Here is a 72,089-nt window from a genome sequence, read left to right as displayed (position 1 = left end):
TCAATCAATTTTCTTGAATATGTTTCGCTTTCCAAATATTTTTGCATATTAAAGAACTTTTTTAAATTATGACAAATTTGTCATTAAGTTTTAAAAGTCCTATCTACTGTGATTTTTCTCAAGAAAGTAGGGTTTGCGATATTTGGTTTCAATATCAGCTATATGTTATAGTGATACGATCCGAAGAATTGCCAAATTTAATCTCAATTAGGCAACGAAAAGCTTCAATACCTTGTTTCATTCTAAAAGTTTCCTAATTCTTAGTAATGTTTTAATACAGACAGACGGACATTGCTATATCGCCTTGACTTCTTACGCTAATCAAGAATAAACATACATATATATAGTTTTTGAGTTTTCGAAACCTCTCCTAAATTATGATACCCTCTACAAGGAAATAAACTGAAAATCTTAAAAATATCTGCTTAAAATTTGACCGATTCAGATCTAACTTTAAAAAAAGGTTAATTCTCAAACAAAAGTTCAATTTTTCCATTTCCAGTGCGCCAAGCCGACAAGGTTTGATAAGGGACAAAATCAAAGAGTATTCTAGACATATAGAATAAGGTATTATAATAAATACAACCCACCCAACTTTTTAAAATGAAATATTCGGTTCCTTGTAATGCCTTAGCACGTTGTCATATCTAATGAAAGTTTTTACCAATTTGGCAGTCTATGGTTAATTCTGAAGTCGGCAACTCCGTGTGCCGATTCCAGGTTGCGGTTTACGTGCTTTATTACTTATGAGGTTTTTGTTGTTGCTGCCTCATTTTATTCCTGTGTTCTGTATGTTCTTTCTGTGTGTGTATGTGTGTGTGTGTGTGTGTGTGTGTAATGACATGTAATTAAGCGTTTATTTACAGACAGTTGGTCTGAGAGTGAGGGGCGTGGCATTTAAGCAGGCATTTAACAGACGTAGAGTGGCCGAAAATTGACAGCTTAAAATAACAAGCTGGATAAATTATTACAACCCAGTGGACAATGCTTCGTTTCCTTTTCTGCCTCTCCTTTTCTGTCCCTTTCCCTCTCCCTCTGAATTGCTTGTGTGTGCATGTGTGTTTGTGGTATTATTATGCAAGAAATCTGATTAAAGAAATGAAACGGAAATGTAGTAGAACCAATTAAGAACAAACAACCAAAAGAAACTGCTATAAAGACAAAGACAGTCTCACTTTTCTTATCACAACACTTCATTGATTCTTATCATATTCATCTAGTGTCATTTTAATGTTGACATATTTGAAAAATAGCAAGAATATAAGGTGTAGATTAATGTCATAACACGAAATGATATTAATAATTTGAATTTTTAAACTTTTAATATTTAAAAATTTGATAAAACAAAAACTAAGAAGAAAAAAACTCACACAGAAATGAATTTTACTTAATAATCATTATTTTTATTTGGGTTAAAAGAAAAACTATAGGCTGGAATATTCAAAGAAATTGTATCAATCGAATGCACATGAAGGTTCGAAAAAGAAATTTAAAAATATTTTAAATCTTTTAAATTCATTTTTAATAAACTTTCTTTTAGAAAAAGTAAAAACCATTCAATTGAATTTAAACCTCAACTAGAATGACTTGTCTGTTGATGTTGATCAAGAATATCTTTCCTTTATGGGGTCCATCTGCATGTTGGATACATTTTGGGGACTTCACATTATGGTTTTTGGTATGGTATAGGGTTTATATAGGGTTTTGTTTGTACACATTCTAAACTGATGCTTTACACTTCTCTTTGTACTAGTTTTGGGTTGCTTGTGAGTGAGTGAACAAAACTGATCGACTGCTTTCAGTGAGCGAGTGAACACAATCACTAAACATATTCATTATACCCTTGCAAAAAGGGTATATTAATTTTGGTCAGAAGTGTGCAACGCATAGAAGGAAGCATCTCCGACCATATAAAGTATATATATTCTTGATCAGCATGACGAGACGAGTTCAAATAGCCATGTCCGTCCGTCCGTCCGTCCGTCCGTCCGTCCGTCCGTCCGTCCGTCCGTCCGTCCGTCTGGATCAACGCAAACTCCTCCTAGACCGTTGGAGCTACAGAGCTGAAATTTTGCATGTAGGCTTGTATATACTGCAGGCGTTGTATATCTCGGATTTAGCCGGATCGGATCACTATATCATATAGCTCCCATACAAATGGCAAAGTCACGAACTGTGACTTTTCTTAATAACTTCGATATTTTCTAAGCTATTGTCATGAAATTTAATATTGGTGAGTTAATTACACATATAAACGACTGTGCCGAATTTGATCAAGATCGGGTGACTATATCATATAGCTCCCATAGGAACGATCTTTCGAAAACAGTGACTTTTGTCAATAACTTCGTTACTTTTGACGCGATTGCTTTCAAATTAAACATTTGTTAGTTTAATATATCTGTTAATGACTGTGCCAAATTTGATAAGGATCGTGTAGCTATATCATATAGCTCCCATAGGAACGATCGGTGGAAAACAGTGACTTTGATCAATATCTTTCCTATGCTAAGATTGTAGGCCGTTCTTTCGCAAACTTTAGCCTTTTTAGAAAAAACGTTTTTCCATTTTGATGGCTATAGGTAAGGAAAGAGTTACCAAAAAAGTTGCAAGGGTATACAAACTTTGACGCGGTCGAAGTTAGCCCCGGCCCTCTGGTTTTTAGTTCACTCAATAACTATTTGACTCATTTGTTCATTGACTTACTAGTACTTTGTATAATTTTTTAATAATTAATTCGGCAATCTGAATTTGTATGGGATGCTTTAATCGGTTAATATATGTATGCTTTTCACGAGAGTATTAGAACTGATTACTGATCACCAAACAATAAAGTTAGTAGAAAACTAAACAAAAGAATCAGTGTGTCAGTTGACTCAGTTGAACAATTGGTTCACTAAGTGAGCAACTGAGTGATTGAGTAAATGAATTTGTTCACTCATTAAAAAGTGAATCAGTGAATTTGTTCATCAAAATGAATCGTTTAGGCCAACACCCAATAGCTTAAACACATTCTTTGGGTTTATGTAAAGATCTCCATTGAAATAAATAATAAAGCAATTCTGCGATGACATTAATGACATAAACTTGGCCAATAATTGATGCATCAACATCAACGAAGGTCTTGAAGGGTATCAACTGCTAGATTTATGGACACACAATACAGCAATAAGTAAATTTGCTTGTGAATATGTTGGGGGAACAGCACAAAAATATTCAGGAATATAAATGCAAATATTCTCTTGCTGCTAATATACCTTGTCAGGCCATTTTGGGGTATAGGGTATAAATAGTATAGCCTATGCGTAGGCGCTACAACTGTAGCTTCAAAGTAAGTTTCAATTTTAGTTTTCAACTCAACGACAACGGCTTATTTGTTATTACGTTTTAATTTATTTGTTGTATGCAAGTCTGCTGCAGCGGCGATTGCAATGAATTATAAGTGAATATGCAGCTAGGCAATTGGGCGGACAGCAGCAGCAGCAGCGGCAGCAACGACGACCTATGAGTGGGGCCCCATGGACGGAGAGACAGAAAGACAGATAGACAGAAACTGAAACTGAAACAAAATGGAAGCTCTTTACCTAGTAGGATCCACGCGCCCATGTTGTTGCTGTCTTCGACTGGGCGAGTGTCGGGTGTCGGGTGTCTGAGTTTCAGTCTGGGGTTTTCGCTTTTTGGTAGGCAGACAGCTGGCAGTCATGTGACAGGCGGCAATAAATCAAATAGCAAACGGCTCCAAGTGTAAACTAATTTCCATGTCGATTTATAATAACAACTTGTTAGCATTTTGTACAGAGCAACAGACCGACAGTACGACAGAGAGTGAGAGGGAGCGACCAACCGACCGACCGACCACGAGACTTCATTAGCGTAGCGCCAACGCAACATTTGATAATGCGTTTTTTTTTCCTTCTTTTTTTCACCCGTTCTTCTACTACTCTTATTTCTCGCAATATATCTGTGAATTTATTATTTTTTTTTTTTGTTTTATTTTCGGTTAGGTGGTTACTTAACGTTTTTGTTTGGTGATGCTGCTGTTGCTGATGCTGTTGTTGTTGTTGTTGTTGTTTTTGTGCCTTTTTGTGTTGATTTATGCAAATTTCATTCCTGTTGCCGAGGCCAAGTTAGAGATGAGGAGATAAATACCCTTCAATCTAAATGTAAATGGCTCCGCATGTAATTGCCACAAATTGCCACTGCAGTGACCAGTTTTCTATGTGGTGTTCTTGCGCCTTTTTTAATTACCCGCAGGATGCGGCGACAACAGCAAACAAATTGCCTCAATTTCCAATGTTCGTTGTGCGTCGTCGTCGCCGTCGTCGTCGTAGACGTAGATGTAGTAGTAGTCGTTGTGATTCATGGAGGATGGAGGAGCAACAGCAACAGCAACGGCAAACGACGGCAGAGGCAGCGGCAGCGGCACAACGACAACATGCAACTGCAACAGCAGCAACATCAGCCGACATCTAACGGCTTGACTCCCGCTTGCCCTCAACAGCAACAGCAACAACAACAACAACAACAACTAGAAAAAAAAACACACAGCCAACTGTAAATTACGCGTGAAGTGGCCAAACATGCGTGGCGGCGGTGGCAAAACTAACGGTAATCCTGAATCTCAACTCAAAGTGGGCGGCAGCACCAGCACCACCAGCAACTGCAATAGCGCCTGGCAACAACATTTCGTGCTGGTGCGATAAACAAACGCTAAGTGTTGCTGCCAGACACCAAAAAAAAAAAAAACGCAAAAAAACGAACCCAAACTAAAAAAAAAAAACAAGAAAGAATCATGCTGAAAATAGTAGAAGAAGGCAAAAGGAGCAACAGCAAATGTTGCCGAAGACTCAAGCGATATGTTGCTGCTTCTTAATGATGATGATGATGATGATGGTGATTATGGTTTAGTTGCTTTCAACTTGTGGTAGGTGGTTGCTTGTTGCTCTCCATAGATAACGTTGTGTTTGATAATTATCTAATAGATTTGCTTGATACTTTAATGGATTTTCATACTAATTGAGGCCTGTTTTGATAACATATTTCGCATTAGATGGAAGATAAAAGATACATGTATGCAAGTATGAGAAATTGTATCAATAATTGTCTATAAGTTCACCCCTGGCAACATTGCTATTTCCCTTAACAACATTTCCTACCCAATTTCTTGCACAGTAAATATTCGCTGACAACTCACATTGTTGGCGGTGCCTTTTATTAACTGCGTATGGCAATTGCAATCGAGATTCTGATTTAGATTCCAAACCGATACACCTTACCCTGCAGCAGCAACAGCAGCAGATGCTTAGCAATTTGATTTATAGCTCAAATAGATTAAGTTAGCATGCTGCTTAATTAATTTGTATTTCTCTCTTTAGAATACTGCGATCGGGACCAGACGACCAGTCAGCTCCATTCCATTGGTATTTTCATCTCTTTTTCCGTTTCGTTGCAGTCGTTTAACATGTCAGGCAACGGATGTCCGAGGTTTTTCGGTGTCCTTTTGCTTTCCTTTCTTTCTTTTTTTTGTTTTGCTCGTTCAAGATTCAGGCTATAAATTTTACGCCTTTGGTGCCTGCTGTCAGGCATAGTTTTATTTTGTTGTCAAACGGATTTGCTAGCTGACCGGACCGGAAATTGTTGTTGTTGATCCCTTAGTTTTTTATACCATGCACCGAAAGAGTGCAATGGTATATCAAAGTCGCCAATATGTATGTAACAGGCAGAAGGAAGCTTTAAATGTATATTCATGATCAGCAGAGTCGATCTAGCCATGTTTGTCCTTGATCTCGGATATTTTACTTCATGCATGGTATACCAAAGTCGGCGAGATGACTTACTTGCTTGTACTTCAGTACACGAAATTGTTAATGATATGAATTAAGCCAACAACAATACACGCGACACACACACACATACACACACACACAGAAGAACAAAAGCGATCAAAACGAAGCTTTTGTTTGTGGAATAAAAATCATTGTATTGGCAATCAATCAAACAGCTGCCGCATCAGCAACATCAACTATTGACATATAGTAACTATATACTACCAATAGGACTGTCTGCCTGTCTGGCCAGGCTGCAACTACGACAGCAACAGTTGCTTGCGGTGGAGTCAATTTTGTTGGTGTTGGTGGCAAGCTGTGGCGTCTGCAACTGCCTCAATGTGGCTCTCTGTTTGGTAGCAAGTGTTGTTTCATTTTGTTCTCTTACGTTTCCCTTACAATCAATCAAGCCGCCAGCAATTAATCAAATATTTTAAACATAATTAGATATGGAAAATCTAATGAGAGTTGAGTTGAGTCAAGTCTTGAGTGTGGCTTAAGCCCTTCCATCTCCCACCCCCTTTTTGTCTGTTCACTGTGCGATCGTTGTGCGGGGGCGCAGCGTGTTAAATGATGAAAAATGAATGCGTAGAACGCGCGTTTAATTGTGCTAATGCTTTGGTTAGGTCCCCCAAGATTCCATGGCCATGGCTTCCTGCCGAGTTGCAGACGGAGTTGAAGTTTCAGTCTGTCTGCTGCTGTTGCCCCTTGTGATGTCCCGCTAATCTCAATTTGTAAGTTAATCGGAGGCGCTGCTTGACTCAGACATACACAAAAAGAAAAACAAAGAAAAAATCACTATATAAAGCGTGAGGTAGACTTTGTGAAATGTTCGATTCCCTGTAAGTGAATGTTGTAAATTGTATGAAATAGATTAGAATTTATGAAAATGGCTAATATCGAGTCACCAGTCTTATATTGTTGTTTAAAATTATAAACATATATTCATTAATTGTTATTTATCTAACTATTAGTGAAGGAGTTAACAATATGTATGATTCCACATCATTTTATAGTCGATCATTTGGCTTTTTCTTATTTCCAGTGTATGGTATGTATGTATGTATATTGTCGTTTCCGAAAAAAAAAATGAAAGAAACTAAATTATTCGATTGTTTGTAGCTTGATTGGGACTCTGAAATCAATAGATGTGCCATTTGAGATTGTTCTTTTCTTTCTTTCTTTTTTCATTTTTTTTTTTTTTTTGTGGTCTTTGTCTTAAGTTATTTCTAGTGGTTTTTTGTTGTGTAGTGGGCGCATAACTTGTTGGCCACCTTTTTTTTTTTAATAAAAATTTTAAGTCTTGTTGTTGTTGTGTTATAATTAATGTGTGAATCATTCCATTGACAACTGAAAGTTGTCGTTCAGTGTAATCACTAAACACTGATCAACCCATCAACGATCAACGATCAACGATCACCGATCAGTTCAGAAAGTGAATAATGCAAATACAAAATAAAGAGAAGAAACTAAATTTATTGATACGTAACCTGAGTAGGCATATTATTTTAATTAAGCAACACTAAAGCATCGATTCCGATATCAAGGCCAACAGATCTTCAAAGTCGATTGAGAGATCGTCGTTGTTGTTGTCTTTAGTGTTGCTGTTGCTGTTGCTGTTGCTGTTGCTGTTGTCGTCGTCCACACCCATTTTCGGGGGACATTTGCATGTGGAGATCAAGACCAAAGCCCAAAGACATCGACGACAACATTGACACCTGACAACACCGACGAGTCGACGAGCAAGTCGGAGGCTTTAAAAATTGCGTGGCAAGTGCGATCGATGCTTGTCTTTTACCTCTTTTACCTCCCCCTACCACCTCTACTTCTCAGTCACTTTATTGGGATTGATATTGATAGACTGACATTGGATTTCCGCCGGTCAGCTTAAAGCTTTACCTCTCTCTCTCTCTCACACACTCTCTGTTTATTTTTTGCTGATATTCTGTTTAATCTATGATCGAGTGATTCCCCTCTATGTTTTATTTTTTTTCTTTCTTGAGTTTTTTTTTTTTACCCCTGATGCCAAAATGTCTAGCATAACTAGATGTGGTCGCTGTCGCGTATCTCTGATCTCTGATCAGCTTATATAAATTTCAAGCATTTTATTGTAACGCGTTTTATTAAAAGCTCATAAACATTTATTTTATTTTCGTATGAAGCAAATGACAAAAACAAAAACAAACGTTGCTAAATTTGCATAAAAGCATATAAATGGTTCATCACGATTTGATTGGCTTTTCGCCAGTCTCTCTCTCCATCCCGCTCGCTAGCCAACTCTCTGTCTTTTGTGTGGTGTCTGGAAATTCATTTAGCTCTAACGGTAGTCACAAAGACCAAACAGAGCTAGAGGGAGACAGTCGCCGAAACGTGCCGTAAACAACACTAACAACATATTTAATTTAATATAATATTAACAAAGGCCGATCAAACGATCGAAAGATCGATTCGACCAGCCTGGGAACAACGCCATAAACTTAAGCCTTACCAAGCATCAGCAGCAGCAGCAGCAGCAGCAACATCATTGGCATCATCGGCAGCCACATCGGCAGCCGCATCTAGCATCATCATCTCTTGCCCTACTCATTATGCGGGAGGAGTGTCTCTTGGGATCATTAATTAATTTCGATTTAGTTGCGCACCTTCTGGCATTGGTTCGATACTCTTCGAAATTTAGCTAACGGATCAAAATCAATGAAATTTGATATGCACAACGAGATAGCCCCAATCGACTCGAGCTTAAAGACAGCGACAACAATGGCAAAAAAAAAAAAAAACAAGAAAAACAACAACAACAAATAAAATAAAAACAAAACACTTTTTATTTGTATACTAAAACTCCAATCCAAGCAGAGATAGGGCCTCGGAAAGGGACTCCCCAAATATCTAAAGAAGTTTTTAAAGAATGTCTGAATGTTAACAGAGAAAGAATTTCTGCCAAGACAATATCTACCATGCAGGTAGAGGGCCAAATTTCAATAAAACAGATATGTTTTTTATATTGAAATCGGTTAAGCAGTGCATTTTAAAAAATATATTCCCAACTAAATGCAAGCAGAGATATCATTCTACATGTTGGGATCGCTTGGTAAAGTAAGTTCAATTGACAGTTAATGAGCTCAACACAGATAAGTTAATGATCTATCAAATAGTTTTCACACTCAACGTTTACAAAGTGGGTTTGTGGGTTCAGCCTTTGCTAAGAGTTGTCACCCTCGTTTCTGATAATACTCAGAAACAAAGCACTGCTTTAATGCACTGCTTTTGTATGCAATGCCCATTGTTCTTGGAGTGTGTTGTTTTCGAAAATTAAATTTGTTTTCCAATTAGGCATGTATTTTAAATAAATTTTCGTGTTGAAATGAACAATAAAAGACTATATAACAAATGATTTAGTTTGTAATTATGTCACAACAATTTTAAAATGCTTAAAACAACCTTTTGACGATTTGTTTACATCTCTTATGATTAAGATAAGTTGTGTCTATCAGCCAAAAGTTCTTGACGTTCTTCATTTTTTTTGTACTTTGAATACAGATCAATAACTTAAAGCAGGTATTAATTTTATGTCGATATTATTCATGCCTTCTTTACAATCTTTAAACACATTGTCTGCTTAAAGAGATTACCTGAGATTAAAGAGAAACCCTTTAAACTACGTCCATGCTTGTCTAATGAATTAACTTAGCTTAATTTATTGACAAGCCTAACAGAAAATGGTCTTGATCGCAAATGCTTTCTTGGTATTCGCTTTTTAAAATGCTGTCACTTTATTATCGGAGGAATAGAAAGAAGAAAGACTTGATGGACTCTTAGACGTTTGGCCGCCTAATTGATTTTCAAATTATTATTATTTATTTTTTCTTTTGCGCTATAAATCTGTTAAAACAAACGAAAGCCCATAAAGAGGGAGGGAAAAAAGCAGGGGAAAAATTCCAAAATGACAAGATGATTTTTTTTTTTTTAATCGTAGCTTATTTAACATAAATAGATGCAGAGGGCAGATCCAACAAAGCGAAGCTATTGTCTGTTGCCCGCTGAATGTCTGATTGTCCGACACACATATACATACATACATACGTACATTTGTGTGTTGGTGTGCGAGTGTGTGAGTGTGTGTAGTGGGTGCCGGTGCCTGCCCCAAAGTCTCACACATAATTATATAGTCTTTACCTCTCTCTTTTTCTGTGCATAAAATTTGTAGCATCATTAGGCTGCTGCACCCCCGGCAAGGCACATACCAGACCCAAAAAAACGAAAAAAAAACACTGTGTAGACAAAAAACCCAAAATCTGAAATAACATTTTGGCTTAAAGGCTTTTCAAATGAATCCCTGACAACCCAAAAACTGAGTCTTCTTCTTAAGCTAATGACCGGACTAATCATTATGACTAAGCCTAGATAACGATGCTCTCGGACCCAAGAGGAACAAAACGGGTAAAAACAAAAAAAACTGGGGAAATATTTTGACAGTTTCACGCTTGGGCAGCGAGTGCCCTGGGTATACTTTAATTATGCCTTGATTTTTTAACAGAACAACAAATGAACAACCCACAAAACAAAAAAAAAGAAACAAATTTGAAAAAAAAAAACAAAAATAAAACACGAAATATTCATCCATCGGCATCTTTCAATTAAAAATTTGCATAATTGTGACAGAGAACGAATTTTGCATGAATTATGTGACTACTTGGGGTTTAACTTTAGTTTGAAAACCAAAAAAAAAAAAAAAAAAAACACTGAAATGAAAAATAATTGTGGGCTCATAAAATAAATAATCAAAAATTGACAAAATTATAGTTTCTGAAGCTTTACAACAAGTTTAAAAAACGAAAAACGAGCGATAACAGAAATAAGAAGAAAGAAAAAAAACAGCACAGAGTAAAACAGGTTGTCTTTGCATAACGTGAAACCAATTTAAAGCATAAATATATGACTATGTCTTTATTATTTATAAACAAAACAAGAGCCAACTCCTTGGAGAGTATGCGAGTATGTCTATAAATAGAGATGGATAGATGCATAGACATACAAGGTATAGCAGAGAAGTAAACAACCATACAAGATCTTCAAAATTACAAATATAAGTATAGGCACATGTATCACCTCACTTTCGAGCTTGGAAATCATCAATAGTGCCGCACATCGATTGTTAAAACCATCAATGATAACGATTATTCTATCGAAAATCTGTGGCCTACTAAAAAGGCCAAACATGGAGATAATATTTACACACCGATATATCGTTATCGATGGTTTCCCAGCTCTAAGTCACTTAAAATGCTCTTTTCAGGTTGCTTAGTATAGCTTAACTTTAACTCGTAAAATGTAAGTGATAGTCCTATCATTGAATCACTATGATAGTTTATCAGAGCAATAGGTAAGGGTGGCAATCACGAAGTCGGCACAGTTTGTATTTTCCAAATCTGATTTTGATTTTCTGGAATACCAAAATTTCAAAATGAAAAACAAAATTTTGTCTTCGGTTGGTTATTGTATGAAAAGAATGTCTCACAAAATGTTGTCATCCCAGTTTGCACTCTATTTTCGGTACATGCATTTTAACCTAAAATTACCCAATTTAGGCTGGTCAGTTATTTAGCTCATTTTGTTTTTTTAACCTTAATTGTACGGATTCATCTATGAGGAAACTATAAGGCTAGATAAAATAAACTAAACTACATTCCCTAAATAAGCAATATATCACCAATACTCGGGTTGGGCCAGTTGAACTTATGACTTTTCGTACATTTGTTTGGGCTTTTGGATTGGCGATATTTTGTGATAGATTTACTTACTGATATTATCTTGATAGTTTCAAGGATATATTTATTCTTTCTCTTGCTTTCCCATTTAAATGACAGGTTTTAGTTGAAAAGGGACGATACCGATGACAGCAACTCAGGTATAAGTAACCCTTTTTCCATTGCCAAAAAGTCGATCTAATTGTTTTTCGATTTTGATAAACAATATCTCATTCAACGGGGAGATATTCTTACTAAAAAGCGCCTTTTCGGCCCAACAAGTTAGAAACCCCCCTTAATTCACTTCCTTTAATAGAAAAGTAATGCTTTTAAATCAATAAGTACCGAAAAAACCAAAAAAGGGCAATGTAAGTACATAATTTGTTCATCATAAGCCTTTTATTTGAAGGTCTTTGAAAACCATTTTAGACGCTGCCATTAAAGATGCTTCACTTTTTAGAGATATGATTTTCGTTCCCTTTCAATGTGATATTTAATATGCACACGTCGTATGAGAGGTCTGTCTCTCCAGCTTATCTATCAAATTAGCAGGTGAATAGCTCCATTTTAAATCTAAAATATAGTTTATCTGAGTTGAAAGATCTCTTTTTCATTTTCTTAGTGTCCGCCATTAACAACATCTAAAATAAAAATATCATATTTTTTGTATACATTTTATTTTTCTTTTTCTTTTTCAAAAAGCTTTCTAATTTAGAAATAAATGTCAATAATTTGAGTGGCACTTTTAAAATATGAAACAGCTAAAAAACATCGCTGGAGGTTTATTTTACAATATGTATTATAAAACCCTAAAGAGAGATTTATAGTTATCAATATGTTGGTTTGTTTGTTTGTTTTCTTTGCCGTAGTGGCCAGTGGTCAGTCTCATATTACACCATTACCGAATACTTAAAAGCAAGTCAACTCGTACGAAGGAACACAAGAAACATAGAAAACAAACAATAAAAATAGATATGACAAAAGAGACAAATAAAAATACAAAAAGGCAACAACAACAACAATCAAATAACGACTATGAAATTATGATTTCTCGTACTAATTTCCCTTGTTAATAAAAATATATTTTATGTCGCATAAAAATATATCGAAGACAACATAGATAAACCAAAAGACAAACAGAAAGACACAGAGAGAGAGGGAGAGACATCGGAAGAGATAAAGACAAAAATAATGAAAGAGAAAGACAGATCAAAATTAAGCCACAAATGCTAGTTTAACCCATGTGGGACCAGGTATTATTAAATTTAAACAGATACTATTGACTAATACTTGGAAGAGACAGAAATCCATAACGACCCAAAAGCATTTTCAGAATCCCACAGAAGCATTCTGACATTTTCTTAAGCTTTTGGATAATATTAAATAAAGTACCTACTATTCGAATAAATTGGACTATTTTTTAATCAAACTGCATTTAAGGAATCGACGAAATTTTAAAGACGCGTTTTAAAAATATGATTTTATTTATTTACATTTAAACTAATTCATTTGAATTTTGATTTGAAAAGAAAGGAAAGGATATCAAAGGATATAACTGAAAATTGTTCTCAATACCTTTGAACGTTTGCCAATGTCCCCACAAGGCAATTGCAGCTTTCAATGTCTACAATAGGGTTGTCAATTCTGAATTACTATTTTAAAGTATTTGGTTTTGTGGTGATGAAAAAGATAAATCCGAATACAGATTAATTTATTTTTTGGCACTACACAACCCTACTGCCCTCAGTTACTATCGAAATAAGTGCTATCGCTAATCGATTCTGCTGCTTTGCCAATCGATACGAGTAAGTCAAGTCATGTAGTTCCAAAATTAAATGTCGAAGATTTCCATACCACAACCTTTCACGTGGGAGAGCAAAAAAACAAAGTGCCCTAAAATTTTTAGAGATTTTTTGTGACATTTAAGATAAGCTCGAACTCTTCCGTTCTTTATTACAAACCTTTAAAAGCAAAGGCTAACTAAAAAGTTTATCATATTTTTTAAACTGTAGATAAACCTTTTTTAATACACTTAAACGAGACCTCTAAAAACAAAATTTTTGTCACTATTGACAGCAATTTTTCTGTTGGTTTTGAAAATATTGTTGCAGAAATGTGAAATGACTTAAAAAGTTGATTTGACTTTTCCAAAAATATGATTACAAAAATTTCAAGAAAACACTTAATAATTTTCTATAAAATATTCTTAGATTAGGACCCATTTTAATTTTAGAGAGATGATAGAGACAAAAGATAGAAAACAAATGATAGTTTTCTTAAATTTTGTGAATAATAGCAAAATTTTAGCAATAAAAGTTCCCCAATGACTGATTCATATTATATTATATTATATTATAATCATTCATATTGACACCTGATCGATATTGTATTATATTATAATTAAAAGGTCTTAAAGAATGAATTTAAGTATAAATAATTCTCATTATGGTTTAATATACGAATAATCGTGATGTGGCTGCTGTTGGTGGTCCTCAATTTTATGGCTAACTGCCAGTTGCTGGTTGGTTTAGACAAATTTCAGCAACCACACCCCATCTTTATATGCTAATTGCGAGGGAGGGAGATATACGCTCTCGCACACACACATTCATAAGAGACCGCATAATCATCAGTTCATCAACAGCTCTTTCATACCCTTGCAGAGGGGGTATATTAGTTATGACCAGAAGTGTGCAACGCATAGAAGGAATAATCTCCGATCATTTAAAGTATATATATTCTTGATCAGCACGACGAGACGAGACGAGAATTTATATAACCATGTCCAAATGTCCGTCTCGATCAACGCAAACTTTTCTTAGACCATTAAAGCTGATGGGACCACTATACCATAGAACGACTAAGTCACTAACAGCGAGTTTTATCAATGGCATAGTTATTTTTTAAGCGATAGTCTTTAAAATAAATATTTGTCAGTAAAATTTGCCTTTTAATGACTGTGACGAATTTCATTAAGATAGGGTGAATATTAATATAGCTCTCATAGGAACGATCGGTCAAAAAATAATTTCCAACAATAATTCAGAACAACTTTTTTTAGCAGCTTAAGTTTTTAGACTGTTTGTTCGCTAAAGTTCAAATTTTTGGATGAAACATTTTACTGGAATGTTTAACGAAAATTCCTGCAAGAGTATAAAAACTTTGGCACTGCCAACGTAATCCCCGGCCCTCTGATTTTCTCTATCTATCTATCTATCCATTTTTATATGGTTTTTTTTTTGTTTTTGCTTTTTTGATAAACTAATTTGTTTCATGTCTGGTCTAAATGTGCTGCCCATAATGTCCATATTTATACACAGATCCATCTCTATATACATTGTATTTGTATGTATATATTTATATATATTTATGAATATATACATACGTGTATATTGTTATCGTTTATTTAGAGCAAACATTGACTGGGGACTGTCGGACTGACTGTGAACTGGCCAAAATGACCACTAAAATATTGTGTATATGAAATTGACCAAAAATGACAGACAAATTGGCTTTTATCGTTCGTTCGTTGTTCATCGTTTCGTTTGTTGGTTTTGCTTTTGTTTTTCTGAATAATTTAACAATTTAAAGTGGAGCTAATGGTGTTAGTTGTCGTGTTTCATATGGTGTCTATTTATTAAAACTGCCTTTTGTTTAAACAGTTGTATGTCCGACTGTGTGTATGTGTGTGTGTGTGTCATGAAGAACACTCTGAATGGCCAAATGAGTTTCAATCAGCATCCATTTAGAGTTGTGTGTTGTGATAAATTTGATATTTATGCTAATACATTTTTGTATGAACGCTAAACTTAAACCGAAACTAAACTAAGCCAGCCAATAGCCAACTCTCTCATATTTTTGTATAAATTGTCAAAATTTAAATGCCAATATCGTTTTTCAGTTTTTCGATATTACCTCCCTGTGGTGCACCAATCCACCCATATAAAGTGCTTAAATTATATATCCGGTGTCTGAATGGTTAGACTTAATGGTAATTTCATACCACAATCTTTCTGCTTACAGAGGGGGAGGGGTTAAATTTTCCAGTTATAGAAACTGAATTTGTAGGCGTTAATACGAATAATGTGAAAGTAAAGCCCAATTTTTGAGGGGGCTTTTTGTTTGTATTAAAATGTGTATATTGAATTAAATTTAATAAGGAAGCCAAAATTTATGTAGCCGCATATACACATTCATTTATACATAAATATTTATATTCTTGATAAACATGAATAACGTTAGAGGAAGTAAGGACCTTAATCAATTCATTGTTAGAGTCGACGTGAGAACATCACCTATAGAATAGGTTAATTAATTTTTGTTGGAATAACTGAATGAGGGTTTAAATGGGAATTGGGATTACCAGGTCAAATAACTTTCAAAATGCTGTAACCTTTTTTTTTAAACTTAGTTGCTTAAGAACTCCAGAATTGCAATGGCCATACCACCATACCAGTGCTAAAACTTGTTGGGAATTGCAACTACACAAAACGAGAAATTGGCTAAACTTTCAATAAAGTAGATTACAGCAACTAAACTAAACTAAAAAAGTACCATGCATTCATTGGCCATGAATGCATGGGATTGGACAGTGCTGAATCGGCATATCCAAGACACTCGACGGCTCTGTCACCAAGTGAACATGATACGTGCACTCTCCCTTGCACATAAACAATTATACATAAGCAGACCGCTTCTCTGCCGGGGTCACTGGCAGCGTAGCTGTACAAGATAATTATGTATAGAACTAAGAATTATTCAATAAAGTAAACTTAAAGCGAAAACACCTTCCAAAGGACTCAGATTTGGTGATCAATAATACTACCTTATCTTTATTACCCTCGGTTGTTACATCTCCGAATCAAAAGACAGTCTAAACATGTGGGCATTGGAATGAAATTTTAGCGTGTCATAAAGTTTTCCTTGTCGCATGTAATCAAAATTTAAAGTAAATATCAAAGAAGCTAACTTCGGCTGTGCCGAAGTTTATATACCCTTGCAGTCCTTGGCCATAATAATTTTACATGTTCCAAACTCTCTGTCAGTATCATCAATTCATCAATGCACATACAAGACCTTCCAAATATCATTTCCATTTCTTTTTCTTCTTCTTCCCCATGCTGCATGCTGCGATTGGCACGCATTTACATACATACATACATACAGTTTACGTAGCGTTGCGTCTGTGTGTGTATGCGTGTGCTCAGCTGCTCTGTGGGTTTCAAGCAATGACGTAGTAGAGCCGATTTATAGTGACTGTAAGTTGTGTTATATTTATCCAATCTGATTGAAATTTGATGTTTTATATTCAAAACTATCATATTAGTAAATTTCATGGGGATACTCCAATTTTTATGAAAATGTTTTCTCTAGAGCTATATGATATAGTGGTCCGATCATGACAATTTTTATACTTTATCTGCTCCGGGCTATAAGTAGCTCAAATATCAAGTTCCATCCCGATAGCTCTTGAGATGGCGGCGTGAAGTTGATTTGCACAGACGGACATGACTATATCGACTCAGCTTCCCATGCTGATCAAGAATATGTATACTTTATGGGGTCGGAAACGTCTCCTTCTGTGCGTTACAAACATTTAACCAATTTTATAATACCCTCTGCAAGGGTATAAAAATAAATTACGTGAATTCTATAAAAACTTTAAATAAGGATTAGACCGTGAGCGAAATTACTGGCCATCTCTGGTTCATTCGAATTTCGTGCCCTCACAGGGACTTTAACTTACATTAGTCTCACGGTTTTTCACAACCATCGATAGTGCCTTCGATAGTGCCCAACATGAATCAACTGTAGTTAGTATTGAAAGTAGGGCTGCAAAACTATCGATGGTCTGTCCATCGATGGTGGAAACAATCGATACTATCGATAGTACTATGGGAAATTAAAAATAACATTTTTCTTTTAAAGTTATATTTTCAAAATTCAAAGGAAAAGAAAATAATATAAACCAAGTAAACTGAAATAAAAACTAAGAAAAGGAACAAAGAACGCAATATTCAAATTTATACTATACGGTTTTTATACTAAAAACTAAATATTCGGTATATGTTTCCCTTAATACTGTTTGAGATACAACTTACAAAATATTTAACCTTATAGCTAAAAACTCAACAAAATATTCGGTATTTCTAACTCTTAGAGGTTAATAAGGCAACACCATGAGATTCAAAAATAATTTTATACAATTTTGTAAACAATCGATAGTCTGAAAATACTATCGAGCTATCGCCATTTCAAAAACCATCGATACTATCGATAGTACCATCGATTGTTTTGCAGCCCTAATTGCAAGGAATGTTTTGTGGCTTTAACAAGGAAATTTCAATCAGTTCGGCTTTAGCAAGGAATGTTTTGTGGCTTTAACAACTCGCAAACTGACAATCATAACTAGCATTATCCCTGACTACATAGACTGTCTTTCCAGCAAATTCCAAAAGGTTAGTACATCGTGTAAAGTGCTTGCAACGCTCAGAGCCGAATAATTAGTTACATCCAATAAATTTTACGTTGCTGAGGGTGCTGTTTTCAGGCTATTGTCGTGAACAAAGTGACCAGTCACTGTTAGGAAACTTGTATTTCCACGCGACGTCCATAAGTCGCACGTAAAAAATTGCTAAAAGTTTTGCTGAAGTTTCCTCAAACAATACCTTCACCAATACATCTTTTAAATGCCCGCAACTTGGCAGCTTGTATCTGCAACCAAAAATTTTGCAGTATTTTATAAATCTCGCATTGTCAAATCAATTTTTTCCTTTCTGAGTGGGAATCATATAGTACAGCGTTTTTAATTTTTCTAAATTTAATTGTTGAAAATTGTGGGATTATAACTTTTTTAGCAAATCAACAAATCAAGCGGCATCAAACATAAAAAAAAGCTCAATTTCAGGGATGTGTAAACACAACTTATCTATTGCACTATCGGGAGTGTGGCCCTATCGATAGTGAGCAGGCTCGATACTGGTCCACCATCGATAGTGTCGATAGTGCCATCGATTGCTTACCACCTCTAGTACAAACATTAAACACTTAAAAAAACATTAACAGCCTATTATTCTGTCTGAACAGGAAACTTTGAAACCTTGAATATCGTGCAAGATGTCTACAGTGTATTCAACAACGTCCCAAAAGTTTTTGTTCGTCAGGACACCTACATTCTCCATTCAACCGTTCCAAAAGGATTTGATCGGCATGCCATTCGGTCAAGAATCAACTGCTGCGGATTGGTTTGAGAAGGAAAAAACTAAGCCAAAGTTCATCCATAGCTTGTGTAAAACGTATAGCGTTAAAGCAACTCGACAAAGAGCACTCGAATTCATTTCTGGAGTAAGACACCCTCCAAGAATAGTTATTGATTATCTTATTCTTTTATTTGACACAATAAGAGCAGAATTAGATGATGATTGGGAAACATACAACATCACCATTTCGAAAGGGAGAATCTCTCCGTTATCTCTCCTCGAGATGACCGTAACGTTCGACTCAGATGATATCAGTCTCGAGAATAATGCAACAAATGCTGACGAAAAATTTGATCATTACATGCTCATGTACTTTGTGTGCGGATACAGGTACATCCTTTCTCATCCAAACCAACGAACTCAACTTGCCGACAGAATAGAAAGAGAGTTGAATAGTCTCATTCCTAATTCTAATTGGACCAATAATTTTTCTACTAACGTAAAGTCAATGGAGGTCTTTGAATATAATGAAAAGATGCACATGTTAATGTCAGTTTTGGACATGTTCCTACACAAATTTCCCATGAACAAGTATGCCAAGGCTAGAATGGGTACAATTGTAACCCGCTATTGTGGATTTTCCGGATTTGGAGTCCTTGAACATTTGAGGAAGCTGCTCGCATTAGGATCCTTAACGGATCTAATTTTATGGTTCTTCTTCGACATAACCTCGATCGAAATTGATAGAATGTTTGACAATAATGACGAAATAGATATCTCCCACTCTTACTGCCCATATACTCTAGGCATGGGATTGGCTCAAAAGAGTATCTACACATCTGCATGTAATCCTACCATTTATTTGATCTGTCATATCGTCGGCTCCCTTTACAACAATTCGCGATCTCTGAATGCTATGATGAAGTATGATGCACTTTCAACATGCTCTATGAATGCCGCAATCATTTACTTAGCACACAGGAAACCCGCTAAGGTGGAAGTCGTTTCACAGGGGTCGAAAGCAGTAACCTCTATAAGTGCTGCAGTCAACACTGAAGAATGTAGCGATCCTAGCTCTTGGATAGCTCATTTTCCGAATAGGAAATTCGATTTAACACCAGCCGAATTGAAGATCTTAAAAAATGCAGCTGATGCGATCTCGAATCCCAGGCGGGGATCAATTGGAGAATGGGTGAAACGAAGCTTTATCCTTCTTGTGTCATGAAAAAAAAAATATTTATTCATTTTTTTAATTTATAAAAATCATAATTTTGATTTTCATTTATAAAAATCATATTATTCAGCCAAATTATTATAATAAAGAAATCTTTTCCAATGTCATACACTTTAACAAATTAGAATTAAATGTTTTAGTGCTTTAAGCAGAAGATGCATAATATGAAAGTGATTTCACAATCAACGTAATACATACATATATGGATCTTTAATGTAGTATGTATGGATGTAATTTTATGACACTCCAGCCGATGTTGATGAAGTTGAACCCATTTCCTCCTTAGTTTATAACCGTTGCTAAGCTTGGATGTTTCCGTTAAGCTGATGAGGCTTAAAGATCCATAATATGTATACTACATAGATATTTCTATATCTATCAAACCATCATCAACATACATATGTTCCAACTTCCACTACATTAAAATTTCCTTCATAAAAATAAAAAAAAAAAAAACAAAAATCCAGAAGAGTCGTTTTATCACTTGCTCAGTTTGGCATATATGCAACTTAATTGGATTGAATTTGGATTAGAGGTTTGGGATTTCAAGATAAACATTTCGTTGCCTAATTAACGAATCTATGCAAATAGGTTGTTTGTGTATTTTTTATTATACTTATTTTTCATAACTAAATTGTACTACTACTGAAATTGAGTCATAAAACTGAAGCGGTTAATTAACTGTATTTGTATTCCAATTTTCGGTTGTTCGGTCTTCAAGCAACACCCAATAGCAACTGTTTTTCATTAAAACGGAGAACTTAAAGTTTATATATGTATTTATAAATAAAAAATTTTTGATGATTTTGATTTTTACGGCATGCGGACGAGACGTTAGTGTGGGAATATTTGAGTTAATAAATATTCATTATCATTATCGATTGATCGGTTGAATGATCGAATCGTTAGATGGATGGTTTATTACAAGGATATTAGAAAGAGAGACAGAGAGAGTCTGTGTGTGTGTTTGTGTAAGAGAGAAGTGAGATGGGCGTATGAGATTTGTAGGAGGGGCAGGGCAAACATACTTGAATCGACATACAAGAAACTAAAACGAAAATCAAACCAAGTTCCCACAATGAAGAAGCGCGCTTGGCACTTGTGATTTCTACGAATGTTACAACAACAACAGTCGTCAACAGCCATTCCAGCTGTTGTTGTTGTGACATTGAGGGCGACGTGAACGTCGAAATCAGGTAAAAACAAAAGGTTAACACAAAAGAACAAACAACCAAGCAGCACACACACACACACACACAGACAGACATTACTGAAGTCAACTGACAACTGGAAACTGGCTAAGCGATTTCGCTTCACACAAAATACTACCGAAACTACATGGACTCGGAAAGACGGTGAGTCGGAAAGTCGGAGTAGACGGAATGGACGGACATCAGGCGTAGGCTTCGAACTTCGACTCTGACTCCAACGCCGCCGCCGCCGCCGCCTCTCAAGTGTGTGGAGGAGCCATAGCCCATCGCATTTGTAACTCATGTGCGACATTAAGTGCTTTGGTTTTTTTTTTTCTTTCTCTCTCTCTCTCTCTTTACTTTTTTTTTTTGTTTTGAAAAACAAAAGGAAAAACTGACCTGTTGGTCATCATAAATGCAAGTTTTATGGCCACAATGAAACGATGAACGACAGAGAGTGAGATGGTGGGCGGGGGGGTCCAAAAGAGTGCTGAGTGAGCTTGCGCGGAGGTCGTCTGCGCTGGTGGTGTCGGTGTCGGTGGTGTTGTACCTACCGCGCAATGATCGTACGCAATATATGCCGCGCAATGCCCTAGCAACAGAGGTTTTTGGGTTTTGCGGCACTTCTACGAAATCACATCAAGAGTCGGAGCCGTCCCGACGGAGACAGAGACGAAGACAACTACGACTACTACGTACTACATCGGCGGGCGTTGGTAAATCACTTTATAGACTGAAACCCATGCTCAAAGCCATACGCTCTCAACTTTCTGACTTCTGAGATGTATCTATTTCGCGGAAATCACAAAATGCTACAAATTTTCCCAAATACAAATTCAAAAAAAAAAAAAAAGAAGAAAAAAACTGAAACAAAACAAAACATAAAAAATCATTGTAAGAGGAGTTCAAGTGGCCTACGCACAAAACAAAAAAAAAAAACAAGACAAAACATACACCAACGCAAACTCTGCAGCAAACAGACAATCTACAATGCATTTGTACATACATATATGAAAATTGCATCTGACTTATCATAATGCTTGTGAAATTGACTACTGGCATATCCGTTTTATGGGGCCAACAGCAAATAGTCCCAGGAGTAAGAAGTTAGAAGACAAACCCAAATCTACTTTTTGGACGCAGGATGGGCACAAAGAATTACTCACACTTAGACGGTCCAGGGAGGGAATCCAGGAGGGTCCGCACTACCTTCGAAATGTCGAAATTTCGAATAGTTTTAGGCCATTTCCATCTCCTTCAATTTTGATAAATCTTCATACCAACAAAATGCTTTCATAGAAAATTAATAAATTATTAACAGAGAGGAAACATAAAAGAAATTGTGATAAACGAATGATTTCTCTCCCAATAGGTTTAAATTGGTTAGCAAAACATTCAATGGGATACTTTTGAACTTTGTGTGACGAAATACTATCAAATAGCTCCAGAGTACTCCAAATACGTTAAACCGTTCCTTTCCTTGGAATGAGTGAATAATGCTTACTTCGTCCCCGCTTCAAACTGTAGGTTATCTAAAAGAAAAGCAAAACCTTATTTAGAATTTTCAGTTTTCGCTACATTTTTTTTTTGCGAGCGGTAAATATTTACTTAAGCTACTCGAAATTTTAGTGTTGAGAAGTGGAAAAATCGGACAAAGCTAGATTTCAGTGTTGGCAAACTCTATTTTTTATAGATTGTTGTGTTGCCAGTCTGTAGTTTTATTTGGCGCGTTGTTTGACTGGGTAAATATTTACTTAAGCTACTCGAGATTTCAGTGTTGAAAAGTGAAAAAATTGGCTAAAGCTAGCTTTCAGTGTTGGCAAATGCTTTTTTTTATATGGCGCGTTGTTTGACTGCCCTGGCAGCCAAATATTTTACTCTGAATTATTGAAATAGGGAATATTCGACTGCTCTGGCGGCCGAATATTATATTCTGAACTACATTAGTTCTCTAAAATCAAGAAATATTGTGGACTCAACAATATTTTCGTTTGTTGAGTATAGTGCGAACAAAAGTTACAAAAAGCCCTCGTTTTCGAGTATCCGAAATTTGGCATATGGCACACTATCTATTTGACAGCTTCTTTTAGCCGCAAACATCTACTTTTAGCTACAATTCTGCTAAAAACATAATTTTTCTTTTGTTAATTACACAAAAACTACATAATAAATCGCCAAGGTGCACCCGAGGTCGGGCTCGTGGAATTTTTCTCTTTTGTTTGATACCAAAGTGCGTTTTGGGCCCGAGCAGCTTAAGTTAGTATTTACCTTTGAGATAATTAGCTTTTATTATTCAGTATTTTATATCTAAAAAGTTACTTTTTATTATCGATAACAGGATAAAGAAATACTTCTGACTTTTATCGATAATTGATGTTTTGCCTGAATAAAAACAAAGCAATCGACCGGTATTATCTCAGGGATTGAATAAATACTTTATTGATTTACCCGATTATTGGTATTGGATCTTATGAATGGCTTTAATAACAATATCGAGGATAAGTACATACTCGATTACTTAATTTAATTCTTTCATTGGATTTTGCAACCAGTGTAGCATTTTAATCATCCCATTCTAGCTGTAAAGATGATTTGGGCTTGTTAGTGTCCAAGCACTTCACTCCACTCCACTCCAGTCCAGTCCAGTCCAGTCCAGTCCAGTCGAAACCAATCGAGTGGAGTCGAGTCGAAATGCAGTCAAGTCTATCCAATGATGATGAATTGTGTGAATTTTACGCATTAGTCGCTTCATGGGCAAGCAAAAAGGACAAATCCAATAAAAGAGAATACTGTCTGCTGCCTACAGCAAGTTTAGCTGCCACATTGAAAAGCCGATGGAGGAGAATGGAACGGACGGAACTAGGAGTAGATCGATTGGCAGTCATATGCCAGTAAGCAGTTCTTTTCTTAGTCGCAGTAGAAATACATTCATTGTGTCTTGTAATTGCAATTGATCTTGATTATGATTGTTCGTGATAATGTTCTTACACAATTTGCTATGTCTGCAAGAGGTTGTGTGTGTGTGTGTGTGTTTATATGCGATGGTCAGTGTGGAGGAAGTGTGTTGGAAGATCTCTTCAATCTTCCATTCTGGTAATTGTTTGCACTTGACATGGGGACACAAGCAGCAAGCTTACTCACTACGTGCTTCAATGCGGTTAGACTGCAACGGCAACGGCATCGGCAACCACTTCCATTTCAATTTGGAGTCAAAGTCGGAGTCAGAGTCGGGAGTTGGACTCCATTGATCATCAAGTGGGCGTCACATAAGATGAGACTGAAACTGAGACTGAAGCTGAAGCTGGTAGCCAGTTTAATTGATATACAGTGCTTGGGCCTATTCACACAAGAGTTCATTAGAGTTGACGCTTGCCTTAAATCTGACACACGTTACATTTTTCGTTAGCGACGTCGTCGTCGTCGTCGTCGTAGTCGTGGTCGGAATTGGGTCCCTAGTGCAATTTAGTCCGGCTAATAAGCAGCCGAGATGTCGAGTCTTTGCCGATTCGACATTTAAAAGTCAGACTCAATCTGCTGCCCGATCGCTGGCGAATCAAACTAATCATTCAAAATTCAACACAGGCTCCCGACTTTGACTCCAACTCCAACTCTGTACTCTAACTCCAACTTCAACTGTAACTTTAGCTTCAGCTCAAATTGTCATCATTAGGAAAAGGCAATCGATACCGCTCTCTTTCTCTCTCTTTTTCTCTTCGAATCCATTTCCAACCAACTATTGCCTATAGTTGTGGCTATGGCTATGGCCTTCCCTCTAAATTTGATTTCTTCCTGCTCTTTTGTGCGCCATCAAACGCCAGCGACAGTTTGTCAGATTATTATCAGATTGCACTGGCTCACTTTTGACTTTTTGAGCGGCGCACACAACGAACGTTTCAGGTAACATTAAGCAAAGGCAATCTAGGAGCAGCCAGGACAGCGGATCGAATCGATCCGCAGTGGCGCCGCAGCACTTTTTTGGGGTGCCATTTCACTTGGCAATTGGCCCAAGTTGCCAGCCCAATAATGACCCAGTTAGCCCAGAGACGCCTCTGACATTGTCATCGCTGTTCATCGTCGTCGTAGTCGTCGTCGTCGCAGTCGTCGCCGTCGTCGTCTTTGGTGACTGTCGTCGAGCGATTGTTTTGCTCCCGCGCATGAGTGCGGCTCTTCAAACGAAATCACATCGAATGTCGTCGCATGCGCGTGATCAACGTTGTTGATCTGTGGTCGGGTTCGGTTGTTTTCGGTCGGTTTGTGTTTTTTTGGTGCACAACTTGGCTGCTGCTTTCATTTTAGGGCTTTTCAATAGCATTTTTCATGGATTTTGGTTGAACAGAATACCCTGCATATGCAATTGGGAATACTTGACATGGGAACCCCCAATCAACTAACTGTAAATACTCAACTCATTTCCAATGAGCACACAAAAGGGGAAAGGATTTCAAATGTTTCAAACTTTCCAACTTTAAGCTAAATTTTAAGTTCTATAATTAAAATCAAAACCCACAATTTGTTTATTTTATATTTAACTATTAAGTCTTATTGTTAAATTAAAAGGATTTCCCTTTCAAAATTCACAAATTATTCTGTTCATTAAAGTGAAAGTACCTATCAATTTTGAATGCTTGTTTTTTTTTTGTGATTTTAGCCATTATATTTTACATTTTGGCCATCTATGAGAGCAGACTTGGACGAATAAACTTATTTATTACATTTTAATAAATATTAAGCTTCTTATTATGCCAAAATAAGGCATAAACAATATGGTTAAGTAGGTTAAATCTTATGATAAACAAATGCATAATCAATTTGGTCTTTCAAATTTGAATAATAGTAAACTTTATATGGTTTTTTGATACTAAACGTTTCATAAGCCTTTCCGGGATTAGCTCCAGCTCCTTCTAAAACCCATTACATGTAGATAAATAAATACATACGAAGGCAAAACCATATTAAGTTAGTACCAAAAACAATCTATCTTTAAATAATTCATTTATGATATGGATTTTCTAATAATAAACAAACACAAGTACATTTTGTGTACTATTTCCATATGATTTCCTACTTCATTTGGAAAAAAAGAAACCGCATTCTTCTAGTCGACTATGGCCTAATTTGAAATTGGCCTCATCTTCTCATCGCATTCCTATTTGTTCATGTTGTGTGTTTTCGGCATTTATACAAACTCTTTATTTCGTTTTTCAAGTGAATTTCAGCGCCTAAAACAATGAAGTTTGAGAGATGTTGCCGACATTTTTAGTTGGTTTATGTGGGTGGCTTTCCTTTTTGGTCTTGACTTTGGCCTAACCTGTTACCCGTTAACCATATAACCCTTTACCCTGCCGTCTGTACGGCTTGCCCAATAATCTTTGGACTCCTTCGTTGTTCGTTGTTGACACATGGCCAATTCCAGTTAAAATTTCAACTAAACTGTGTGCAACTGTGTTTTGCCCTTTCAGTTTAAGTATAAGAATCGTTAAATTAAATCGCCGCAGTTTATGAGACTGCTTTTCCCTTTTACGTTTTAGGGGGCGAACGGGGGCGCCTATTTGACCATGTTCACAATGATGACGGCAACGGCGACGCCAACAACGACGACGACGACGACGACGATGACCTCTTTTGGGCCCCTCAAATTTGTCAACCAATGTCGAGAGTATTTTTCTTCTTAATGTTGTTGTTGGCTCATAAAATATGTTTTAAGAATTTTACGATGCCGACAAGTCTTTGCTGCTGCTGCTGCTTCTTCGTCTACTACTTATGTGTTTTGTTGTAGGTACTTTACCTTTTTTTTTTTGTCTCATTTTTTGGTAGTGAAACCGAAACTGCCACCGGTTTTTCTTGTAGATTTTATAGGCCTAGTTGGTGGACTTCCGCTTTCCTGATTTTCTTTTCTTTTTTTTTTTGCGTTTTGTTGTAAGACTGTTTTTTTTTTTTTTTAATTAAAGTTTAATAACAACCAAAATATGGAAAAAGTCAAAGCAAAATATCTTGCATTTGTCTAAGAATCCTCTTGCTCTTACTTTCTTAGTCCATACGTATCTACCATACACATGTACAAATGTATGTATGCATTTATATATGTATGTATGTATATGTATTTGTGTGTGTATGAAGCGACTATTTTATTTGCCTCTTTCGGCAATGGCTTCACTTTTGGCATCCAACTTCACGTTTACCCGGCCTAAACAAAAGGCGGCCCAAGACTTTGATCTTAAAGCGATCGGTAGCCGCCACCACCAATATCAGCACCACCGCCACCACCACCACCACCACAAAAGGTTTATTATTTATTGTTGGCCAAATGAAGAGGAGGCATTGGCATCACCAATGGAATCGAAATCGAGACAAGTGCAGCTGCAAGTTGCAACACGAGCCATTTGGACGAGGGCACCAGCAGCTACTGTGAAATCTCGGCGTGCATTCGTTGGAGGGGAACGGAATGAAAAGAAAATGAGAATGGATATTGAACACTGGGGAACTGAGATACTACAGTGCGGCGGACGGTACGTTTTTTTCTCGTTTTAGGACGTTAAAATAAATGCACTCAAAAATGCCAAAATGCCCGCAAACAAAATAAATAAAAATGTTATTGATATTTAGCGAATGGTGGAGCCAAAGTCTAAGGCAACAACTGCTTACTTTAACTGCAAAAGGCTATGTATGTACATGTATATAGACAAAGCCAGAGCCAAACGCGTGCTGCATCCTGGACCACGACACTTGCGGCCATTCAAGCGATCAACAGCAGCAGCTCTTTTGTCTATGATATGCTTTATAAACATGACTACCATTCATTGAGTTGTTGTAGTACCCTATTAAACCCAAGGGGGCCAAAACGGAGTATACCGAATATGCTGAAAGATCATCAAAACAAAAGATATAATGCAAAATATATATTCAATTTATTACGTTCAGTTTATTGTAATTCTATCTCAAAAAGACAATTTTACAGGGTAACTGCAAGTTGAATTTAATATGCAATATGAAACTTGGTTTAAGCCATTTTCATTTTTTGTTTGTTTTTTTTTTTTTTGGCGATTGGTTTTGCGGAATTCAGGTAGTAATTTTCATTTAAATGCCATGTGTTTGGGCATATTTTGCGTCTAATAAATTCTTGTCGCCCCTCGCTTGGATTAAGGCAGAGATTTCAATTAATATGATTTATATTTAGATGATATTTAAAAGGCAATTGAGAGAAATTCAAATGACTCTATTCGCAGAGCTCATCTATTGCCAAGAAGAGCGACAATTTATAATGCACAACATGTGCAATCAACAAATTTGCAGGCACATCAACTCATCGATTGGCATCGATCTCAAATCATGTTGCATCTCACATCTTGGTTAACACCATCGACGGTGGGTGTTGCCGCCTCATAAACATCTATCATCGCACAAAAGAGCTTCACGATCTTCTCTCTGTCTCCCTACAACTAGCACCTGTCCCCAGTCCCCAGTTCTCAGTCTCAGTTCCCAGTCTCAGTTGCCGTCTCTGTCCAAGTGCCCATTGTATTCAACTCCAACCGCCTTAACTGTCAACGACGATTAAATATACATTTGCATAAATTAGCCAAACGCGTCTTTGAGCGCAAAGGTGAAAATTAAAGAGCACAGCAGCTTTAGAGCCCTAAAGAAAAGAAATCAAAAATCAAAATGAATCGAATCGAATGAAATGCGTTTGAAATGAAATGCCGTAAGAAACTGGAGAAGGGATACCGATGATGATACCAGCAAACAAACACACAGTGAGAGACCCAAAACTTCGATTCCAATTCCAATTCCAATACCAATACCAAAACTTCAAATTTAAGTTTCGTCGATGACTTTTGTTCATCGACTGGCAGCAGCTGTCACATAATTCCGCTATAAATTCTTATTGAGTTTGGACTAGCTGTTGATTTCAACACCTTAGATAAAAACCCTACATCCAAAGTGGCGACGATGGAGTGCGGATCGGTAAGGTACGGTACGGCTTTGGTTTGGTTTCGTTTGCTTTGGTCTCAGTTTTCAGTTTCAGGTTCTCTGCTTTGGTGCTCTCCCCCGCTGCCGCTGCCGATCTCCTCCTACGCCTGCGCATATAAACTGCTTGTAATATGCGGCTATTAATTTAAAATTACAGTTTTACAAGCCAAAAAGAAGAAGGCGATGATCAAGAAGAAGTAGAAGAAGAAGAAAAACGCCGAAAGAAAGAGAGAAAAATTAATGGCATACGCAGAGATTTACAAGGCAATACTGAAAAGAAGAAATCTGAATCGATATGCAGGCGGAGACCATAAAAGACCTCAGGGTCGCCAATACAACAAACGAACTACAAAGCCACTTAGATATTTTGGCTTTGATAAGAATACGCCGGCAATATCATACGGGGCATCATCAGCATCGGTTGCAGCGGCGCGGCGTCGGCGTCGACGTCCCAATCTCTTCATATCTCCCTGTGTTGAACAAAACACCAGCAAAACATACGCTTAAAAATGCATTTACAGTTAAACTCAAACAATTTCAATCGATTTCATTCACGGTCAACAGCCATCAGCAACTAATTTATGTCCAAAAAGGCAAAAGATGATTGAAAAACCAAAACAGAGAAATGGGAAAATTCGATAACAACAAGTGTGCGGAAAAGAAACAAAAACCTAATAAAAGTATCCTTTTTTTTCACGGTGGCATACGGATGGAAAGGGCTACCTGGTTGGGCTACCGCTTGTCCTGCTGCCGGTGCTGCTGCTGTTGCTGCTGCTGCTGCTGCTGCGTGGGAACAATCATAGATAAGGGCAATATAATGTTGCTGCTGCATTTTCATGAGCCATGAGCAGCAGGTGTCTTGTTGTGGTTGTTGTTGCTGTTGCTGCTGCGTTCCTTATTTTCTATTTTCGAGGCAATTAAACGCACAGAGCGTTTTGTCAATGCGGATGAATGAATGGATGCCGAATCAATCCGTTAAGTCAAAGTCAATTGGCCAATTGGTGATTCGATTGCCCAGTTGGAGAATTGATATGTACACTGCACAACAAATTTGATTACAATCCTATATGCAAAATATGTATTTACACTATTTAAACTATGAAACAATTAATTTATCCATTATTTTGCGGCCATTTAAATGTTTTCAGTCCTTGGACATGGCCTGTTGGGTATAATTAATTTTGAGGCTAGTGTAATTTTGGTATTGAGTTTTAGCCAAGCACTTGTCGATTGTTTGTTGGCGGCTTACTTCTAAAGTTTGTTCCTACGTTTTGTTTTCTGATTTTTTTTAATTTTATGGCCCAGGCATTTCAATTGGCCGTTCTATGAAATTAGCACCTGTCGCTGTCTCTGTCTCTGTCTTCATTCTTGCTCTTGCCCGTCCTGTGGTCCATTTTAAAGATAGAAAAAAAATTCCGCAAAATCATTATGCTACAATCCATTCGATTTGGCCCAAACGCTAATAGAGCAATAGCTTCCAACTAGATGTTGTTGTTGTTGTTGCTGCTGATGTGCCTGTTGCCTGCATTGTTCGCGTGTAATAACTCCTTCAATCGATCTGAATCCGAGAGAGCTCTCTGAAAGATAGCGGCAGATCAATTGCTGCCATGGTCATGGCATGAAAATTGCATGCTTTCTATTTCAGATGAAATCAACTGACAATGGACACAAGAACACCGAAACGAAGAGCGAAGCCAGCCAACACTCAATTGAGTGCGCCTGGCCATTGTTCTCCTGTCGCCGCCATCGTCGTCATCGTTTTCGCTGACGAACTTTCGCAACAACAACAACAACAGCAACAACAAGTGGCCAAGCCGCCTTTTGTGCAATATTATTAACAGCGGCAACAACAGCAGCAGCAGCAGCAGCAGCCAAAGTTTGAGCTCTCAATCGAGCGTTACAATTTTCACAATCTTCCAGCGATTTGATATGCCAAAGATCACCGGCCCCCATATTCAAGTTGCATAAGTTGCAACCAGGCAATCTGGCAGCAAGGCAGGCAGTCGGTCCGAGGCACACGGGGCAAAGAAGTCCGATACTGACCAGTGATATTGTCAAGAAAGAGGGATAGAGAGGTAAAAATATAGAGAGGTGGTGTAGAGTGGAGTGCAGTCGAGATTTTTATCCAGATACCCCTCAATGTTCAGCTTATGAAAATCAGATTCTGAATGGCCAGAAGAGATGAGCAAGTGACTGGCAAAAGTTTCAGCTATTATTTTTTTGCATTTCGAAAACGGCATCAAGAAATTTTGTGTAGAACCTCCTTATTCTTTTTCGAAAACGTTGTTCAATTCAATATATCTCGATTTTTCGCATAGTCCCCTAAGATATAAATGTGAAATTTATCATTTTGCTTCAAATCTTGGGATTGATTTTTAGTGTTTATGGGCATATTCATGAAAAACTCAACCACGGAATCCAAGAAAAAGAACCTGAAAATCCTGTTATTTTTGCCATTACAGTAAAGCTTAAAGGGTTAAAGTTGGATATTTTTGGATAGAAATAGAGTGAATGTAATTCAAATTTTTGTAAGCGTTTTTGAGTTTGTATTTAAGATGAACTCTGCACCTTTTTATAGCCACTTTTCGTTAATCACCTTTAGAGTTGTCTTCTGTTTGTAAATTCCGAGGATCACTGGGAAGAATCCTATTCAAAATAAAAGAACAGGAGAAATTTTGAAAAACTACAATTTTAAAGCCATTTTTCATAATATTTAAAGTTCAAAATTATCACTTAACTAGCAGTGTTGCCAAATTATTAGCCATGATGTCTAAAGCCATGTTAACTTAAAGACGTCTTTGTAGCTGTGAAGGCTCTGAGTATACTCAAAATACTACAACAAATTTTTTGTAGTACAGTGTGAAAAAAATAATAAAATTTATTTACATTTTGAAAGTTGTATAAGTGACCGCAGAATTACTTTAATATTGGCTACATACAATTAAGTCAGTACAAATGGAACAAACAATTCTCAGATTTTTCAAACAAGCCGCAAATATTATTGTGGAACAGGTTTAAGTTTAACATCTTGAAAGTTCTTAAGAGTTTTTAATCGAGTTTTGATATTTTTTTAACGCAAATGAATTTCCAAATGATTTATTCAAAATGTTCAGGATTAATGATTTTTTAAAATATTAATAAGAGCCTTAGAGGCACTCTTAAGTCTTAATTCTGCCTAATTCTATTCATTTTATTAGATCAATGAGAACTGAATTTGCTCTGAGAAATTTAAAAGCATAAATGAAAGATCGTTGCAGAAATAACTAAGGAACAAATTTTAATTCTCTTTTCAAAATATCGAAATGTATTGACATTAATGGAACATTTTTCCGTTTTGTAATACTCCATGATGGGCATCTCTTTCAGCTGAATCGCAGGTTGGCTTAAAAATCGTACAGCAAGTTGGAGTCTCGGCATCGAGAGTCTTGTAGTCAGATCTTTGCCGCCATTGAGGGGGTCTGCTCCTGCCACAGTACCGATCTACTTCGATTGGGATATGTAAGTTTTTCTCCCTCTACAGCCGCCTTTGCCTCAATATCTGTATCAGCAACTGTGTGTGTGTGTGTGTGTGTGTCGGTGTGTGAGTGTGTGTAGCAGGCATTAAGACAATTTATAGCCGCTAATGTGCAAGTAAAACCCACCGCACAATTGGCTCGATCAGCAGCAGCGCAAGCAGCCAGCAGCCAGGAACTGCAAAGGGGAGCAACATGAGCTTCCGTTCCGTATCATTTGTCTATTTAGTTGCGGGGCTCTGTGCTTTTCCGATTAACTTTTTGTTGAACTTCATTACGAACAGCGAAAATGGACTCGACTAGGCAATTTGTTGTGGATTCGGGGGCAGCCATTCACACACACACACACACACGAGGTGCACGTACATACATATATGTACATACAGAAATACTTAAAAAAAAAAAAACATTACGGGTACAAATTGAAACAGTGGCCCCTGCTAAAACACCTGCAACATCTTCAATCTACGTGTGCTACCGCGCAGTCCAACCATCTTTATAGGATGTATGTTTGTATGTACCCGATGCTGATGAAGTTCCCAGGAAGCCAGAAAGGCTAATCACAGGCTACCTTTGATTAAAGCCAATTGGAGCTCAGTCATCAGCAAAGAGGAAATTAATATTTTCAACAAAATTTCAACATAAGGGTTACTAAATCAATCAGACAAACTATGACCATAATATACATACATCATATACATATATGTATATACATTTGTGACATGCAAAATGTGCAATTTACTGAATCATTTTTGTGGCACAAATATAAAATGAATAAATGAAAACTTCAATTATATGGCATTTTGTGAGTGCCATTTACTATCATAGTATAGTAGTTTCTACATACATGCATACACATACAGATGTATGTATATAGTTTTTATATGCATGAAATTTAAAATATAGTGCCGCATCGTCATTAATTTCGCTTACAATATTAATTACCATCAAATTTCTCATTCCGTTGATTTGTGGTCGCAAAAATGTCGAGGCAAAAATGATTTTAGCCGCAGCAATATACATAAAATAGTCTCAGCCCACAATGCTGGCAAGGCATAAAATATGCACATGCACATTAGAGTGTACGCCACACCTCACACCCTCCCCTCCCCGCCCCTATCCCTCTCCCACTGTCTTTCACTATACATTTCTATCTATCTCTATCTGTCTCGAACCTGGCCTAGGCGTTTGCTGTTGACATGTTGCCGTTGTCTTCTTGTTGCTGTTGCTGTTGCTGTTGTTGCCGCCGGCATTAAATTAGTTGTTGGCAGCAATGCTACCTGTCTTCCATCCCCCTCCAATCCGCTACCACCCCTTGTTTTTCCACCACTTTTGGCTAACGATGCACTCAAATACAACGCCGACGCCGCCGCCAACATTCAAATTCTCGAACCGTCCTGTCATTTGTCTTCTGTTTTCTGCCCCCTTCCCCTTCTAATGTATCACAACTTTTGCGTTTAGCAAAGAAATTATGATTTTTCTTATGTCTTTGTGTAGATTTTTATGCCTGAAAGTCCAACAATTGTTAAACATCTTGTATACAGCAATCAGCATAGAGTCAATATAATCTCATTACCTAGCATTATTATAGTTTTAAATACTTCACATCAAAAGAAATAAAGATAAAGGTTCTCTTAAAAGTAATTAACTTTTTCAATTTTTTTTTTATCTTAGGACAACAAAAAATTACGCATTTTACTTTATTTCAACTGCAAATTCTTAACTATTTAATTAAGTAAGTCAAAATGCCTGATAACATGGTATATAATATTTAAAATTTAATTATATTTTGCAATTACTTGAGAAGGATTTGAAACTAAAAATAATTGAAAATTGATCAAATTGATTAGTGGTTTAGAATATAGTACAGTCAACTTACATTTCATATTTCTGTCTGTGGTTTGAGAATCGTGACATTTTCATCACTAGCAACAGCAAACAACGTTTGACATTCCATTATCTTCCATTTCTCTATGTTTTCAATCGATTTCATTTCGAAGTTCAAAAATCACTTTAAAAAAAAAAAAAAGAGGCAATAAACTTTCTGACACCCCAAAAAACAATATGTTTTAAAGGTTTGAATATAGTTAATACTCATTGGATAATTATTCAAGCCAGTTCTTGTTTTCGTGTCGTTTTCAAAAGTATATATGCATATTAATTCGTACAGTTTTCGAACTGACAATCATTTTCTATTGTTAAAGCAAAGTTCTAAACATTTTTATTATAGTGTTGGCAAACTTAATAATTATTTAGACATACAATTATTTTGCCAAATAGTTTTCATTTCATTGATCGAAAAACGGTCTTAAATCCGATTCCGACAAAATGATTCGAAATAAAAGATGATGAAAATTATGACATTGAATTTCAAAGAAACCAAAATTTGCAGTGCAAATAAGTAAAATAAACCAGAGGGCCGGGGCTAACTTCGACCGCGTCAAAGTTTGTATACCCTTGCAACTTTTATGGTAACTCTTTCCTTACCTATAGCCATCAAAGTGGAAAAATGTTTAAGCTAAAAAGGCTAATGTTTGCGAAAGAACGGCCTACAATCTTAGCATAGGAAATAACGAAGATATTGATCAAAGTCACTGTTTTCCACCGATCGTTCCTATGGGAGCTATATGATATAGTAACCCGATCTTTATCAAATTCGGCACAGTCATTAACAGATATATTAAACTAACAAATGTTTAATTTGAAAGCAATCGCGTCAAAAGTGACGAAGTTATTGACAAAAGTCACTGTTTTCGAAAGATCGTTCCTATGGGAGCTATATGATATAGTCACCCGATCTTGATCCAATTTGGCACAGTCGTTTATATGTGTAATTAACTCACCAATATTAAATTTCATGACAACAGCTCAGAAAATAACGAAGTTATTGAGAAAAGTCACTGTTCGTGACTTTGCCTTTTGTATGGGAGCTATATGATATAGTGATCCGATCCGGCTGAATCCGAGATATACAACGCCTGCAGTATATACAAGCCTACATGCAAAATTTCAGCTCTGTAGCTCCAACGGTCTAGGAAGAGTTTGCGTTGATCCAGACGGACGGACAGACGGACGGACGGACGGACGGACATGGCTATATGAACTCGTCTCGTCATGCTGATCAAGAATATATATACTTTATATGGTCGGAAATGCTTCCTTCTATGCGTTGCACACTTCTGACCAAAATTAATATACCCTTTTTGCAAGGGTATAAAAATATGTATAAATAAATAAAAAATGATTTTTATTCTCATTCAATTTATTTCGAATTTTTATATAATATTGCAATGTAGTAGTCTTCATTTTTATTTATTTATTCGAATTTGTTGTTTGTTCAAAAGTTATGTGCAAATTTACGAATTTTTCGAGATCTCAAAGATTTATTTGAGTTTTAAGAACTCGGACACTCTAAAAAATACTTGTAGGTATAGTAAGTAGACTAATCGAGTTTGATTAAAGATTTGATTGAGAAAAAAAGATTCGCAAATTAATTAGCTACTTTAACACGTGTTCAAAATATTTATCAACATATAAATTATTCAAAAATCTGTTTAAAAATAGACTATATAAATAATTCTCATTAGGTGAGCCAAAACCGATGATTCTAAGCTACAGTCTACTGGTATCGGCTGACGCCCAAGATGTGGTGCAACCTCGCATCCACCAATTTCCGATATTAAGGATGGGAAATATTTAATGCTAGTGACCACCTCCACAGAGGTTTGTGGTGGCTATCTTATAAAACCTCTGTGGGTCATTACAGCAGATCATTGTGATCGCAGTGTTAAGAAGGAGGATTTACCCATCGAAAGAGCTTCTAATCAGGAGGGTCCCCATGCCATTTTACGCTATGTTCGACCCGACTTCACTATGAATACTTTGAACATGGATGTGGCTGCATTGCGTTTGTCATCCCAGATGGTTGGTGCAAATGTTGAAACAATTGAAATCAAGATCATCCGTAGCAGTTATACGTGTACATACGGTTTGGGTGCCCATGTGGTCGATGTCATCCTGCCGTTCAATTTATTACGGTATTCATCGCATAACCCATTCAATGACCCTATCGAAAGGATGCATGTGATGGTGATTCTGGTGGCCTTTTGTATCATTTAATTATGGCTGCTCGACAAGATTACCAGGTGTTTACACTAGTGTGCCCCAGATAAGGAATTGGTTCTTAAATATTGTCGAAGAGCATACACGTTCTGACTCCTCGAATAACTCTTCATGGCCATGAGATGTCAATTAGAATAAATCAATTATATAAATATTTTAGGGGTGGGCAGCGATGCAGGTTGAGAGGGGCGTTCGCGATAGTTCAAAAACTTTTCATAAAATACAATTTGCAAAAAAAAAAAGAAAAAACTTAATGTCAGTTTGTTGATTAACTGATTACTTAATTAGACTTAGGGAACAATCCAATTAGCCATTCGTCATCTTGATGGTAATTTAAGGGCTTATCAGTTTTCAATTAGACGAGGAATGCGCCTTATACGACTGGATATAGTTGCATATGCATATATATATAAGCGTGTTGCCAATTGAAAAATTCAGTTTGTAAAATGTTAAAGCTATTCGTTGGGTTGTGTCTGCTGCATTTTCTTGAAGGCTCCCCACCACACGGTAAAATCGTGGGTGGTGACTTTGCTTCGATTGCGGATTATCCACATCTTGTAAATCTGAGAATCAAGGGTATATACCATGGCGGTGGCTCTTTAATAACGCCAACTTGTGTGCTCACTGCAGCCCATTGTATATTCGGACAAAATGGATTTATCAATAATGTCGCAGTTCATGCCCAGCAACAATGTCTGGGTGACCCTGTACTCGAGGAGCAAGTGCGTACGGTCTTGTATGCTTCGGTATCGCCAAATTATAAACATGGCATTAGGAACTACGATTCGGATATTGCAATCCTAAAATTGACGCGGCCCTTTGATATAACAGGTAAAGCAAGTTTGGTTAAACTTGACTTTAATGAATTGCCAGCCAATGCGAATCTAACCGTAGCTGGTTGGGGCTCGACCTACCACAAAGAGCTACAAAATCCGAATCAATGTCTAAAGGCTGCCCAAGTGCATTTAGTCCCGCAGCAGGAGTGCATAACGGAATTAGGTAGCTTCAGTCCTGTGACAGAAAATATGTTCTGTGCTATCGGGGAGAATGCCACAGATACCTGCCCAGGTGATTCCGGTGGACCCATACTATTTGAGAATCGACTGACGGGCATTGTATCGTGGGGTGTTGGCTGTGGCCTTGGTTTGCCAGGTGTTTACACAAAGCTTGGCAGTCCCGCAATGACATCGTTTGTCAAGTCTGTCATAGAACGTCATTGTTGAAAACAAAAAAATTTTAAATAAACGCTCATTGTGTCCTTAGTCCCCTCTTCCCTTTGATGGGATTATAATGTACTTCGATCGAATCACATTAAAAGAATTGCAACATATGAGTTAACAATAATTATAAGAAAAATGTTTTGATTCATGACAATGGGAAGAGAAATTACTCTTTAAATTGTCCTCCAATTTATTTGCTTCTGATGCTGATCGCGCATAGTCAAAATTTCATTTGCGATGGCTTTTTACAGTCTCTCAAATGTGTCCTAAGTGCAGCATACTGTGTGTATGGCTTTAGATGAGTTTAGATGAGGTTTTAAGCTTTCACATTCCACCGAACTATTCACCAAATAATTTTGACATGGATGAGCCTAAGTCCTGGACAAGTGGCCGAAAATAATCGAGAACCTTCGATCCAATTTCAAACGGCAATGGTGCGAGTGTTGTCTATGCTGGGCAGGCTCAACTTAGTGATTCCATGGCATGCGCTGCTGTGCGTGGTCTTAAGGATTCGTGCTCTGGTGATTCAGGTAGTCCACTGGATTATCGGGGACAAGTGTGCGGTATTGTGTCCTGGGGACTTAATTGTGCCCGCACTAGCTATCCGGGCGTATACACCAATGTGGCAAGTGTTCGTGTTTGTAAGTATACAACATCCTATGCTATCCTATGCTTTTTCTTTCATTAATTCTCAATGGAATTCTGACATAAATTATGTAATTTTACTTGTTTTATATAAACGTTCGAAATAAGAAACACGGTCCTCAAAATATATATACGAGCATGCAGTAAATGATTAGAAACAAACATAAAAAGCATCAAAATTTTTCAAGAACTAATTAATTCGCCAATGTAGTGCATATTTTAAGTTCCAGCATTCCTTGAAATTTGAAATGAAACTTATGACACTTTTTAAGGAACTAAAAATGTATTCGACGGAAGATGTCTATATTAAACAACGAGAGTTTGGAAGAATAGTGTTTTTATAATGGGTATAATGGTCACACTAGACTAAAAATCTCTATAAAGTATATTTGGGATTTTCCTTCTTTCGTTGCTAAAAACAGACAGAAATGTTACGTGGAATTAAGGTTTCTACATTTTTTGTTGTCCGTTAACTTTTTTCCCAAAAAATGTGTTCGTTATCCAAAATGTTTGTTAACCGAGGGTCCACTGTACTTCATTCACTTGGTGCATGGCTTCATACCTGATTTTATAGTCCTATTTTATTTTGTAAGAAGACAATAATCACTTTGGGATTTCATGACAAAAGGGAAATTGTGAAATCTGACCGCAGTGCGCTGCCTAGAACTTAAGTATGGTTATATAACATAAACATATATATTTGGGTCATTGGTTTAGATTTGAGACAAAGATTAAAGCAAACGAGGACAGTTTTGATTTTGATAAATGGAACACTGGGTGGCACACGAGTCTTACTAAGCAAATACAAACAATTATCACGAATTCATTCATGTATCTATGTATGTACATTTGTGTATACATGGGAAATGTCCGATACATTTGTCAGGTCACTACAAATTGCGTTTGCGTTTGACGTTTGGCGTTTCTAGCGAAACAAATTTCGCACTCAAAATGCGAGTACGTGTGGGCAAGCAGCCGCTGGCCATCGAACACCTGTCTTGCATTTTAACTTATTTTTGGCGGTGGTTTTTAAGTTTGACGTCCCTCAAACAAATTTCAGCTCCCGCGTTCCTCCGTGTGAGTGAGTGAGCGGCTACTCAGCTTGCATATAACTTTGCTTATTAGTTTGTTGTCATTTAATTGGCCAAATTATTATGTAATTAGTAGCCGCAAGTTGACCCAATTGGTGAGGTAGTCTTATCTGTTGGTGGTTCGTGTTTGGCGTTTGGTGGGTCGCTTAGCTTCTAGGTTTCTATAAGGTACACACAAAATACATTTTTGTGGCACATGTTTGTCGGCACGTTGTCGACAGGAAGTGCCACTATGATTGCAAAATGCACATAAAATATGAATGGGAATCTTATGGAAAACCAAGAAAAGAAACAAGAAACCAAAAAATTCAGAAACCAATTGAGGGCATTATGAATCTGTTATTGGCTAATATCAAGAAAATTAAATATAATTTGCAATAAATTAAAAATTGTTGTCTTCTTATGAAAGTATCGGCTTATATACTTCTCTTGTTAAGCCCTGCAAGATTACTCTTTACCAAGATGCCAAAGTAAATACCCTTTTCCACCTAAAAGGGGCCTACTAACTAACAATAGTAAAGTAATGCAGTTTAATCGAATGATTTTATGTTGACCATGTATATAGTTCATTGGATCAAAGCGATCATGGATATCAGAGAATGAAATGCTGATAGTTTGGGTCTTCAAGTAGGTCAATGACCCCAAGCACACCAACAAAGCTAAGAAATGGTTTACGGACAACACCATCAAAGTCATGGAATGAGCTCCACAGTCTTCGGATCTCAACCCAATTGAATCCAACATCTAATGAAGCATTTTGGATATATCATAAAAGAAAGTCGGGAGAGGATTCCGATTAGTATACGCCAGGATTTAGTGGATAGCCAATAAAGAATACTCAACAAGATAGTTGAATACCCTTGTTTTGAATAAAAAGTAGTTTTGATTTACATTTAATAATAATAAATATGCTTAGAAGTTAAATCTAATTATCAATCTTTAAATTTTGGCAACTCCCTATGATACTATTGTTTTCACCTCATCTGAAGATCTTAGAAAACTTTGAATATTTTCTTTCACTTTTGTTACGTGTACCGATCACGTGATAGGCAAGCTGTTACCTCTCAGTATGGAATTCACGATTCATTTGTCCAGCTGATGGCTTGTGGCTTAAATTCTTCATATGCTGAATCCTACATTTATGTATTTTATTATTCTAATTGCTTGCACGAGATGGCCAGAAAAATTTGATCAGAAAAGGGCTCCAATACCTCGGACGTAACAAAATTGATGATGGGATAGTTGAATCGAGAATAGCCCTGCCCTTGATATTAGCAAGGCGTAATGGCCACCCAACCTTGGTCCTGCATTTTCAAATTGGAATTATATCTTAAGATCCCATTAAAAATCGAGAGACCGTTTCTGGATCGGCCGCGAGATATTTAAAAATTTTAGCAAGACATTATAATTTTTTATAAGTAACTAAAAATCGACTTAGCATATACACCTGTGAACGCCTAGTGTGAGAATTCAGATAAAAACAGGCCAATGGTCATTTTGAACAACATCTTCTGGCTATGCCAATCCAAATAAGCCACCAATTAATATGTCGAAACAATCAAAATTTACTTTTAGGGACTTGTCATCTGGTTTGGGGACCCAAAATAAAGAGATGGACTTCAAAGATTAGGTGGGACATATGGAAATATAATAATAAGAGAGGGCAATGAGGCAATAGTGAAATATATAGAGTATTTGTTTATTTTCGTAGTTGCTTTGATTAAAATTTGTTTCCTTTTTTTTCTATTAATATATGTATGTATATTCATTTGTTTCTATCATTTTGGGCTTTTTTTTAAACTAGTTTAAAATATTTATGGTACTTTTTTTTGTGATATAATTCAGGATGGATGACTTACAGGTTCTTTAGAGGTCCATCGATAAAGCGCTTCAACACGTGATTCCTGGCTGGAAAAAAAAAATTGGTTCACAAAAATCACTAGAAAAAAAACCCGCAAAACTAAAGGAAAACACTCATTTGTTTTGAAATTATGTAGGTCAAGATCATTGCACTAACACTCTCTCAAAATTTTGTTAGCTTTTTTCTTTGCTGTCTTTTTTTTCTCTCCCTTATAAAACTTTTCTGGATAATGAGCAAGGGCGTTAGAGAGAGAGAGAGCCCACAAATTATACGGTACTTTCTTTTTGTTTTCTCCCTTTTTTGTTCTTGTATCTGATTGGGATAGCACAACCAGAGACGATTGAAAAGTACCGCTCATTACTTCCAATTCGTCTTTCTTTCTTTTTATTATTTCACTCTTTAGCTTTATGAAAAATATTTGATCTTAACCTCTTCTCCCACAGTTGGTGTTCTTCTTTTTTCCCGATTGTTAAATTATTAGTTAGCACAAATAAAATTTAAATTTAAATAACCCTCCCCCGTTGGAGGGTTCTGCCGCTCGTCGTTTGGCTTCTACTGATTCTCTCTCAAGCTTTCAAGAACAAAAGCTTCGCAAAACATTGCCTCTCCTGAGAAGAAAATGTTTTTTTTGACAACCTCTTCAGATTTGTAGTTACTCATTTCGCACTGCGGCGTCAGTTTGTTTTTTTTTTTTTTTTTGGTAATTGGACTTCTTTGTGGGGTTGCAGCAATATTTTTTAACCTATAATTGATATAATTCTAGACCTATTCATACATTTTCTATACTACAGCTTTATCTCTTAATCGCTGGAAGGTTCTGAAGGCCCGAGAAAAAACTTTGTGGTAGTATCCTGCGCACTGGAGTCTTATTTTGTTCCTGTTTGAACTGTTGATTTTAATATAAACATATAACATGATAAGACCATATATATTTTGTCTATCTTTTCGTTTTTCACACTTTTCTTTAGGGTGCTGTACAGATTTCTTGCTAGGCAGAATCTTTGGGAAAAGTATAGCGACGTTGTTTCCTTTATATACAGTTGTGTCCACGAATTTATGACGTTTTGATTTTTGGTATTGAATTTTAATAAATGTAAATGTGTTCATCTTAGTTTGCCTGGCCAAATATTTTTTAAGTTTTTTCTAAAATCTTGAATATTACTGATAGAAGTATGAACTCTTTGAAGAAGTTGTAGATCTAGTTCAAAACTAAAATAAACTGCTTACCAATAATATTCAATTTAGCCGCAAATATTCATTTCAGGGTCAATTGAAATTCTGAATTGAGTATAGAATTCTTAAGTCATTTGCCAGATGCCGTTTTACGACACTAATTTGTACTTAAGAATATTTTTCCTTTAACTACTATCTAAAGGGAATTGAAATTTCCGTCCAATGCTATATTTTTTTTTATTAAAATCGGATAAAAATTAGATAGCTTTCAACGCCTCACAAAATCAGGTATTTTTAAGCCAAACTGCAAAGCCATCTCCATCTCTTTTTGCAAATAGGACAGGCTTACACTTAATTTAAAAATGACATTGTCCTTTACGGAATCTAAAGTTTTTAAATCGCCCTGGAAAGAGAGTGAACTGATTCTCTCCGATCTGGATTCGACAGCCTTCAAACAAAAAGTTTCCTTTCACTCTCAATAAGACCAATGTACCCTACTTCTTGGCCACCATTCACCCTTCATACGTTTATTGCCTGTATACATATGTAAATATATTTGTTCAATCTAATTCTCATTTTTAAAGAATTTTAGTAGAACGAAATGCAAAACAAATGAGTCTTATTTTGTCTAGACCAAGTCCGAGTTTTAGGACGAAATTATTTCCTGTAACCGACTTTTCAAAAACGAGAGCTGCATCATTGCAGACTATTGATCATTGTCTCTACATATTTTCTCAAAGGCTTCGAATCCAGTTCCAAGTTGATAATAAACATCTGTCTTTTACCTTATTTTGTAAAGCATAACAAAAAAGATTGAAAGTCAATGGAACTATCTCTACACCATTCGTACAAAAAGATGTTTGAAAACTTTTACCTTCAGGATATATCCTAGGTGCCCTACTTCGACTTTGATCTAGATTCAAAACTTCACAACAATTTCTATTGGAGCTGTTGCTATGCTCAATTCGGCAAAGTGTCTAATAGAACATTGATTGATTGGACACACGACCAATATGATTAGAGCCTCCTTCTGACTGGCATTGATGCTATTTTTGAATCAGAGTTCTATTTAAACAGCCGCGAGAGGTGTGAGGCAAAAATACACCCCGACTAGTTGGAGGTGTGTTTTTTCTTTTCTTATGTTAGCATTTTTACCACTTTCAATTGACCAGTCCAGCCAACACCCACAACAAGCGATTGAATTTTAACACATTTATGCAAGATCTGGCCCAGAGTCGTCAATTATTTGTTTGTTTGGGTCTTCTTTTGGTTTTGGTTTTTTTTTTTTGGCAAAATTCCGCACGTAGTTTACGAGTATATTGAATTTTTTATTCGTGTGCGATCCATTCAAATGGGACACTATGTCGGAGAAGGTCGGCTTTCACCTAGTCACCGGTGGTTTGATTGCCAAATTGGTTGCCAAACGATTGGTAAATGAGAAGTCGGGAAGTGGGTAAATGAGTGGCGGTTAGCGGCCTTGCCAAGTAATCTCATTAAATGGTCAAATGAAATTATGACATGGGTAAGCGCACCTAGAAAAGGTTTATTGCCGCCGCCTTTACATAACGATGGGGGCAGCTGGTCGGTTCAGGCCCTTTTCATAGAGTGTCGTCGACGCATCCGTTCAGCGATTCCGGGCACGTGCCTTCTTCGCTTTCATTTGAGTTTTCATTTGGGGACTCGTTAGTTTTCAAGCACATGTGCTATATGGCTACACGTTCACGTTCAGTTGGCCAATGTTTTGAGTTTTGGTTTTGTTTTTGGTATTGGTATTGGTATTGGGTTTTTTGTTTTGTTTCTCTCGGATTGAAAGCATTATAAAATCAGGCAATTCGATACGTTTCAATCACAGTCAAACGACAGCAACAGCAGCGAACAAACAGCAGCGGCAAAGCCTTTTTTTTTTCTTTGGATAATCTCAACCTAAGCAAGGAATCTCTCATTATGAAGGTATGTACTCAAATGGAAGGGTTTCCCCGGGTTTCACCTGTGAAATGTGAATTAATCCTTCATGGTGATGTTTTCTTCAGTTTTTCATCTGTTTTGTGGCCTTTGTGGGCATGGCTCAGTGTGGTCTCTTGCCCCACTTGGAGCACCATCACCATGAGAATGGTCTCAGCCATCACGATGTGGATGTGCCGCATTTCGTTGATGGGGATATTCACCATTCGGATGGCATTCATTTGGGACATCACAGTGCAGCGATTATTCACGATGATCACCATGTGGAGCATCCAGTTTATCATCATGATGACCATCATGTTGTCGATCACCATCATGTGGATGTGGCTCCAGCTCCGGCGAAAATTGTCCACCATGAGCCAATTCATCATGTGGAGCCAGTGCATCATGTCACCAAGGTGGTTCACCATGAGCCCCATCACTTCCTGCACTATACCAATCCCGTGATCGATCATCATGTTGTCCATCAGAATGCCCACATTGATGAGCATGTTCATGCTGCTGATTTGCCCCACAGTAAACTGCATCATGGCCATTTCTATGACCATGATCATCATCATCATCAAGTGGCTCATCTGCATGCCGCTCCTGTGGTCCATCATCACAGTCACAGTCACTCCGCCCTGGTGCATCATCGTGCTGCCTATCCTGCCCATTTGGATGTGCACAGCCATGCCAATCTCTTGTCCTTTGCCAAACATCATTTGCACGGTAAATACGGCAAAGTAAGGATCACCGAGACGCATTATTAACCCTAGAAAAAGAGAGAGAGAGAGAGATTTCCATTCTCATCCATCCAACAGCTCATTGCTCTAATTTTTAATTTATGAAGCCTTAAGTTTAGTATAGCATCTGATTATTTTTTTTTTATTATTCTTTGTTAATCACTCGAATAAACGAGTTGCATTTTTTTTCTTGTCCGTAAAACATTTTCAATTTCTCATTTTTCCGTCTCCATTTCAAAGTTCATCAAATCACCCACTGAAGCCTTCAACAAGTCGCTGCAAAAGCGAACAATTTATCATCCACTCGCGAGCCAAAAGTAATTTACTTGCAATTTAAAGATAAACAGGCGCGATAATGTCTACAAAGCATAAACGTGAGTTGACGCCTACAATCGCTCAGAGGATAGAGAGAGGCAACAGACCGGGGAAAGCGGACAGAGACAGAGACAGAGAAAGAAAGACATAGAGGGAGAGAGAGAGAGAGTGAGTAAAGGTGTTGCTGCGGCTAACACTACTACCACACGCCATGCGATCCACTGCAGCAACGTGCAACATAGAACAATTGCAGCTAAGCAAGGCACGATGCAGTTTCAGTTTCATGTTGCCACAGTGCGCAGTCGACCCTGACAAACGCTGACTCTCTGCCTACCTTCTGAGGGCGTCGTGGCCGGGCCAAAAAGCGCATGCGCAACACGTGGCTCAGTCACCAGAGCCAGCGGTGCTACCAGTCAGACAGCCAAGCCAAGCCAAGCTAGGCCAAGACAAAGTGCAACCAAGCAAGTGTTGCTGCCTCTCCTGCTATTGCTTCTGCAATTTTCCAGTCGTGCGCCAGCTTAACGCGTGCCAAGCTGATTTTCATTTTCATTTGTTAAGACGAATGAAAATCAGATGCGGGCTGGGGTGGGGAAATATGCAAAACTGAATACTATTTAATTGTGACATCCTCTTTACTTGGTTATTAAATGATAGACGCAAACTATGCCATATTTATGCAGATGGCAAACTTCATGACCAAGTCATTATGCCCATACAATAAGGTAAATAAATATTGCTAGCAAATAGCTTCTAACACAGCGGCAACATTTGCTGCTGCTGCTGTTGCTGTTGCAACACATATGAACGCTCATGTTGCACATTGTCAATGTTGCCAAAGTTTGTGTCTCTTTCTCTAGCGCCAAAACACCAAAAAACGAAGAAAAAAAAAAGAGGAAAAAAATTAGTCGTGCCACACGAAACTAAACCAAATGCAGCACGATTTCTACTGACTTTTGTCGTGCGTTGAATAGGATAACCAAATGTTGCTGATGTTGCAGTTGCTGTTGCTGTTTCCATTGCTTACGCTTAACACCTGACACAAAAATAGAATAAATCAGAGAATACAAAAGCTTAAAGTCTCTTTTCTGTCTTGTTTCTGAGGGTGTCTGGTGTTTGTTGGTCGCTGATGTCGTTGAGGGTGGAGGGAAGTAGCAAAAAAAGAAGAAAAATATAATAATAAAAAAAAAAGCTGTCAAAAAACATTGATGCGTAAACACCCGCCGCCGCCTCGCTACGATTAAAGCCAACGTAGTGTGGAAATGCTAATGGTTAAGGCCAACAAAACTTTGGGTGTTCGTTCCGATGGCGCGTGATGGCACTTTGGTGGACTGACTGGGAGACAGAAAACCAGAGAAAGGGAGATATGGCTGAGAGTTGAAACGTTTCAAGTCAGACAATGCCACAGTTTATATTGCAAGTGCAACAGCAGCAGTAGCAGCAGCAGCAGCAGCAGGTAACTGCCTGTGCCTGGTCATTAGCAGCATTGCAGCTGCAACAATCGTTGTTGGTGGTGGGATGGGGGATGTGGAGATGTGTTGCTGCCGGGTAAGTACAGTAGCCAGCAGCAGCAGCAGCAACACCACGGACTCTGACTCTGACTCCGACTCTGACTCTGACTCCAACTCCGATTGCGAGTCGTCTGTTTGGCAGCGTAATTGTGTTAAAAATTACTCAGGCATCTTAATCACTTTGGTAAATATTTTGCTTGGCCAGAGACCGACGACGACGACGGCGGCGGCGACGGCTTCAGCCTTAGCCACAGCTACGATGAACGAGGTTAATGCGCTGCAGCTGCAACAAGACGAGAGAGAGAAAAATGGGGGGAACAAAAAATAAGAAACACCAAACTGAAGCGTCGCCAACAGCAAACGCAAAATGTTGCTAGCTCTACCCCCTACACACGACTCTCTCTCTCTCTCCCCTATCCCCTCTCCCACCTAGCCATCTAGCTGTCGTGTGGGTGTGCGTGTTGCAAGCTCAAGACATGCAAAGTCAAAAAAAAAAAGGAGAAACAAAACCGAAACGAGCCAAGTTTCATTCATGAAATTGCCTCGATTGGTTGTGCGTTGCAGGAGTGAGTGAGGCAAACTTGATTGCATGTTCGAGCTCAGTTCATTTTCAACAGCATCAAGGATCAAATGCATTAAATACGAGAACGAGACGTTGCCATCGGATGTTGCTTCACTTTACAGAACAGAGGGAAGCTAAAAAAAAAAAAAAAGGAAAAGACAGACTTTACTACACTTTACTTGCAGTTTGTTGTTTTATCAGGGCTGCTCATCTGTTGGACTGTTGGATAGTAGTGGGGCGACCATACACACAGCTCCTCTTCTCCACCCCAATCACCTTCGATATATGTATATGTATGTATAGGGTCCAGGGCGGGTGGCGCACCTGCGGCAAACTGCTTTGCAATTATGAGATTTTTTCTTCTTTTTCCTTTTTTTTTTGTTGCCGCCTTTCTGAAAGGCAATGCGAGTTATGCTAAATAAAGGCTGACTACCTACAGGAGCGGATTGCCGATCATAGCCAAAGGGTTAATATTGTTGCTGGCAACCAAAAGTCCGCTACTGGCGTTGAGTGTAATCCCTTTTCTGTTGCCACGTTGTCGATGTCGATGATGTTGCTGGCAGCTTCTGTTGCGCTCAGTCAGTCAGTTGACTGCCGCTGCTGTTATACTTTCTCTCTGTACGTACCTGAGCATCAGCATCATCATAATTTAGACTGCAATCATCATTATCGTTGAGTCCGTTGAGCATTCTTGAGCAAAACGCCCGCACGTAGTCATTTTGGGGGCAGGCAGGAAGATAGAAGGAGCAACAGCAGCAACGGCAGCGGCAACGGCAGCAGCAGCAGCAGCAGGAGGTGCAGGCAATGGCCACATGCAGCAAGTAAATGTCAGGCAGGCAGGCAGTCAGTCAGTGTCCGAGTTCGAGTTGGAGTTGGAGTTGGAGTTCCAGGCAGATTCATTGGGCAGAGGCAGTGAGTAAGTCTATCATTCAGTCAGTCAGTCAGTCACAGCGCAAAGTTGCCAGCAATTTGCTCAAATAAAAACGTAAAAAAAAAAGGAAAAAGCAAAGAAGCAACTTAAAAAAACGAAACGAAAAGGCAAACTGCAACCCAGGAAGCTGCGCGCATGCGTCTTTGGCAGCATATAATTGTCTTTTGGTGGCTGCATAGCATCCCTCTCCCTCTCTCTCACTCTCACTCTGTCTCTCTCTCTTCATCTCTCTCACTCCAGCTGCTGCTGCTGCTGCTGCTGCCTGTCCATGTCCGGCGGCAATTGTAATTACCGCAGTTGCGCCTCCCGTCCGTCCATCGCTGGCCAACGCCTTCGCCATCGCCCATCGCCCATCACCCATCTTCTGGCCATGGAGTTACTTGGACAAATGCGCAGTAGCCTGGCATTTCAGATACAGATACGCCTGCAGTTTGTTATTACGGGCATTATTTTTGCAACCCTTCAGTAGGAAACTTCCCCCCCCCACTGCTCCCCCACCGTTGCTCCCATAGTTGCTGATTGCATTTAAAGTCCACCATGGCTCAAAAACGAAAACGAAAACGAACAAAAAAAACCCATAAGAGTTGCGCCCAACGAACCAAATTCACAAGTAGGTTTATGCATTCTTCAGTGATTGGGGCAACGTCTTTAAGTATTTATCCCCAAAATCAAATTAAGTGTCGCTCGAAAAGATTGTGAAATATGTCGATAATATCGATTATCGATTGATAATCAACAGATTAATTATCTAACCTCCCTTCTTTATCATCAATATTGTAATGCGGTCATAAGTATTAATGAAAATGCACTTTCTGTACCGTCAGTTTTCTAAACACTGATGAAAATCTCCCTACTCTATTGATCTTTAAAATTATGAACATTGATGAAAGTCTCAGCAGAACAAAGGAATAGCTTAGATATACCTGGCCATATCCCAACGAAGGGGTGCAGACTAGGAACTGAATAGGAAAAAATAGATGTATTAGGTAAAAGAACAGAAAACTTTGAGCAGATTACAGTGTATGTGAGGTTGTAATCAGAGCAGAGGACCCTACAAAGTTTATGCAGGTCATAACAATTTAGAGTTAAAGGGATAAATGCAGTAAGTAGGCAAGTAGCTAGATGGTCTACGTAGCACCGGTAGATAAATCTGAGTCAAGAATCAAAAGAAGTTTACAAGAATACGAGGGCAAATTAACATTGCGATCCCATCTTAAGGCATAAAGTGCCAATGGTAAGAACTACTTTTGAATGGATTCAAAACTAATCTGCTGCGACTCATATTTGAGGTAACCAAATTCAAGATCGATTCTCTCAAATATTGTAAGCTCCAATGGAAATCAATTTGCCCCACTCTAAGACTGCAACCAGCTCGATTTAGTAGGCGAGAATCTGGCTTTATAGTTTAGTGAGTCTTTAATACAATGTGATTTTTTGTCTGTCTTGTAATCGATTACTAATGATTTGGGCAAACTGTCTGTGAAAAGCGGCTACGTTGTAATCGAAAAATGTAAGGGACTGGAATGGATACGGGGTATATAGTTAGAACTACCCAAGCTACTACCTCATCAACGGGTGAGACATCCTTTACTAACATTATTGTCACTCGATTTGGAATCAAAGAACTCTCAAAATAATTTTATTTGAACGCAATTCCATGCCCGATTAGTAGCTAGGATTTTGTATAGAAGAACAGTTATTTAACCGTAAATTACGATTTAATCGCACCTCTTCTCACCGCGCAAAAAATTAGTCACTAGAAGTAGGAACTTGGAGCGCCAACGTAACTTGTTTTAAATTGAAAAAAACCACGTGCCTCAAACAGTATGCAACACATTTTTTTAACAATTATTAATATCGTACTATGTAATTTTGTTCTCCTGGTATATACTTATATTTCCAGTGTAAATTTTGGCGTGTTCGCCTGGTGTTTAGTTTTTCTTTCGGTAAAAATTGTATCGTCCGTTAAATTGAAAAAAACAAACCAACTACCCCACACAGTATGCTATACTGTTTTGATATTAGAAAACCTACCGCCTCTTATCTGTAAAAGATCCTGGAGGTTTGAACTAAGGGAGATTCTTGCCTTTCCTCTATGAGGAATCAGCAAAGTAAGTACTTAATCACGATTTGTCTAGCAAACGAAAAATAAAGTATTAAAAAGTTGGAATATTATAAAAATCTTCTTGAATATACATATGAAAATATGATAAACATATGATGTGGTTTGGTCCTTTGCCTTCACATCACTTACCTTATATTTTAATCCAATCCAAACTGATTACGGATGTATGTATTCTCGTCTGCATTATCTGTGATTAAAATGATAAAACTAAAAAGCAACTTCATGAAACTAAATAATGAATATGAAAAATGTTAGTAATTAGCAATTCAAATCAAAAAACGATATAAAATCAAGAACATAATAAGAACAAATAATCTCTAACTATTACTAAAACTTTATTTACCAAACTCCCAAAAATAAGATATTTTTTGTCATGAATTTTCATATTATTTTATTCATTTCATAATTTTTTGTTGTCATCTTTTTGTTTTTGATTTTACTTTTGGTTCGAAATGTTTTGAAAAGTTGTAACTAGTTGGAAGTTAAACTAATTAGATTATAATACAAATAGTTGTAGATAATTGAGTTAGGTTTGATTTGAAAAAACTTTTTGATTTTTTTTTTTTGGTTTTTTTTTTGTTTTGTATTTTCATTTGCATGCATAGAGTTTAAAAAGTTTTAGTTTCTGTTGCATTCTAGTTTAATTGTAGTAATTGAATTGCATTTCCTTTAGTTTGCTTTCTTTTTATGTTTTTTATTATTATTTTTTATTTGTTTGTTTTTTTTTTTTTGGTTTTTCTTTTTTGTTGATTACTTTGTTGTTTTTGCTTTTGAGAGCCGCTAAGGATTGTCATTTATTTGACTAAGAAAACATGAACTGAATTAAGCAAATGTATTTGGGCTTTTTGGTTTTTTATTCCTGTTTTTTTTTTTTCATTCTCATAGCACCATAAAACGATATTTAAAAAGTCTTACTCATAATCAAAGACATTACTTTAGAGGATAGAAGTAGGTGATGGGTGATGGGTGGAGGGGAGGGGGTAAAAAATTATAATAGGTAATAGCAATTGGAAGATAACTTGATTTTCTTTTCTCAACTAATATCACAATGTTGCCTCACTGATTCCATTATCCTTTCGATTTTTCTTGCTTCTTTTTTATTTCTCTCTCTCATTCATTTTGCTCGAACTTAAGAACTAAAATATCATTTCTTATATCAATATTCTCAATATATTGACTATGTGTCAATAATTATAATTTGCATAAATCTTGGATTTAAAGTTCTTAGATGCTAAAAGGCAAAATGTAAGCTAAGATTTTTGAAAAAGTCTTTTTATATATAAACATATATGTTTATATATATGTCTGTATGTATATATATATATTTGTGTATATATATATATATGTATGTATGTATATGTAAAGTTATTGCTTTAATTTACAATTTATCTTTGTTTATATTAAAAATTCGAAAAGCGGTATAAAAATATGGTTTTTTTTTATATGTTTTCTTTTTATTTAGTTTTAAGAAAGCAATTTGAGTAAAATTTTGAAGATGAATGAAAAATTGTATTAAATTGTTTTTTATTAGTTTTGCTTTTAGTTGTTGTTTTTTTTTTTAATAAATATTTTTTTAGATTTTCTGGTTTTTTTTCAAGATGCAGCAGCATTTAATGCTAAGTTTTAACTTCTCAGAAGCATTAAGTTGAAAAATCTTAAGGTATATATATATATATATCAATATATATTTATGTATATATAAGAATGATCCATTTAATGATTAGTCAAAAAAATTGATTTCAGGCAAAAATCGCACAATTTACAATGCAAATAGTTCTTGACATATTAAATATGTATGTATGTATGTGTGTATATCTATATATCCTATGGTACATACATAGATATACATACATATGTACCTAGTATATATATATGTATATTTTATTTCTCCCCTCCCTAACCCTTCTTATAGTTTTATTTATAATTATTTTTATTTAGTTTCTGCTGTTTGGAGTATCAAAAACGCAAAAAAAAAAGTGAAAAAAAAAACAAACACTTTATTTTCTTGTATGCATTTGTAAGGCACTTCCGTGTGACGGAAATATATAGGGGAATATATATATACTCTATACAAAATATCATTTCAATCTCATCTGGCTAACATTGTGGGCCCAGGCTTAGGCTTTACCTTCTTCTTTTCTTTCTTTTTTTTTGTTCATGGTTTTTTTTTTTTGGTTTTTGTGGCCGTAAATTTTGTTCTTCCGTTCCGTTTTTGCTGGAATGGGTCCAACAACCAGTAACGATAACAACAGCAACAACAACAACAACAACAAGTCTTTAGAATTATGTTGATGAAAACAATAAAGTTCCGAAACTTCAAACTCAATTTTCGCGCTACAATTACAAATGATGGCGATAAATTTTGCGTGAGAAGGGCGGAGAAAAACTGGGGGGGAACAGAGAGGAGAGGAGACAAAGAGGAGTAGATGATGATGACGATGGCCATGGCGATGGCGACACGCGTTTGCCTGGCTTGGCTTGTTTAGAGATTTATGCGTGCAAAAATCCGTTGCCCCGTTGCAAGCTGCAAATAATGTCAACGAGCAGCAGCCAAAATGATGCACGACCCAGCGCGGATTATGCAATGCGGCTTCCCATCCAAAAGACTATTTGCCATAGGTAGTTAGAGAGAGAGAGAGAGAGGGGGTGGTGATGGGGGGGAAAGGAGTATAGACCTAGGTTCTGCTTGTAGTTCTCTGGTAATGCACCCAACTCCTTTGCTTTGTGGTGATAAAGTGGTGCCACATGCAACATACAAACACATAGGCCACTCTCGCTTTACCCTGATTTATGAGCCCCCAAACAGCAGACAGCAACTGCAACAACAACAACAACAGCAACAGCAACAACTCCAACACCAAACCAAAGTCTGTCAATTAAAGTTGCCACCAAAAGCATTCTCATTGCTTAATTATGCAGCAGCAGCAGCAGCAGCAGCAGTAGGTGGTGAGGAGTAGCATGTGGCAGTCGCCTCAAAAGTTCAAACTGTGCCACCAGTTGGTGCAACTTTGCAGCTGGTTCGGTGCGGTTCGTGTTTTCATTTTTCACCACCCCACGCCGTCCCCCACACTACCCCACCACCACTTGCACTTATTAAGGAATTAATTTAGTCATTGTATAAAACAAGGTCAAACATTAGCCGGTAACTGCATTGCAGCAATCCCAGAAGAGCCCCAAGAACAAGCTTCAAAGAAGGAGGAGGTAATTTTTACCGCCCCCGCATCCACCACACCCACCACACACAGTCTATGCCATCTGGCTCGGTCCTTCGTGTCGTCTGGCCATTAAAGATCCCCAAAGAAATTTTCATGTTGTCGACTTGTGGCCGGGTCTTGTCCGGGTTCGTTCTCTTGGGTCCACCCCCGACACCAAAAGCGTGGGAAAACTTTGCTAAAAACTACACCCACTCCCACTCCCACTCCCACTCCTACTCCTGGAGTGCTGCGTGCCTTAGTGCCATTTCGTGTCGGCTGCTGACTGAATTGTAAGCAAATTTCAATTGCCTAAAAGCTTGTAAGCCATTTTCCGATCCAAATTCGGTTAGATTGAAAAAAAAAAAAATGGAAAAGAAAACTGAAAAACCAAAAATGAACCAAACTGAAATAGAAAAATAAATGATCAAAATAAAAAGAACTCAATATTTGTTTAAACAATTTGTTGTTTTGTATTTCCATTGTTTTTTTCTTTTTCTGTTGTATTTGTTGTTGTCTTTTTTTTCATTTGTTTTATTTGTGTGTGTTTTATACTAACAACTAATCATAACCAACTATTACATAAATTATTTCTTAAAAACAATACAAAAAAAAATCAATGATATAAACCAAAAAAAAAAAAAATAATTATAATAATTTAATTAAATCTAACAATAAATCCTAAATTACAGCTAATAAACTAATAATATTTAATAGGCTTTACGATAATAATTTTTTTTGTTGTATTTTGTGTTTTTTCTTTTCTTTTTGTGATAATAAATAACGAAAAACTTCAACTTTAACCGCAAATATCTCCAAAAAAAATTAAACAAACATTTCTCAAATGGTGGAGCAAACTGGAAGTGCCCTTGTCTAGGGGGCGGCGGGGTAGGGGAAGGGGGGAAGTGTTAAAGGGGTGAAAACGTAAAAGGTTTTTATTTCATTTCATGAATAAATTGAAACAGTATTCTTTTGTTAAACAAAATAATAAGTAAGAAATTGAAAACGCAAAAATAAAATTAAATAAATAATAATCATAATAATAAAAACGAAACGAGTATTCGAAAAAAAGAAATGAAATAAGGTTAAAAGAAGAAAAAAACAGAAGAAATAATTGATTTAATTTCATCATAATAATGTTAATAAACATAGTAATAATAATATTTTGTGTGTAACAATATTTTTATGGTTACAATTTAAATTTTGTGGAAAATTGTGGAAATGTTTTCGATTGGGGTTTAATTTGTGCCCTAGGGAGAATTCTTTATGTTCTTCTCTTTTTCTCACACTCTCTCTCTCTCTCTCTTTCATTGTTATGTCTTTTTGTTGTTGTTGTTTTTTCGGTCAGTGTGTGGAAATGAAGGATAATAGTATATATAGTGGTATATAGTGGGATAAGGAAGGAAAAATTAATGAACTAGAATTAAGTTAATACAATTTTGTTGTATATAAAAGTTACATGCTATCTGCTAAATATTTATATTTGTGTGTAAAGTAAATTAAATAAATTATATTGGTAAAATTACAAAATAAATTAAGACAATTCTGTTATCATTTGTTATCTGTTTCTGTTTCTGTTTTTTTTTGTTCGTTTTTCGTTCGTTTCGATGGCCTAGCTAAATAATTTCAAAATGTTTGTTGACAAATGCTGTCGGATTTTGTTAGATCCGACTTTTGTGTTCTATATATATATATATAAACTAAATTTGTGGAACATGGAATTGCTAGCTGTATCCATCAATCAATCAATTGATCGATCGATTAATCGATCAAAAAATTTTGTTGCTCTACAACACACGACGACTTGCAATCGAAAATCGATATACAATATATGCATATATATATCTATTAGATATCTAGAAACTAAAAAGGTTATAAACTAAATTAAGTGCTAATACGTTGGGTGGTTTGAGTTAACATACTTCTATATAAATCGTTTGCTATCTCTCTCTCTCTCTTGCTCTCTCTCTCTCTATGTCTCGCTATTTCTTTCTCTGTCTATGTGTGTTTGTGTTTATGGATTTTGGGTAAAAATTAGTATAATATTATAAACCTATATATATTAATTTTTAACGCTTTTGTTTTAGGTAGTAATTAGGTTCTCAGTCTTCGCAGAGATTTCCGGTATTCTGTTTTTTGTCTCATTTTTCTTCATTCACTTCGTGTTGTTGTTGTTGTTGTTGCTGCTCTTTTAATTCTCATTGTGTTGTTTTCTATCTCATTTACACTATCGTTCTATTCCTTTCTAATACAAAAAAAAAAAAAAAAAAAAAAATCCTTGTAATCGACTAATTTTGACTAAAACTAAAATGTCATAAACTGCCTCGCTGCGGCCGCGTAGTGGAGATACCGTTAAGCACTCTCCGTTTTTACCACAATGGGCATGGGTCCGCCCAAATGTCCTCCGCCCACCACCGACAGATGATTGGCCGACGAGGGTGACTTCTGCAACAGCTCCTCGGGCAGCATATTCAATGGATTCATTGGATTCATTTGAAGTGGCAAATTCATTTTCATATCCAACAATGGTGGCAATGGCGGTGATTTGCCCTCATCGCCACCACCCAAACCACCACCACCACCACCACCACCGCCGCCACCTCCTCCTCCTCCTCTAGCTCCACTGCCACGATTTTCACGGCCACCACCGCCTCCGCCGCCACCGCCACGGGATTCGTAGCGGGTGTGAGTGCGCATGTGCCTGGTGATCATATCCCGGCGACATGCCGCATAAGGACACTGCGGACACTTGTAGGGCTTCTCACCTGTATGGGTGCGCTGGTGGGTGGACAAGTGATCGGAGCGCGAGAAGACCTGACCGCACACCTTGCAGGTGTAGGGCTTGACGCCAGTGTGGAGACGCATATGCCGGGTCAGCATGTCGGAGCGGGCAAAGGAGCGATGGCAGACATCGCACGAATACGCTTTGGCTATGTCATTGGCGGGATTGCGCGACTTGTGACGTGAAGCCATGTGCTTGGCCAGGCGATCATGCAAGGAGAACATTTGTCCGCAAGTGGGACACACGTAGGCCACATCCGAGCCAGGCGGCATTTCCTCCACCACCGGCGACACGTCCAAATTGTAGCGCCAGGCCACTGTTTCCTTGGTGGTAGGAGAGGCCACATCCCCCTTGATCACAGGCACACCCACCGTGGTGGTGGGCACATGCTGATGCTGGTGATGAGGATGGTGCTGCTGCTGGTGATGCAGATGATGCGAATGATGCAGCGGATGCAGGGGCATTTCCATCTTAATCATGGCGGCTGCTGCCGCCGCCGCTGCTGCTGCATGGGCAGCTGCCGCTGACATCACATTGGCATAGGCCGATGGAGTCGGTGGTGGCGGCACAGCCGCTTGACTGGATATGGGCGTGATGCTGGCATTTGGATTCGTGGCATTCGTGAGCGATGTGCTGGAGTGTGTGCTCGAGGCGGGCGACAAGGCATTCATGCTCTCCAAACTGCTGGCGGCACTCATCGATCCGGCCACCGGCGGCGGCATCAGCGCGTGGCGATGATTGTGATGAGCCGCCACTCCAAGGGGTGGTGATCCGGATGTTGCGTATGAGGAGGATTTGTACTTTTTGGGATCCAATTCGCCGCCGCGCACACACGACAAGTCGAGTGGGCGATCTTGGGGCGGCGGCATGGGTTTATCCTGCTTTTGTTTCTCCTTCTTGCCGCTGGCCGCTTGCTTCGTCTTGGGACTGGAGCGACGCTGGCTCACCGAGGACTCACTGCGCGGCGGCGATGGCAACGATGGCGGTGGCGAGGCATTGGCCAACAGAGCCGGCGGCAGCGCCTGACTAATTGCCTTCCTTTGCTGCTGCTGCTGCTCAATCGAGAGGTTACCACCATTGGGCGATGTTTCCGTCTCCGAGGATGAGGCAATCGACGAGGGTGTATGCTGCAAGGGCGATGGATAGAGATCATGGCGACGTCGGAATACTTCGTTTAAGTATTTGGTATGCAGATAATAACCAAACAAGGGCGAAGGTATGGGAAAGTAGCGATCATATGGGCTGGGCATCTCGGTTTTGATGTCCACATGCAAAGGATTCTCTTTGGCCAACTGAGATGGGTCCATCATGTTGGGTGTGACACCCGCCAATTGCAATGGGCTCATGCTAATGCGTGGACTATCCTGATCCGGATCGTGATCCGCATCTGGATCGTTGTCGCTTAGCGAGTGATCCATATCCTCGCCAGATATATTCTCAGTTTGTTCATCATCATCCTCGCTAGCTGCCTGTTGTTCGCTTTTAATGAATTTAGCCTCCTGCTGCTGCTGCTGCAGTTGTTGTTGTTGTTGCTCGTCCTCTTCATCATCATCCTCCGCATCAGCTGCGTTCATTCGCTGCTTGTCCATATCCTCATCCATATCCATGGGCTCGATTTTACAGTTGCTTTCATCTGCCTCGTCGTTTGCCTCTTGTTGATCCTCCCCCTCCTCCTCCTCATCCCCCTCATGCACCATGTTGTTGATATTATTGTTGTTATTAGTGTTATTATTATTGTTGTTGTTGTTGTTATTATTGTTGTTGTTGTTGTTGTTATTATTATTGTGTTGCAACTTGTCGAGAACCGCTGAGAGACGTTTGCGTTTGCGCTGCTTCCATGGCATAATGTTGTTGTTGTTGTTGTTGTTAGTGGTCACATAGGGCTGGTTGTTGTTGTTATTGTTGTTGTTACTAGCAACCGCTGCCGCTGCTGCTGCTGCCGCCGTCGCCTGCTGATGCAAACTCAATGCCAAACTGGGCAAATGCTGCGGCAAACCATGCGATGGATGAGGATACTGCAATTGCCCATACGATGGTGGTCCACCATAGACAGCCGCCACACCAGCCGGTTGAAATTGTGGATGTGGATGTGGATGGGGATGAGGATGCGGCGCGGGCGGCGGTGGATGACCGTGAGCATGGGGATGGCCATGAGGATGTGGATGATGGTGATGATGATGCGAATGTGGATGGTGCGGGGGATGCGAATGCGAGTGATGATGATGATGATGGTGATGGGGATTGTGCGAGCCGGCGGCGTGATGATGATGCCCCATGGGGTCGGTGCCTTCTGCCATCGTCATTAGGTCAACTTTTTTTTTATTGTTGTTGCCTGTCCAAATCTTCTTCTGCACCAAAGTCGACAATTGACTTGAAGCTTTCCTTGGGCTAAAGGACTTGCGAATGCGCTGATGAGATCCCTGCGACTCCTATGGAATAGAACAAAAATACAAAATATTCAATGATGAAAAGAGATAAAAGATGAAAAAAAGAAAGGCAATAAGAAAAAAATGGCTTGGCCTGGCTTGGCTTCACATCTACTTCACACACACAACACACCAACACACACACACAGAAAATTATTAGAGCTTTTCTTTTTACCATTTTAATTAATATTATCAACTATATAATTTGGTATTAGTTTTTGTTAATTATTAGTATGTTTCTAGGTTATTTTTTGTTTAACTGAATCCAACTTGGAACAATTTTTACTTATTTTTTTTTCTAATTCTTCTAAATTTCTTCGAACTTCTCTGCTGCGATGCCAAAGCGGAAAAGGAAAGAATTCCACCTGACTGCAAACGTATGTATAGTTATCTCGCTTCAACCGACGCATGTGTATGGAGTTGCCAGATCGTGCATATTAGCGGTGTCAGGGTCGCCCACACGTTAAAGCTTAAACCGTGATATTTTTGACAGTTTTTATCACTAGGGTTGCACAAACATTTGAAATTGTTGTGAATTCCAAAGCAATTGCAAAAAAGTAAGGAACAAAAATGAATTTCTTATTTTTTGGCAGCCAACTAAAGTACCAAATTATGATGATGATGATGATGATGAGGATGACGATAATGAAAGAAAAAAAGATACTATGGACATTTACGCTGCGTTAGTTTTATGCGTTTTGTTCCTGGTCACGCCCTGGCGCTATGTCCACACACACACACATGCACATACATATATACATACATACATACATAGGCGTATGTACGCCAACCATGTGGAACTCCAACTCCAAATCCGAATCCGTTGCGCATCTCCCGCTGTGGAATTTTTATTGCGCTGCCAGCAGATTTTATGGCGCGCTCAAGTTTATGACTTTGCCTTGACCATCGCCCAAAAACTCATCTCTATATGTTTGTACGTACATATCTTGCCCTATCCCTCTAAACTTTTTGGTCAGCAAATCAATGAAGGGGACAAAGTTGGATTTGGATTTAGAGTCATCGTTGTCGTTGTCGTTCTCGTTGTCGTCGTCTGGCGCCAACATTCGCAAATAATTAAAAGTTACCACACACAAACACACATGGCGCGGATCAGAACAGGACAAGCCAAAGGACCATGGCAGATGGTGAGGATGTGAGAGAATGAAGTGCAAGTTTCGTGCCACAAAAACTCAACTCAACTTCAGTAAGTGTTTCAGCAGAAGCGATGGCGGGCGGCGTCAGTGGCACAGGCACAGGCTCAGACCGAGGCCCAGGCACAGGCACGGGCACGGGCACGGGTACGGGCAGTGGCAACGGCAGTGTTGGCAAAGCCCAGGAAAGGACGACAGCACGTCTGGAAGGACGTTTGCTGCATTGCGCTTATCCTTGTGATATATGAATATTGTGCACACACGCACACCACGAGGGTGAGTCAAAGAAGTAAGACAGGAGCTGGAGCTGAAGTGCGGAAGGTGGAGGCAAACTTGTATGCCGCACGCTTCACTTAACTCTGAACGGGAGTAGCAGCAGCAGCAGCAGCGGCAGCAGCTGGAGGAGGAGCAAGTGGTGGAGCATTGGAGCAGCTTTTGTCTGTTGTCTGCCATAAGCCGTCAGTTTATGGCCAGGGGTTACGTCCTTGTTGTTGTCGTTGTCCTTCTGTTTGCAATTTGCGCCTACAACACTGCATGAAGGTGGACACTGAGTCAGAGGGGGGTGGTGGGGAATGAGGGCGAGGATTGGCCACTGTGTCCATGTCCTTAACGGTCACGTGTTTGCTTTACGTGTTGAGAAAATGAAAAGAGCTGGACTCGGTAAAGGCAAAAAAAATAAATGCGAAAAAACAACCAGAAAAAGAAAAAGGAATGGCAAGGCAAGGAAGAAGGAGGTGTTGATGGCCCAACGACATGGACACCTGTGTCCTATCTACTCTCCACTCCTCCTACTCCTCCTAGCCGTGCCAGTTAGTGGTTTGTTATTGTTATTGTATGTCCTGTCGCCTCTATATCTCTCTCTCTCTCTTTCTCTCTCTCTCGGTTTTTAATGGAGTGCGTGTCCTTTGTCCTATGACTCGAACTCTCTGACTCCATGACTTTGCTTTAAACTTTTTCGATTTTCAACTTAAATGGAAAAACACAAAACTTTTTCTTTTCACCTCATAACATAATTCATATTCTATTTAAAAGCAACAAAAAACAAAATGAAATGAATGTACAAAAAACCCCCGAGTGGGAGGAGGTGAGGCAGAAGGGGGCAACGTATAAAGAACAGCAATTAATATTCTTAATTAGGGTAATTAAACAACGCAGTGCTGACAACTATGCGAAAAACTTATTTCTCCCCCCGAAAAAAACAAAAAAAAAAACAACGACAAAAAATATGAAAATAAAAATATTAAAAAAAAAAAATGGTGGAAAAAAAACATAAATTTTTCACGCGACGACGCCTGAGACTTCTGGCCCAAGGTTCTGCTTGTTAGCACGCGAAGGCGGAAGGATAACAGACGGGAGGAGCGGAAGAGGGGCCACAAGGAGAAGAAGAATTGTCGAGTCGAGATTGGTGATTTATTGCAGACTAAAAATATTATTGCACACACACACACACATACATACATACATATAAAAAAACGTTCGACCGAAATAAAGAACAAAGCGAAGAAAATAAATTACATAAATGGGCCGCCGCTCGACGTGGGAGGAGTCGAAGGAGTAGCAATTTGACAATGGTCTGCAAATTATGGCTAAATGAAGTGTTAATTTCTCAACGCGCCAACCAAATTATCCAACGAAAGTTGCATATATTTTATTTATGATCTCAATAATTATCAGTTTAACAAGCGAACTATAAAAAACGCTTTCAGTTTCTAAAAAATTTCAAAACATCAGAAATTGGAAGAAATAATACAGTCCGGCTCAACTGAATAGGTTTGAGTAAATTTTCAAGTTTCATACATTCTAAATATCTCTAACGAAAGCAAAGTAAATTTTGTTCCATAATAAAATCAATTACACATACAGTAGAATCCGGTTATAACGACGCTCAAGGGACCGTAAGGTAAGGGACATATAAGTTTGTATTGGGACCAACCAATCACTCATAGAACTGTAGTCGCTATAACCGGACGGACGTTATAAGCGGAGTTGTTATAACCGGATTTGTAAAATGGCAAAGTTTATATTTTATACTTTATATAATTTCGGTTTCTAATTTGAAGGAATGGAGTGACTAACAAAACATTAAAATACCTTGGATTAGGTCTAAATAAAAATCTTTTGTTAATATGACCGATTGAATCGCTATTTTAAGTTCGATTTTTTTATTGTAAAATTAAATCTTAATTTCTTCAAGATTTGTCACCAAAAACCATAAACTTACAGGTTTTTTTCATATATGAAAAATATATTTGAAATAGGATCATAATTTCTTTTAATTACTTATTGAATTACTTGAAACAAGTGTTAAAACTGTATTTACTCTTGAAAATAATAAAGTTATTTATATTTCAATACTTTCAAACTAATCCATCTTGGACCACTTTTCAAGAGTAAATTTTGTATGTTTTTGAAAATTCTGTATTTAATTTGATACTATTTAAATTAAAGGTAACTATACAAACTTTTAAGATGAATTACTGTTTTCCCCTTACTTTTATTTCCTTGTGCCGTATTTAGGGCTTTAAAAATCAACATTTTAATTCAAAAGTAAGTATTATTTTTTTTAGAAATAGTGCAAAATATTCGCAAATGATTTTAAATCTTGAAAAAGAATAAATTTCACCGCCGCAAAATATGTAGAATTTTTTAGACCACAAATTTGGATTAGCACCAAAAATTAACTTTGCATCTTAAAATTGAAAATGAAATAAAGTCTTGGTAGGAACTTTCATTCAAGGTTCATGTAATAACAATGTCTATTCCAAGTTTTGGTTATTATAAACATTTTTTTTTCTAAAAACCTTCAGGGTGGAAAAGTAAAAACATATGGCGCCTGACCATTTCGGGCCAAAAGTTGAGACGTCTCGAATGGCAGACAGCAAAACATGCTTGTAAGCAAATGTTTGGCTCTCGAATAAAAATCTGGAACGCCATTCCATTTAATAATAATAATACACAAAGAAAATGATCTGTAAAAACCAAAAAAAAAAAAAAAAAAAAAGAGTAGCGAAAATAAAACAAAACGTTGAGATACACAAGTGCGAAAAAAAATAAGCTAAAATGCGAAAATGCTAAGTGCGAATGCTTAATTACATTAAACAATAAACGAGGAAATGGCGCTCGACAAAAAACAAAAACAACAACAAAACGAAGCAAAATAAAAGGCAGAACAAAAGAAAAGAAAACTGCATCGTTTGCTTGGATTTTCTTTTTTGTTTTTTTTTTTTTTTTGCATTTTGCTAACTTTGGATTTTGTTTCATTGTTGAACTGGCCACAGAAAATTGCAACTGAAAATGTGCAATGCCAGGGAAATATGATTCATTGTCACTTTGCCGCTTTTAAGCCCCACTATTTGCCCCCTCTCCTCCCCAGCCAACTTAGCCCCCGCGTTCTGTGTTCTCTTGGGCTATTTTTTGTTTTTGCAGCATAATTAAATGACAACAAATTTAACACCAAATAAAACAATGCAAATGACAAAAAGAAAAAGAGACAAAGAGCAAGAGAAGAAGAGGGTGGGGGAGGTTGGGGGGGCAAAGGTAGAACGTAGTCAGAACGTGTAAAGATAAGCAATTTAAAAATTTACCTCTATTCCCATTAATTATTGTAATTTTGTTTAATACAAAACTTTTACCAATTCGACACTTTTTTTTCTTTCATTTTTCCTCACTTAATTGACTCAAATGGAGTTGCCATTAGGCAGACATTTCCATTTGTATTTGCTTAGCATTTGTCACGCTTGTTACACACAAAACTTGATGAAGTTTTTAGACCCCGCAACCAACCCTGCACCTCCCCCCCCACTCTCCCCACTCTTACCTCTTCCTGTATGATGTCGCCAGGCGGGCGATAAGCCCCGTGCCATGGCGTTAACCAAACAAAAATTGCAGAAATTAAAATGTAAACAATTTGTCTCTCTCTCTCTCTCTCTCTCTGCCACTGTATCTGTCTCTCTCTCTCCCTCTCACTCTCACTCTTTCTCTGCTCTGTCAATGTATCTCTCTATCTCTGTCTGTATGTCTCCTGACTGGATTTGCTTTGAGTTATGTTGGAGACTCTTTGCTATTTAAACAAAAATTGTTGGCTTACATTTTGGTCAGCCATATTAATCCCCTCCCCTCCCCTCCTCACACTCTTTGTGTCTCTCAGACGCCATTTAAGCCATATTTCAGGAGCCGAGTCAACGTGATATGCATTGATAATGGAGGAACAACAACTTCAATCACAAGTGCAAAGACAACAGCAGCAAACAGCGGCGACAGCAGCAGCAAAAGCAAACAAAGCATGACAAGGCAGAAATATGGCTAATAAAATAAAACTCCATTTACATTAAAATGGCACACACACACACAGCAAAAGTGGAATGAGAAGAACAAAGTGAATTACTCACATATATCTATATAGATATAGATAGATAGATGGATAGAGGTACGCCTACAACAGTTGCCAGCCAATGATAACAAGCAACATGTTGCTGCTGTTGTTAATTAATTTCCAACTCCCTCAACATTCATCTTTCTTTTATGCATTTCGACTTTGTATTCCAGTCTCATTTGTGGCTCGTTGCAATTGCTGGCGCAATGCAATTAAACTGATCACTGTAATTTATTGAATGTGATTAAGTTTTGAACAAAATTTGACGTCAATATTGTTCAAGTTAACGATATGCTAATTGTTGTAGTTGCTACTACTAAGACTACTGCTACACACACACACACAGAAACACAGACACACACTAATAAGTGAGTTCAAAAATCATTAATTACGAGAGAGAGATAGAGAGAAGTCATTGAAACCTCTGATCTTCAGATTGACGTTGTGACCAACAAAAGCAACAACCTACGCCCCAAACTATGTTGGCTATTTTGCTACTGTCGGACCAAGTGGATAATGCCAGATAATGGCAATTTCCTGCCACTTGGCCAATTGTTGCTGCCGTGCAAGGAGCAACAGCAACAGCAGCAGCAACACTTATTCACTTCCACACACATACACACACACATGCGCCCCCTGGCTGACCGCAACTTAAATAAAATTACATTCAAATTCAATTGTAAATGCATTTTATCTGTTGGTTTTTGTTGTTGTTGTTAGCTTCTACTGTTGCTGCTGCTGCTGCTGCTGCTGCTGCCGGGGCTGTAAACTGCAATCATGTTGCACATTTTTCTTTGGGCCGAGTCCAAGTCCAAGCTAGGCTAGCTAGAGAGTCAGAGAGCCTCTCTAGCTGTGGCCTTTTACAATCAAATGTAATTATTTTTGCAATATACACCTTCAGCTGCCTCTGCCTCTGTTGCTGTTGTTGCTGCTGCATTGACTGGGGCAGCAACAAGTTGCTTAGCATACTTCCGTTTGAGGCCGACCGCGCCTTTGCCTGGGCCAAGGGGGATCGCGTGATCAAAGTCAATTTAGTTGCTATATACAGACACATTTGTTTTATGCTGCTACTTCTTCTTTTTTTTTTGTTGCTGTTGTTGCAACGATCCTGTCGTCATCTGCTGCCGCTTCTGCTGCTGCTGCTGTTGCAGCTAAATTAAACCATTGCCGCCTTATCGGCCTGGTCAGGCGCCTGCCTGTTGCCCAAATGGGCATGAAATGGGCCACGGCAACGAACAAAACAAAAAGGAGTAGCAAAAGATACCATAAACTGGTTTTGTTTTTTGTAACTGGCCATTTTAAAGGCTTTTGTCGATCGAAATTGAAAAGGTGCTAAAAAACTAGACGAAATGTATCAGATATTTGCATCATTAATATTAAAAAAAAAAAAGAAAAGAAGACAAAAATGGCAGAGGGGACGGGGGAAAAAAAACCAAACAACTAACTAACCAACACTTCCTGTTTGTCCATTTTTGAACATTTATGTTTTTTTTTCTTTATTTTTTTTTCGCTGTTGGTATCTTTCTTTTCTAGTGTTTTTTTTTTGTTTCTTTTTCTTTTTATACCCTTGCAAAAAGGGTATATTAATTTTGGTCAGAAGTGTGCAACGCATAGAAGGAAGCATCTCCGACCATATAAAGTATATATATTCTTGATCAGCACGACGAGACGAGTTCAAATAGCCATGTCCGTCCGTCCGTCCGTCCGTCCGTCCGTCCGTCCGTCCGTCCGTCCGTCCGTCTGGATCAACGCAAACTCCTCCTAGACCGTAAGAGCTACAGAGCTGAAATTTTGCATGTAGGCTTGTATATACTGCAGGCGTTGTATATCTCGGAATCAGCCGGATCGGATCACTATATCATATAGCTGCCATACAAATGGCAAAGTCACGAACAGTGACTTTTCTTAATAACTTCGTTATTTTCTGAGCTATTGTCGTGAAATTTAATATTGTTAAGTTAATTACACATATAAACGACTATGCCAAATTTGATCAAGATCGGGTGACTATATCATATAGCTCCCATAGGAACGATCTTTCGAAAACAGTGACTTTTGTCAATTACTTCGTTACTTTTGAAGCAATTGTCATAAAAATTTATATTTCTCAGTTTAGCATAACTATTAATGACTGTGCCAAATTTGATTAAGATCGGGCGACTATATCATATAGCTCCCATAGGAACGATCTTTCGAAAACAGTGACTTTTGTCAATAACTTCGTTACTTTTGACGCGATTGCTTTCAAATTAAACATTTGTTAGTTTAATATATCTGTTAATGACTGTGCCAAATTTGATAAGGATCGGGTAGCTGTATCATATAGCTCCCATAGGAACGATCGGTGGAAAACAGTGACTTTGATCAATATCTTCGTTATTTCCTATGCAGAAGAAAAACTAAGATTGTAGGCCGTTCTTTCGGACACATTAGCCCTTTTAGCTTAAACGTTTTTCCACTTTGAAGGCTATAGGTAAGGGAGAACTTACCAAAAAAGTTGCAAGGGTATACAAACTTTGACGCGGTCGAAGTTAGCCCCGGCCCTCTGGTTTTTGGTTGGTTTCTCAAATGTTTATCATAATTAGCCACACGATTTGCTGCCTAATTGCTTAAGCGTCAAAAAATTAACATATACAACAAACGATGCAAATGGTAAGGCAAAAGAGTGAGGAAGGTGAGGGGAGGGGGGAGGGAGGGTAGGGAGGGTAGGGAGGGCACAAAAAGCGCCACAAGCAAAACTCTTGAAATATTTAACTTAAAAATCCCTACTCATTTCATGCTAATTATATATGGCCACAAATGAATGGTTGGCCATAGACATACCGCCTGCCATTTTGGCTAGACTACAAAAACCTTCTCGACCAACACACACACACACACACACACACACACAGAGAGAGAGAGAGAGAAAAAAATTTATTTAATTTTTAACCTTTAGGGGCCAGCAATCATCATTTGTTTTAGCTGTGTTCGTCTTTGATTTCGGTAAAAGGTTTTGGGTCAGCGCCAAAAGGCAATCTCGTCCACCTACTATATGGACCACCCCGGGCATCCCCTACCCACCTAACCCCCGCTATCACTCTCTCTCTCTCTGTCTCTCTCTCTCTCTCTCTCACTTTCTCAATGAGATGTTGCTGTTTTGGGGTTTCATTTTTGGTTCATCAAACATGATGCGATCTTTTGCAATTAGCCTTAAACGATTTTTGGCTCAACACTCACGCATTTTGCCGCTGCTCATCTGGGTCAAGAAGCGGTGCACTCTCCACCACCTAACAGCACCAACAGCACCAGCAAAAACCAGGCATTGCCTGTCCGTCACATTATCAGAACGGAATTATCGAAAGAAGGAAAAAAAAAAAACCTTCGCTTTTGCCTTCAGAATTGCTGAGGACGACGACGTCGCTGCATATTTATTTTTAATCAACTTTGTGAAAGCAGGTGAAATTTTGTGTGTGTTGTCTTTTAGGCATTTATGAAAGTGCAGCGTGACTGCTTCTTCTTCTTCTTCTTGTTCGTCATTATGATCATACAATGATCATCTGAGGGCTATATAAAAATTAATATAGATTGACTGAAGAAGATATATACACACAGCAAGCAACAACAGAGAAATGCTCCGTTTTGGTTTTTTTTTTGGGGGTAGCAGCCGAAAGTCGTTTTTCGCTTTTTTTTTTTGAATTTGTTATTCTTTTTTTTTTGTACTGAAACGTTTTGCGGCATTTCTGTAAAATTTATTATGCCAAAGGCCGATCATTATCGGGTAGCCAAATTATATATGCGCGCGCGCACATGATGAGCATTAAGGGTACTAGTTGTTGTTGTTGTTGTTGGTGTTGGTGTTGTTGCTGTTGCTGTTGCTCTTCCCATTCCCAGACAGCAACAACAGCAACAGATCGATCGAACGAACGATCGATCGATGTGGATACTTGGGCTCCAGTTTAACCACAAGGGGGCAAAACTATCAAAATGTCGCCGACTATAAATCCACCTTGGTGCAATAAATTTCTGAAAAATGTCAGAGCCCAAGCTCCCGCATTAATTACAGACTCCGAGTGCCTTCAGACTTGCCTCCTGTTGCCCCAACCTCATTCCGATTTCGATATTCACCCGCATCCACACATCACATCAGGGAAATGTGAACCCTGCGTGCCTGCCATGTAATCAATAGTTGTAACCACCAAAAAAGCAAAAAAAAAAAAAAAAACAAGTAAAGTAGAGGCAAACAGCAAACCGCAGAGAAGCAAAAGCAAGTGCAAAAAGCATTCAATTTTTTTTATTTTTCCTTTTGCCCCGGAATGGACTTACTGGCTGACTGGCAACAAGTTCTTTCAATTTGCCAGTTACTGCCAGCTGGTTGCTGTTGCTGTTGTTGCTTTTGCTTTTGCCTGTTTCTTTAGCTTGAAGTTGGATCTGGAACGCGTGTTTTTGCCTTGCATTTTGATTGCCTACAAGCCGTTGCTGTCACTTTGCATTAAACAACTCCCCCCAACCCATCTCCCTAGACACGTCATCCTGCGCGACCTGCCACCCTCGACTCGGAAAAACATACTAGAAAAGTATCCTTTTCCCCCCCTTTGCCCATTCTCCTCTTGGCTTATAATCAATAATCTTTTCAAGATGATTTCATTGTTAAATCTTTTTTGAGCGATTATCGCGCAATTATGTTGTATTTGATATGCTAATTTCCAAACTCCAAAAAAAAGAACACATACAATTATGCTTAATTTATGCAACACTTTTGGACTCTTGTGTTGATCGATCACCCCGCGGAGCAGCAAAAGGCCAACAGGGAGGGGGAGAATCGATTGGTCGATTGGTCGAATGGTCGAATGGTCTGTTGGTTGGCCAGGTTGCCCAGGTGTTAATTTGATTTCATTTCATTCGGTTTTTTTTTTTTTTGTTTTGTTTGTAATTTGATTCGTTTGTTTATTGGTTCGAATTGTCGATGGATAGATAGATGGATGGATGGATGGATGGTTGGTTGGTTGGATAAAAACGAGTAGTATTTACCGTTCGTTCTTGAAAAAAGATAAAAAAAAAAACCAAAAACAACTCACCGTCACCTGAACCGTTTTGTTTGGCCAATTATGTGAAACAATATTGTGATAAATTTGTCAACATAAATAACACTTGTTGCCAAAGTCTCTGACTCGAACTCGAACTCTGAATGGAATGGAATGGAATGGCATCCGAAAATGAATGAATGAATCGCCACAGAGTGCGCTTCAGATTGTTTTTCTTTCTGTTAATTAAGCTGTATTTCATGTTGAGGCGCTTATGAATAAAAACGCGGCAACAACAACAACAACAACAGCAACTCAAACAAAAAATGAATTAAAAACACACACAAATGTGATGACACCAAAAGTGCGAATCGTTCATTCGGACCCCCGAAAAACTCGCTTTTGTTGGGGCGTGTCAAAAGAAATTTGTTGAACAAATAAATTTCCAACCATCACGAAAAAAAAAAAAAAACGCATTTGGCCTTAATCGCCAAAAGGTCGCCAAATTGAGCTGTAGCTTTGTGGCTGTAGTTGGTAGTTGACGTCATGTTAATTTATTTAATTTTTTTTCTCTTCTCCAACCAATGGCAAGGCAATTCTATATGGTCAACAGCAGCAGCAGCAGCAGCAACAGAGCAAACTGTCGCAAGCAATTAATCTTCAAAAATCTCGTCCAGCTGCAGCAGTTTGGAGTTGGTCGTTTTTTTTTTTTTTGTAGTTGACAAAAGTTGGCAATCTGTCTAAAATGTTCAACTTCACTACAGTTTCAATGGCAGTTGGCCAGTTTGGAAGGTCGTTGCTGATCTTCTGAGCCTCTGAGCCTCCCGCAACTTGACCATGATCGCCCAGGCAGTCAGAGATCTTAGAGATGGCATTGATCGAATCTAAGCCATGTTTAACTCAGATTCTTTTGGCCAAAATGGGGCGGTCTGTCGTGAGTTTAATGCCATCGCTAATTCATCCATTCACCTCTTGAAGAGATTCGAGTCGAAAAATTCAAGCGAAACAACAAGACGACACTTGAATGCTGCAAGCTGGACAGGCGCACAAGATCGATCCCTCCTCATTGCCCCGCCTCCTCCTACCTGCCCCTTTTCCTCCTCCAGTACTCTTGCTGCCAACAATCAACATCTCACGCATTAAATTCAAAATGCGTTTCAGCTTTATTTTAGTTTTTTTTTTAAACTCTTGTTGGTTATTTTTTTTTACATTTTTGTGTGTGTATTTTTTGTTTTGTTTTTTGTTATTGGTGAAGGTTGCAAAGCTTGTAGTTGTTGTTGTTGTTGTTGTTTTTGTGGTGGTTGAGAGTGCGTGAGCCGGCATTGGCCAAGTCAAACCAAGCCGAGCCAAGCCAAGCCAAGCCAGGCCAGGCCAGGGTTGTCATTGTCGACAAAAAAACCAAAAAAAAAAAAAAAAAGCAGCTGCCGCTCAAATAAGACTTACCTGATTTAGAGTTAGACTTTGTGGGTCTCTCTAAAAATTCTCGGATACTGGCATGTTCTGTAAAGAGAGAAGAGGGAGAAAAACACACATAAATTAATAAACGCAATATTATTGGAAAATTTAAACATTCTGTTAATGTTTCTTTTTGAATGACAAATTGTTAAATGGAAGTCAAAGTTTGTTCAAAAAACTGCTAATTGCTGTGGTAATTATAGTCGACTCAACGAAATCGAATCGGAGCAATCATTAATCAAAAAAATAAGCTAGAGAATGTTGCTAGCATAAATAAATATTTATAACTTGCTAAAAATTTAAAACACATACGAATATAAATATCTAAAAATTGAGCAAATTTTTGAATTGTAGGCTTAAAAATTTCTCCATTTCGCTCTCTCTCTCTCTTTTGGACATTGATTGATTGAAGTGTTTTAATATTTAGTTGCAAAATTAAGAGGGCCACCCCCCTTCATATACATATATATATATATATATGGGTATAGCAATTAGGTGGGCGTGGCCAAACAGTGGCCGCAGACTACAAAGCTTAGCCGCTTTTTTATTTTTATTTTTCGTTATGTATTTCGAATAGAAATTGAAGGCAACAAAAACAACTTGGCAGAAACTGATTAATGGTCAAATGGGGGGGCGGGGAGGGGGAACTAAACAGCCAGTGGCTTGAGAGATTTGTAGTTTGCTTTAAATAAATTATAATTTGTTTTTTTTTTTCTTTCTTTTTTTTTTTTGCTCATTATTTATTTAGAAACAATCAAAATGTCAACTGGCAATTGTGGTTTTAGCCTTTTTTGGTTTTT

The 72,089-nt window shown here is 37.9% G+C and overlaps 5 protein-coding genes and 1 pseudogene across 5 annotated transcripts; 5 read left to right on the top strand and 1 right to left on the bottom strand.

Moving 5' to 3' along the window:
* Positions 1-17,876: 17,876 nt before the first annotated feature.
* LOC124460584 lies at positions 17,877-20,006 on the top strand. Its single transcript, XM_047011709.1, has 2 exons — positions 17,877-18,027; positions 18,656-20,006. Exon 2 carries the CDS (start codon positions 18,686-18,688, stop codon positions 19,991-19,993), a length of 1,308 nt encoding a protein of 435 aa, XP_046867665.1. The 5' UTR covers positions 17,877-18,027; positions 18,656-18,685; the 3' UTR covers positions 19,994-20,006.
* A 3,580-nt stretch (positions 20,007-23,586) lies between these two features.
* Positions 23,587-24,112, top strand: LOC124460592. Its single transcript, XM_047011756.1, has 2 exons — positions 23,587-23,694; positions 23,772-24,112. Exons 1-2 carry the CDS (start codon positions 23,663-23,665, stop codon positions 24,085-24,087), a joined length of 348 nt encoding a protein of 115 aa, XP_046867712.1. The 5' UTR covers positions 23,587-23,662; the 3' UTR covers positions 24,088-24,112.
* Positions 24,113-27,651: 3,539 nt separating this feature from the next.
* On the top strand, positions 27,652-36,912 carry LOC124460589 (annotated as a pseudogene).
* Positions 36,913-37,237: 325 nt separating this feature from the next.
* Positions 37,238-38,135, top strand: LOC6645117 (trypsin 3A1). Its single transcript, XM_002067846.3, has one exon. The coding sequence runs from the start codon at positions 37,238-37,240 to the stop codon at positions 38,012-38,014; it is 777 nt and encodes a 258-aa protein (XP_002067882.1). The 3' UTR covers positions 38,015-38,135.
* Positions 38,136-44,680: 6,545 nt separating this feature from the next.
* Positions 44,681-45,570, top strand: LOC6645116 (histidine-rich glycoprotein). The gene is made up of 3 exons (XM_023177227.2): positions 44,681-44,731; positions 44,812-45,107; positions 45,300-45,570. Exons 1-3 carry the CDS (start codon positions 44,726-44,728, stop codon positions 45,493-45,495), a joined length of 498 nt encoding a protein of 165 aa, XP_023032995.1. The 5' UTR covers positions 44,681-44,725; the 3' UTR covers positions 45,496-45,570.
* Positions 45,571-56,695: 11,125 nt separating this feature from the next.
* Positions 56,696-71,330, bottom strand: LOC6645115 (zinc finger protein 1; the record flags this gene model as incomplete). Its single annotated transcript, XM_047011742.1, has 2 exons — positions 71,278-71,330; positions 56,696-59,311 (listed from the first exon to the last, which is right to left on the bottom strand). A coding segment is annotated over exon 2 (2,490 nt), but the record flags the coding sequence as incomplete, so codon positions are not given.
* Positions 71,331-72,089: the final 759 nt, after the last annotated feature.

Source organism: Drosophila willistoni (assembly GCF_018902025.1).
Source record: "Drosophila willistoni isolate 14030-0811.24 chromosome XR unlocalized genomic scaffold, UCI_dwil_1.1 Seg105, whole genome shotgun sequence".
Taxonomy (NCBI): domain Eukaryota; kingdom Metazoa; phylum Arthropoda; class Insecta; order Diptera; family Drosophilidae; genus Drosophila; species Drosophila willistoni.
Note: the sequence above shows the minus strand (reverse complement) of the source record. Positions and strands in the feature narration are given on the sequence as shown.

What these genes read in the sequence shown, in the direction of transcription:
- LOC124460584 (XM_047011709.1), top strand. Translation starts at nt 18,686, where the DNA reads ATGTCTACAGTGTATTCAACAACGTCCCAAAAGTTTTTGTTCGTCAGG.
- LOC124460592 (XM_047011756.1), top strand. Translation starts at nt 23,663, where the DNA reads ATGAATGGCTTTAATAACAATATCGAGGATAA. An exon ending in AATAACAATATCGAGGATAA is followed by an intron (nt 23,695 to 23,771) that starts GTACATACTCGA and finishes ATCCCATTCTAG; the next exon opens with CTGTAAAGATGATTTGGGCT.
- LOC6645117 (XM_002067846.3), top strand. Translation starts at nt 37,238, where the DNA reads ATGTTAAAGCTATTCGTTGGGTTGTGTCTGCTGCATTTTCTTGAAGGC.
- LOC6645116 (XM_023177227.2), top strand. An exon ending in ATTGTCCACCATGAGCCAAT is followed by an intron (nt 45,108 to 45,299) that starts TCATCATGTGGA and finishes CCATGATCATCA; the next exon opens with TCATCATCAAGTGGCTCATC.